Source organism: Chenopodium quinoa, unplaced genomic scaffold, assembly GCF_001683475.1.
Source record: "Chenopodium quinoa cultivar QQ74 unplaced genomic scaffold, ASM168347v1, whole genome shotgun sequence".
Classification (NCBI taxonomy): Eukaryota; Viridiplantae; Streptophyta; class Magnoliopsida; order Caryophyllales; family Amaranthaceae; genus Chenopodium; species Chenopodium quinoa.
In genome coordinates this window covers 1,859,797-1,927,833 of record NW_018743014.1, presented here as the reverse complement: position 1 = coordinate 1,927,833, position 68,037 = coordinate 1,859,797, and the positions used below count along the sequence as shown (strand labels likewise).

The window sequence follows — 68,037 nt, the reverse complement described above, 5'->3', positions numbered from 1 at the left end:
ACGGGGTGAAACGACCTCCATTTATAAGAAAAACGAGGGTCGAAGATAAAAAAAGAGTCAGAATCCAACTCGGAATAAAACAGGTATCTATCGCGACGTGATAGATTTATCGCCGCGCGATAGGCTTATCGCAGCGCGATATTTCTATCGCTCAGCGATGCTTTTAGAAGATAGAATCCGTACGAAATACGACTTCCAATCAAATTGGGTTAATCGAATTTCCGTGCGTATTCTAATTTTATTAGAATTAAAATCATTAAAAAATAAGTGTTTTATCCGATATAAAATTCTTAAGTCTTTATCTTTTCAAAAACAGGATAAATTAGAACCTTCTAGAGGATTCTAGAAGCTACTAATATATCCTAAGGGATTTAGGATTGAAAACAACCTTCTAGAGGATTCTAGAAGTTTGTAATAAATCCTAATTGGTTTAGGAATGAGGTTAAGGTTAATGGACCCTCCACATGGTCATTGGGCCGTAGGTAAGGCTCGTTTTAGGCCCAGTTTAGTATTTTGGCCATAACTTCTTTGTTATAAGTCGGATTTGGGCTTAAATATATTGTTGGAAAGATCTTTTCAAGCCCTATCCAACTATACAATTATTGGACCCAGATTAGGGACCAAAATAAACTGGTTTGGACGTTTTTTATAAAGAGGACACGAAATGAATGATTTTTAAGGACAGGAAATGAATGATTTTTAAAGACACGAAGTAAATGATTTTGAATTAAAACATTTTAGGAAAGGTTAGAAATGGTTAAAGCTAAAGGGAAATTCACGAGACTCTTCAACTCTTCACCGAACTCGATAATCAAAGACGTGAAAGATACTCATTACTGGGTTTGCTTTTTGGAGAGACACAATCAGGTGTCGATCTACAACAAGGAATGTCATTCATTTGCTTAATCTCATCAGTCTTTTCTTTGCATTGAGTCTTGCTAAGCGATGTGCCATGTTACATGGGAACGAAACCTCTTTTGGAGTTTTCATGTTTGAAACTTGAGAGAACCTCATCTATATAAGTTTCTTAATCAAGTTCAATAACCCTTCAAGACCTATCTCTATAAATCTTTATTCCCAAGATGAACTCATTTAACTTTTCAAGGTCTTTCATACTTCATTATGCCATTACTTGACAAATTCAAGTATGGGAACATCGTATCTTGTAAGAAGTATGTCATCTACATACAAAACCAAGAAGACTACATAGCTCCCACTAAACGTCTTGTATGCACAAGTATCTTTGATTTATGAGACTATCAACTCATTGATCAACTTACTAAATCAAAGAATTTACTCCATGATTTTCTTACTTCAATCCATTAATGGACCTTTGAAGCTTACATGCATCTCTAGGACTTTCTGGACCTTCAAAACGTTCTTGTGTGTATCATATACGCATTCTCTTTCATGAACAATTTCAAGAAAGTGTTTTGAACTGCATCTACCAAATCACATAAGGTAAAAATCACTAGAAGTGTCTGAATAGGTTTAAGCAATAATATTAGTAACGAAAGGTTTCATCATAGTCAATAATTAAATCCTTTAGCGACTAATCTATGCTTAGAAAACATTTTTCTTCCTTGTCTACTCATTTGCATACAATGGGTCTCATCCAATTCATGCAAATCAACTAAATGTCTCACACTTAATTTTCGACATGGAAACCATTTCAGATTTTCATGGTATTAAGCTATTTTGGAGTTGTGACTCGTCAAATCTTACCTGTGACCAGTATATTCCTTACATTCTAAAATCACTATTTCAGAATTTCTTAACCATCAAACTTATTTCTCTAGCTAAGGTTTAGATCTACTAGACTTTGTGGGTTTATACGCAACAAGTGAAAACTTATTTTCAATGAGGAACAACATAAGAAGGGTATACATGGAATTTGACCCTTGACACACGGTTATGTATCTCATTACCTTAACGAGACCACGTGTTGTCGTTTTTAACATGGTGTAAATCATGCTCATTTGTTGGCTCTCTCGAACACCTTCGAGATTCATATACTCCCACTTGCCTTATGAAAAGGCTCTTTTAGCATAGGGTAAGCCGTGTTCATTTGTTGCTCTTCTCGAACTTTTTGAGATGAAGCCATTTTTGTTTGTTGCTCTTCTCAAACTTTTCGAGATTTAAATAAATTACTCCTACTTGCCTTTTTGGAAATGACATCTTATCTAGAAAGGCACCAATTTGAGCAACAAACACTTTGTTCTCAAGCATCTTGTCGTTGTTGTACCCTTGTGCTTTAGAATTCAACATTGCACTAAACATTTTAATTAATACAAGTTACTTATTCTTAAATTCTATAGAAAGACAAAATAAGAACTTTTCTTATCCATATCTTATATAAAGTCTTTTCTATTGTTTAATTTGACGTAGTCTTGTTAAGTATAAAAGCTCATTTTGAAAATGTATCCTTAGAACGATTATTTGGAACATAGGTATGATTCATCCTGAATCATGATATATCTTATATAGTTTAATTCCTACATTTGGAAAACATTTTCTCTTAGTGGAGTAAATTGTAAACTAATTTCACAATCCTCGGGATGATCATCAAGTTCTTGGCTCAAATGCTCATCACTACGATCATATCATAAATGCTTCTCAATTCTTTCCAAGTTAACAATTCGACTCAAATGAAAGTTGTTACAATCATATCACAATGTTTTATTGTCTTGTCAAGTTAAGATTCTGACTCAAATGTTCACCATTACAATCATATCGCAATGCTTTCATTGTCTTGTTGAGTTTCTTTTTCTCTTCATTCAATTCTGAACTTTATTGAACTCTTTTCACATTTTCAGATTTATGCTTCATGTAAGCATATGTGATCACATCACAAATGAAGTGTCAGTGTCCATCTCTAGCCTTTGAATTTAGGTTTTCCTACATCGTTATGTATTCGGCCTAAAGTTCATGTCACCTTTTCTCCAAAAGACGATCTTGTCAATTATCAAACTATAGTAAGATTCACATACATCAATTGATTCATAATCTTATGATGTCGGAAGTCCATCCTTTAGCTTCCGTATGCGATTCTATTTTATTTGTTCAAATTGACATTTCTAGAGATGATTTATATAGAAATGGTTCATCTATATCTAATATATAGAACTCTTTAACCTATTTAGCATTTTAAAACATTCCTTGATAACTAAGCACAAGATAACATTTATTCCACGCTTTTGAATCTTTTACATTCAGTGATAATCGCAATGATAATGATGTTTTGATTATAGCAAGAATGTAATAACGATTATTTAATTCGATGCTAAATTATATATTTAAGTGAGATGTAAAGTCATTCATGTGAAACAACAATTGTTCTCACATTATAGATTTACTTCACCCTTACCCAAATTTTCACTCATTAGCTCAAGTACATTCTTCAATGAGAGAACTAATATTGACATCATATGTCAAATCAGTATGACTTTGCTAAATCAATTTCTATGATATAATACTTGTTGTGGAACTTTTCCATTCTTTACCTTCCAACTGTACTTTATGGGGTAGTTTTCAATTTCTTGGAGCTAGTCCTCAATTTAAAACACTTGCTATTCATAATAGCATTTGACATTTTAGTACCCTCGGGGTTTGGAATTTGACAACTTCTTTGCCTTTTCTTTAGCCTTTAGCTTCTTATTGTCATCCTCATCCTTCTTAAACCTTTCCCATTTGAAACATCAACATTTTCTTTTAAGCTCAAAATGATACTATGCTCAACTATTTTAAGCATCCTACATAATTTTGGTAAAACCATTCAACACAATTCATGTTGGAGTTCAATCTTGTATTTAACACCGCATGCAATAAGTGAAGAATGACGCCACTTAGTCAACATTTGACGGTATGAAAATCCAAGTCCCTCCACCATGTTCAATTCAATCATATTGAAGATAGGAAATTTTATTGAATTCTTCATTTAAGTCACACTCAAGATGTCTTTAGAGGTCTCATACCTCACCATCGTTTCCAATCACTTGAAATGTTTTCAAAAAGAACAATGGTATAACCATCCAATTATTCAAACTTTTGAGTTCTTGGAAGCTATCATTAGACGTATGACATTTCAAATAGGCTTTTAATGCTCTTTTAGCCTTTAAAATCTTGTAGCAAAACTTGGATAATGGTTTATGGATATTCTTTTAGTGTTGAGAACGTTTCTCAATATTTCTTTCAATCAAGGAGATAACATATATAAAGCGAAAGTTTATCAATAAAGACATAATATTTACAAATATATACAAAGTTCAACTATGTTTATCAAATTAGTTTATGATTCAAACATCCTTTGAAATCATTTTAGCTACTTTACACTACATTCATTTTGTGTCCCTTTATGAATAATGTGATTCCAAGACCCTATCCCTATATAGCATTAAGCGGACTGAGCCCTTCCTTAAGGTTACATTTTCAAGATAAGTAAACTTCTTTACTAATTACAACTTCTTGTAATTTTTGGTTGGATAGATAACATCACATGTTCAACTATCCCCTTGCTTCAAAATCCAAAACGCTTTTGATGATTTTGCTAAGGATAACCAAATTAAGTGTGCGAAATTCGCAATTTCACCTTACCTCCCAAGATTAATAATAACACCCTGCGGAGGCATGACCTATTACTATTAATCAAGGGTTTAATAAGTACTTTATATTTGGAAAAGCGAGCCTCAATATTTGTGGGACTTAATTTTATTATGTTGTTATAAATTAGTGAACTCTAGCTCATTTGATAACCAACATTCAATAAACTTATAAAAATTTTAAGGATAATAATAAATTAAATGAATAAAATTAAATATGAGCTAGTATGGCCCCTAATCCTAAGAACTAAGCTTGATTAGGCACCTCCTTGAACTCTTCATGGATCTCCATCCACCTTCGTTATGGGCCTTCTCATCTTGGGGTCTTCTTTGGATTATTCAAGTATTTAAATAATTAAACTAATTCATAATTAAAATAAATTACAAAAATACTTAACGATATGCAGATCATATTTAAATTACAAAAATACATGACGATACGCAGATCATATCTCCTAATTTCAATCTTGGGCCATACTAATCATTTATAGCAATAATAATATCATATATATACATACAATTGCCACATAATAAATCACGTAGTATACTTTGCCTAAACTAAAATATCATATATTCTTAATTAAGGCAACGTAAATTCCAAAATATCACATATTTTAATACATGATTAGATAATATCTCCATATTATCATTACCATAATTAAAAGGAAAAATTAGAAAATAACACCATAAATTTCACAAAAAATGGATTATAACACCACATAATCTCAAATTTTTAATATAACACCACAAAAAAATCAAAAAATTTGATTTCACCACCATCTAACGGATTCTTGGATGGAATCCGTTAGTGGGGCTCATTGTGGATATGTGTCACTCAGCAATTTGTTTTTAAAAAAAGATAAAAAAAATTAAAATTAAAAAAAAAAAAAAAAAACCCTAAATCCTAACCCAACCTAGCCCCACCGCCGAAACACCTGCCCAAGCTGCCGACAGCCCATGACATCTCGCCGAAACCCCATGACATCCCGCCGGAACTCCCTGTGTAATACCCCGTATTTTTGAAACGTATTTTCTAATTAATTATTATTTTCTAAAAATGGTATTTTAGTAATTTATTTTACTATTTGAATTTTGGAGCCAAAATGATATTTGAATTTTGGCGCCAAAAGTATTTTAAAACTTAATTATTTTTGGACTTTAAAATAATCCATTTATTTTATTTTAAAAACTGAATTATTTATATATATTTTGGATATTTTAATTAAGCAAAATTATATTTAATTTAAAAGGGCCGAATTTCCCTAATTAATTAGCTAGGATTTTTGGATTTCTAAGTGTAGAAAATCTGATTTTCTTAGTTAAATTAATTAGTGAATAATTGGTATTTTTCTAATTAATTATTTTATACAAAATATATTATTTACACAATCATTTTTATTCCTTAAAAACTAGCAAAATAATTGCCTAAATATTTAAAGGGAGGTCCGAATATATGAGCTTAGGAAAGCTCAAATTTTCGGCCACCATATTGTCTTTTGAGTAAAAATTATTTTGGTAATTTTTGTATTTTAATTATCTTCCTCAATTCTATTATTTTCCTTAATTCTTATTTTCCATCTCCTAAATATTTGATCATCTTATTTCCCTACCTTAAATCATTCTTGATTATTCCCCAAGCAAAGCCATTTACCATTTAATATTTCATGACTACATACTTACCTTATTTCTTCATTACTTAATCACCATAACCTAGACTTTCCATAATTCTTTAGCTCTTTTCTCCAATTAATTTCCTTAAACCAATTTTTTATAATTCTTTCTACATTCTCCTACCATAATTCTTGCATGAGCTAGCCTATAAATACCCCCTCATACCTCTCATTTTCTTCACATCAAAAACTCAATTCTCTTCTTCTCTCTTACTCTTCTATTCCCCAACCTTTTCCTACTTTTCTTCTCCTCTTTTCTAAAAGAAAATCAGCCTAAATATCTTTGAAGTCAATTTTCGGGCACTTCTGGTCAGTTTTGGGGTTTTTCTATTTCACAGAAAATTGTTTCTATCAAAATATCTCTGAGGTTAGGCTCAAGAATCACCCAATTCGGAGTTATATTGAAGGAGTTATGGCCTCTGCAATTTCTGCCTATTCTTTCCAACGCAAATCCAATTCTCTTTAATCCTATTCCTTTATTTCTTCATGGTTAGTTTTCTAAAATATAAATACCTATTTCAAAGCTATAAATTTATATTAAAGTATTATTTTTAAAAAGAGTTTTATAGTCCATGCACATTTAGATTTGGGTTTATGTCTAAAGATGTTGTGATAACCTTATGTTTATGTTAATTGCAAGGTGTATTCGTGATTGAACTTTGAAAGTGCGAAGTGTTGATTGAGATTCGGAATCAAGGTACGTTTAGGCGGATAGATACCTTCGAAAGTGATTGGTTTGAATAGCATGTTTTATATGATTTTATTGGTGATTGAATTAAATTGATTTGAATTATGATTTATGAAATAAATTATGGTTGGAGGAATTGATTTTAATATTTGTTTTAATAAATGTATTTTTGAAGGATTGGTTTTAATATCATGTTTTGAAAGGTTTGAAATTATTTATTATGTTTAAAGGAACTTGGTTTTAAAAAATATGTTGGATTGTTTTAAAGAGTTTTTAAAAGGGTTTGATTTTAAAAGCTTATTAAATTAAATACAAAAGGAGTTTTTGAGTTATTCTATTATAAAGGTTGATTTTATTCAAAGAGGAGTTTCATGAAGATTATTGAATTATTTATAAAAGCTTTACAAGTATGATTATTATATTAATCCCACTATGCGAATTCATTTAAGACTATGGACTTTGTATGACCTAGTCTTTCTCCAAGAATAGCCTTGAAATAGTAGGAGACTAGCTTGGGGGTGTGCACACTTAGAGAGGAGGTTAAGTTTTCGAAAAATATTGATTTTATTAATCATTATTATTGAATTATTGGAATTATTTTGAGGATATTTGAGAATCGGTTTTCAAAAGAGGAATTGGTTATATAAATTGTTTCATCGAATTACTGAATTATTGAAAATTGATTTGAATCATGAGTTTTGGAGTTCATTGTATTAATTATTGGAATTGGTTTTAAAAGCATGTTTGCAAATAAATTGAATTTACTTATCTTGCAATTAACGTACTTAGCATATTTGGCTAATCCGTATTTCTTATTTGTTTTGGTTCGCTCGATCTGTTTACCGTAATAGTAAGCAGTGTTGATTAATTTCAGGTGGAGTCAAGAATTGAGCATATGGGAGTCTCGGGAATGTTCTTCACCTAGATTACGATTGTTGACGATGGTTTCTATTTATAGTTATTGTTAATAAAGAAAGAATTTGAATTTCCGCTGCAAAGTATTGGTTTTGGTTACTAGTTGAGTACCCTTGCGTAATCACGCGACGGTAATACGCCTAAGTCTATCTCTACGGTATAATTATACTTATTATACTAGTATTTCTGTAGAGGGAGATTTGGGGGTGTTACACCCTGACCCCACCAAAATCGCCGACTCCACCAATTCCCCCATTCCTCCTCCCCAAAAACCACCCCAGCCCCTGCAACCATCTCAAGCACTGCCGACAGCACCCAAGAAACCGAAACCCTACCACCCAGAAATCAAAACCCAACCAACCCAGAAACCGAAACCCCTTGCTGGCGATTCGAAACCACGAACCTTGAACCAACGACCTTTCCTTTTCGTCAGAGATGGTTGGTGGCTTGTATGGTTTCGACGGAGATGGGGAAAAGGACATGGTGGTGGCGACCTTTCCTTTTCGTCGGTCTAGGAATCGTGGTTTCGAAGGTGAAGGAAAGGCTGTGGTTGGTGAGGGTGATGGCCGGTGATTTCGCCGGTGAAGGAAGGGGTTCCGGCGGCAGCAGGGGTCTTCGACGGTGGAGTCACGCCACCGGTGGTGGGCTGGTGGCTGGGTTAGGGTTTAGGGGTTTTTTCTTTTTTTTATTTTTCTTTTTTATTATTTTTCTTTTTTTAAAAAACCCAATGATTGATTGACACGTGTCCATCGTGGGTCCTACTAACATATTCCATCCAAAAATCCGTTAGATGGTGGTGAAATCCAATTTTTTTCGTTTTTTGTGTGTTATAATAAAAGTTTGAAATTTATTGTGTTATAATCCAATTTTATAGAAATTTTTGGTGTTATTTTCTTATTTTGCCTACTTAAAATATCATATATTTAAACTAGGCATGAGATGGAATCAAATCAATATATAATCTAAGAAAAACAAATCACATTTATATTCTAAGATTATCTTAACCAATTTGAAATTCCATCCTAATCACTAGCCAACCATCCAATTTTAATTCAATTAAAAATCAAATTATGGAATTATCACATAAACTAAATCAAATAACCATAATTGGAATTGCTCAAGTATCTCCTAAAAATTAGATTTTCAAACACTTATCCATAATTAAATTTGAATTTTAAAAATCAAATTTAATTACTAAAAAAAATAATTAATTGGGGAATGCATGACTTGCTGACTGCCCAGCCACGTCACAGCCACCGCAGCAGCCTAGCCGGAGCCTAGCCACCGCAGAAGATGGCACCGCGGCCAGGCAGTCGCCCAGCCACAAAGCCTTGGCTGGCGTACAAGGCAGTAGTCCAGCACACCAACCAGCAGGTGAAATGACAGGAATTGTGCAACTGTTGCACATCCAGCCATCGCACCCTCCCTCAAAGTGCCACCCTGCTGCCCTCCGCCCCTTTCGACACCGGAGCAGCTACCGTGGCCCACCGGCAGGTGGTTCTACCACCCAGCCGTGGCTGCTCCCACTCAAACAGATTTTCCTTTTTTTTTGTTTAGTGAATTTAATTCTACAACTTTTGTAAAATTAAATTAGTGCTCTAATTATATTAAACATAAACTATTTTATGCCTAATTTAGAAAATTAATCTAAAATCTTCATTTTAATTAATTTAGGGCTTTCATAAAATTCAATTTCTAATTCATATAAAACTCTTTTACATGAATTAATTAATCACACCAAACACTTTTAAGTATGAGGAATTAAATCAAATCATATGAAATTAACACATTAATTTTCAACATTAGGGTTCATAACACAACAAAATCAAAAAATTAATTAGGGCATTTAGGGCTTAAAACTTGGCTAGGGTTAAGAAGAAAATTGAGCAATAAAATCTCCATTTAATCAATTCCAATCAAACAAAATCATATTTTAATTGGGTTATTCGATCAATAATTCAATTCCTCCCCTTAATCGATTTGGAACAAAGAGTGTATGGGTGTGAATTTTGTGCAAATCACAAAGTCCTACATTGGTGGGAAATGAGAGTTTTTCCTCCTTTATAATGTATGGAGTGAAGTACTTGGGTGTGGCCCAAGGGCTACCCACATTTTTTGGAGAGGGAAGACTTACCTACAAAGCCAACCTATCTCACACGCGCGCCGAACCGAGTCGAGCCGGGCTAGGCTGGGTCGGGTCGGGTCGGGTCGGGTCGGGTTTATTTAACAAACATAATTTTTTATACTGTTTTTGAACAAGGCTTAATTACTGAATTTTTGCATTAATAATCCCGTAATTGAAGCCTTGACTGCTGACCATTTAAATTATTCTGTTCACCGTTAATCAATTTTTGACTGTTATTAAAATTGATTTTCTAACTATTTTTAATAGACCGTTTTGACATGAATTACGCTGGTTTTTGGAACGGTTTTTTGCTACCATTATGCTACTGCTTTGCCTATAAAAATCACTTTTGTTCACCGTTTTAAATACAAAGAAATATATTCTCTAATCTTCTTCCTCCTAAAATCCAGAATTCGAGCAGTTTTTCTTAAAGTTTTGGTGCTTGGTTTGTCCGGTGATTCCGTGCAAATTAATCGGTATATTTTATTTTGAAAGGCTGTTTTATCCTGGGGGACATCCGGTCGTGGTTTGATTTGCTTACACAGATTAGAGGCAGTACCGTGAATGTTCTAAAGAGAGCGACATTGTCCGCGACTAAGTCTCATTCCCGGTAACATTGTTCTTAATATTTTTGTTTTTGCAGTTCCGTTTACAACAATTTTAGAACAATTCTTTTCTGCCTTCGTCAATATTATGTCTGCCGATGATATGACTGTGCCTAACGACCTTAACAAGCCCTTCCATTTTGAAGGCGCTCACTTTAAAAGGTGGAAAAAGAAAATGCAATTTTTCTTGACTGTGCAAAAATTATATTCTTAATGGTCTGTCTTATAACTTGTATGACTATTACAATATGGAAAATTCTGCTAAGGATTTGTGGGATGCCCTGCAAAAGAAATATGATACTGAAGAAGCTGGTGCCAAAAAGTATGCTGTCAGTAGGTACCTGAAGTTTTAGATGACTGATGAAAAGTCCGTGGAAGTGCAATCCCACGAACTTTAGAAAATTGCTCATGAGATAATTTTCGAAGGTATGGCCCTTGATGAACAATTTCAAATTGTTATTATTATTGACAAACTGCCTCCTTCTTGGAAAGATTTCAAAAATAATCTCAGGCACAAGACTAAGGAGTTCTCCTTAGAGAGTGTGATCACTCGGCTCCGTATAGAAGAAGAATCCAGGAAACAGGACCAGAAGGAAGAAATCTTACAGGTCACTGCGAATAATGCTCCTAAGCAATCTGCTGCAGTACTCAAGCCTGCTGGTAAGAATTTCAAGCCTCAGAACCGGAAGAATAACTCCAACAAAAACAAACAGAATGTTTAGAAGAACAATGGACAACAACAGTCTCATCCCCCTAAGAATGGTACGGTTCTGGTTAATTTCTATGCTATAGGTGTGGAAAACCAGGCCATATGGCACGAAAGTGCAGGAACATGCCTAACCCTGCACCGCAGGCAAGCATGATTGAAGAGCCTCTTGTGGCTATGATTACTGAGATCAACCTTATTGGTGGATCAGATGGGTGGTGGGTAGACACTAGTCCTACACGCCATGTCTGCTATGATCGTCGGATGTTTAAAACATACTCTGAAAAACCGATGATAAGAAAGTGTTGTTGGGTGATTCCCATTCCACTAATGTTGCTGGTATTGGAAATGTTGAGTTGAAGTTTACTTCTGGCAGGACTCTCATTCTGAAGGATGTACTGCACACTCCGGAAATGAGAAAGAATTTAGTTTTTGGTTTTCTTCTTAATAAGGCTGGTTTTACACAAACTTTAGGTTCTGATTTGTTTACTTTGACTAAAAATGGAATGTTTGTAAGAAAAGAATATGCTACTGATGGTATGTTTAAACTGAATGTTGAGATTAATAAAATTTCTGATTCTGCTTATATGTTGTGTTCTACTATCAATGTTTGGCATGCTAGACTTTGTCATGTGAACAAAAGACTCATAAAAAATATGAGCAATTTAGGCCTTATTCCTAATATTTCTCTTAATGACTTTGACAAATGTGATTTTTGTAGTCAGGCTAAGATTACAAAAACACCTCATAAGTCAGTTATTAGAAATTCAGAACCATTAGACTTAATTCATTCGGATATTTGTGAATTTAATGGAACGTTGACCAGAAATGGACAACGATATTTTATAACCTTTATTGATGATTGTTCTGATTATACTTGTTTTTATTTGATGAAAAATAAAAGTGAGGCTTTTGAAATGTTTAAGTTGTTTGTGACAGAGTTTGAGAATCAGTTCAACAAGAAAATAAAAAGGTTACGAAGTGATCGTGGAACTGAGTATGATACTGATGCTTTTGTAGAATTTTATAATTCACATGGTATCATACATGAAAGGTCAGCCCCTTATTCTCCAGAAATGAATGGTAAGGCTGAAAGGAAAAATAGAACTTTTACTGAGTTAGTAGTTGCTATTTCCTTAAATTTTTGTGCTGCTAATCATTGGTGGGGTGAAATCCTTCTCACCGTTTGTTATGTCTTGAACCGTGTTCCAAAGACTAAGAGTAAGGTTTCTCCTTATAAAATACTTCGTAATAAACAACCTAACATTTCTTATTTCAGAACTTGGGGTTGTCTAGCATATGTTAGGATTCCTGGTCCTAAAAGAGTTAAGTTAGCTAGTAGAGCTTATGAATGTGTATTCATTGGTTATGCTATTAATAGTAAAGCATATAGATTCTTTGATTTAAATGCGTGTGTAATTTTCTCTCTCATAGTCCACTTTCTCTCTTATAGTCTCATGTTTCATTCTTCTCTCAATTTTCTCTCTCTTCAATTCACAAGAAATCAATTCCTAAAATCCTTTGCAAGTTCAAGTGTTCCTCCTTCATGTCTTCCTCTCCTTCACGCAAATCAAGTTTTAAGTTGCAAGTGTTTAACACCTTCATCAATTTATAATGTACTTTGCTGATTTCAATTTTTTTTTTTTTTTTGTACGTTATTGCATTGTTTTGCTTTTAAATTTTTGTTGTTGTTCATGTTAAATTACAAGGTTAATACACTTAAAATTCTATTTTTAATTTATGTTGTTGTTTTGTTGATATAATTTATGCGGTTTACCAAATTTATACGGTCTTGTTCATATAATTTATACGATTAACCTAATTGAAGCACGGAACCTAATATCAGATTATTATTTGAAGGGGTCAATTTCAGATTAAAGCACCTTAATTTAAAATTAAACAAAAAAACAGGTCAAACAAGGTCATTTTCGGGTTGACCCGAACCCGAAAATGTCAGGTTCAGGTTGGGGTTTTTAACCCGAAAAGTTATATGGATCAGGTTTGAGTTGGGGGTAGCTAAACCGAAACCAGTTGACCCGAACACGAACCCGACCCGACCTGATCCGTTTGCCAGCCCTACATAGAAGAGAAAGGATACGAATGTTCGATTGTCTACAAACAAAAGCAAATGATATCGTTCGATTGTCTTCGAATATAAGCGATATTATTCGATTGTCTTTGAAAAGAAGCGATGTTGTTCAATTGGCTCCGGACAAAAGCGATGTTGCTCGATTGGCTCCAAATAGAAGCAATGTTGCTCGATTGGCTCCGAATAGAGAAGCCAAACATGCATGTTGATGATGATGATGCCTTCGCGTCAAGTGCGTCCGACTACATAAGCGATGGAAAGTTGTGTGGTTTCGACGGAGATAGGGAAAAGGACGTGGTGGTGGCGACCTTTCCTTTTCGTCGGTGTAGGGATCGTGGTTTCGACGATGAAGGAGAGGATGTGGTTGGTGAGGGTGTTGGCCGGTGATATCGCCTGTGAAGGAAGGGGTTCCGGCGGCAGTAGGGGTCTCCGGTGGTGGAGTCACGCCGCCGGTGGTGGGCTAGTGGCTGGGTTAGGGTTTAGGGGTTTTTTCTTTTTTATTAATTTTCTTTTTTCTAAAATACCCAATGATTGATTGACACGTGTCCATCGTGGGTCCTACTAACGAATTCCATCCAAAAATCCGTTAGATGGTGGTGAAACCCAATTTTTTGGTTTTTTTTGTAATGTTATAATAAAAGTTTGAAAATTTATGGTGTTATAATCTAATTATTGAGAAATTTGAGGTGTTATTTTCTTATTTTGCCTACTTAAAATATCATATATTTAAACTAGGCATGAGATGGAATCAAATAAATATATAATCTAAGAAAAATAAATCACATTTATATTCTAAGATTATCTTAACCAATTTAAAATTCCATCCTAATCACTAGCCAACCACCAATTTTAATTCAATTAAAAATCAAATTATGGAATTATCACATAAACTAAATCAAATAACCATAATTGGAATTGCTCAAGTATCTTCTAAAAATCAGATTTTCAAACACTTATCCATAATTAAATTTGAATTTTAAAAATCAAATTTAATTACTAAAAAAAAAAATTAATTGGGGAATGCGTGACTTGCTGACTGCCCAACCACGTCACAGCCACCGCAGTAGCCTGGCCGGAGCCTAGCCACCGCAGAAGCTGGCCACTGCGGCTAGGCAGTCGCCCAGTCACAGCAGCCTTGGCTGGCGTACCAGGCAGCAGCCCAACACACCAACCAACAGCAGGTGCAATGACTGGAATTGTGCAACTGTTGCACATCAAGCCACCGTACCCTCCCCCAAATTGCCACCCTGCTGCCCTCCGCCCCTTTCGACCACCGAAGCAGCTACCGTGGCCCACTGGCAGGTGGTTCTGCCACCCAGTCGTGGCTGCTCCCACTCAAACATATTTTCCTTTTTTTTTTTAGTGAATTTAATTCTACAACTTTTGTAAAATTAAATTAGTGCTCTAATTAAATTAAACATAAACTATTTTATGCCTAATTTAGAAAATTAATCTAAAATCTTCATTTTAATTAATTTAGGGCTTTTCATAAAATTCAATTTCTAATTCATATAAAACTCTTTTACATGAATTAATTAATCACACCAAACACTTTTAAGTATGAGGAATTAAATCAAATCATATGAAATTAACACATTAATTTTCGATATAAGGGTTCATAACACAACAAAATTAGAAAATTAATTAGGGCATTTAGGGCTTAAAATTTGGCTAGGGTTAAGAAGAAAATTGAGCAATAAAATCTCCATTTATTCAATTCCAATCAATCAAAATCATATTTTAATTGGGTTATTCGTTCCATAATTCAATTCCTCCCCTTAATCAATGTTGGAACAAAGTGTATGGGTGTGAATTTTGTGAAAAACACAAAGTTCCACATTGGTGGGAAATGAGAGTTTTTCCTCCTTTATGATGTATGGAGTGGATTACTTGGGTGTGGCCCAAGGGCTACCACATTTTGTGGAGAGGGAAGACTTACCTACCAAGCCAACCTATCTCACACACGCGCGCCGAACCGAACCGAGCCGGGATGGGCTGGGTCGGGTCGGGTTTATTAAACAAACTTAATTTTTTATACTTTGATTGCTGACCATTTAAATGATTCTGTTCCGTTTTGACTGGGGTAATTCCCATTATTTTCGTTAATCAATTTTTGACTGTTATTAAAATTGATTTTCTGACTGTTTTTAATTGACCGTTTTGACATGAATTATGCTGGTTTTTGGAATGGTTTTTTGCTACCGTTATGCTACTGCTTTGCCTATAAAAATCGCTTTTGTTCACATTTTAAATACACAGAAATATATTCTCTAATCTCCTTCCTCCTAAAATCCAGAATTCGAGCAGTTTTTCTTAAAGTTTTGGTGCTTGGTTTGTCTGGTGGTTCCGTGCAAATCCATCGGTATATTTTATTTTGAAAGGCTGTTTTATCTTGGGGGACATCTGGTTGTGGTTCGATCAGCTTGCACAAATTAGAGGCAGTACTGTGAATGTTCTAAAGAGAGCGACATTGTCCGCGACTCAGTCTCATTCCCGGTAACATTGTTCTTATTATTTTTGTTTCTGCAGTTCCGTTTACAACAATCGAATTAAAATTAGCATAGAACACATCAAAATAGTCATATTATATATTGTGACCAATAAATTATATGCATGGCGCTAACTGATATCACTGTAGGGTTTTAGGTACTCTAAGCGGAATTTCATGAATCTCATTCATACGCACCTAAACAGGATCTCATGCATATACAAATAAAGGATCGCATAATAGTTTGGAATTAACTTTTGATGCGTGAATTCTCAAGCTTTCTTCAACCTTCTTGCAAAGATTAGAGTCCCAATTGTTGCTCCTCTATTATTGGTCCACAAGCGTAGATCGAACCTCCACCAAAGCTAGTTGGACGGGAGAGATTAATCTCCTCTTCTATGGAGAACTTCTAATCGATTGTAGAGAGAGAGGAAGAGAATAATATTACGTTGTTTCTTTTGTGAAAGATGAACGTTTGTATTATTTTTCCCCAAGCCCTTTATTATATAATCATATTATCTAATTAGGACTTATTCCTCTCTTACTCCTTATGGCCAGTCATTCACTAAGACCAACTTTTGGACTCGGTTTTCTTGTTCGACCTAACATTGTAAAGCGTGACCTCATAGGATCCATTTAGTTGGCATTGGTTTAACCAAATAATCAATATTGGTCTCTAGCAAGACGTAAAGACGACCTAACTAAACGAACTTATTATCTCCATAATACGATCCATATTATATTAGTAATTTCACGAGAGTCGAGGACACATTTCCTTCATGTTTAGCCATTGAGATAATCCGAGGAAAACAAGAAGAGATGGTTAATCATGAATATAGCTCACTACAAGAAAACAACTTGATTCCGACGGAAAAAATCCGTCGGAAACATCGGAAATTCCGTCGGAAAAAGGTCTTCCGTCAGAATCAGTCTGTCGCAAAACCCTTTGTAGGGAAAGACGTTTTCCGAGGGAATATTCCGTCGGAATGTATTACTTCCGACATAATTAAATTTCGTCAGAACAATTCCGAGGGAATTTTCCGGCGGAATAAGCATTTTCCAACGGAATATTCCGACGAATCAAAATTCATCGGAAAATCCAAATTTCCGACGGAATTATGGGCCCGTCGGAAAACACCCTATTTCTAGTAGGCGCTACCCTACGATTGACATCAACCATGACACAGACACTACTGATACATCGATTGAAATGAGTCCTTTGGGAAGGTAGTTACCTGGAATGATCTTTAGATAAAAGAATTCTTGTATGTGGTAAAACATGTTTCCAGTAATTTAACTTGTTGTGTAAGAGCTCCTAAATTACTATATAAGATTCATTCATTTGTTCTGACTTATTTCACAAGTTCTAGTTCTTCTGCTTGATGCTTCGATGAGGGAGCTACTTCTAATTACTTTAGTTTAAGTATAATAACGTGATTGCAAATCTCCTAGACACTTTAATTACTTTCGAAAAGAAAAATATATGCATGACTGAGGCATAACTTATAAGTTATAAAGCCAAAAAAACCACCTTAAGCATATACATAACCGTGCTAGTGCAAGCATGTTCGTGCATCCTCTTGCATTTCTGCAAAATTGCTCGAAATCAAAACCACTGCCTAGTCTCATCTTGTCAGTACAGACTTGATACTCTTAAATAAAGATTGTGCTTGATTATCTAAGTTGTCAATAGTTGACGCCTTGACCATAGGTAATGAATATTAGAATTAGCTGCTAAATTTTTATGTAATATATAATCGTAATAGCAGAAAAATTTTAAACAAATTGCAAGTTGCAACAATTCTAGGTGAGTTTTAAACTTTTATTTTAGGCAAGAGCAGGGTAATGAAACGTTACTATGACCAATCATTAAGAAAAAAAAAATTGAAAAGTTCCGATGCCGGGAATCGAACCCGGGTCTCCTGGGTGAAAGCCAGATATCCTAACCGCTGGACGACATCGGAATTGATGTTGTTTATAATGTAATTTATATTATTTATTTATATAATCTAATTTATTCCTTTCCTTCTCTTATAGTTTAGCCTCCATTTAATTTTTTTTTTTTTTTTTTGTTAGCGGATTAGTGCCTCCAGAAAAGACAATCTTATTATTCTTTAATCTTTTACTCGGTCGAGTATTTAAAAAAGGTTTTAAAACATCAACATTATACCCGATTGTACCATATACATACAATAATAACTACACACGATAGATAAATCAAAAATAAAAATTAAAAATTAATACGAATAAAAAATACGGAGTAACATTAATTGTACCATTAATCCGATTGTACGTACAAATACACTTCCAATTTTCAAAACGAAAAGGGGCAAGCAACATGAGCTGCATTGCCCGCATATATAAGTTAGCTGTTCTGCTGTCCAATATTTTCATTTAGTTATGAATGAAAGAAAGACTGACATAATTATTGACAATATAGAAGATATTTATAACTACTCTCATTAAATTTACACCACATGCAAGTAGCTGACTGCTGCTAGTATATTTATCTAGACCATCTTCCAACCTATCTAGCTTAACAATCAAATCTCAATCACAACTACCTAATTTTGCTATATTCCCAACTTCCCCTCTATAAAAAGGACACAAAAATGTGTTTGTATTAAATCTAGTCACCTCAATTATTGCTATTATATATCTTGCTGCACTAGTAATGCACATACACTTGGTTATACGGCATTCTCCCTCCAATTTTTGCCATTTCTAGAGTTGTTACCTTGAGTGTTATTACCATTTTCAAGTGTAACATATTATGTTTGAAATTGTTGGGATGTCTTTGTCTCAAGAAAAAGGTTATAAAAAAACAATGTATAGTAGTTAGTTGTATGTGCACGTTTCTACATTTATTAGGGTTTGCTATTAAAAAAAACTATATTAATGGTAGCATTATATTTACTCTTTAGCTATAACATCTTAACGTTGGTAGCTCTTGTGACAGAAAAGAAGATTTCCATAAATTCAACAATAAAGCCTTAATTAGTAGAAACAAACTATTTTATCGATATCCAGAATATGATTAATGTATGATATACAAGTATAATTTTGATTGATTTCTAATCTTAATGTTCATGACCTACACTCCCGAATAATTTTTTGTGTAAACTTCAATTCTTCTTGACCGTACCCCTAATTCCTTTTTTCACTAATTACTAAGTATTAATTCCTAGTACAATGAATCAAATAATGATACTCCACTATTTAGTTGATATTTCAACTTCAATTCATTAGTCGTATGTTTGGCTAATCAGAACAATTTTCGTTTTATCTTCTCGTAAGAATCATTTTTTTTATTTTTATTTTTTAAATTTGGCTAATCTAGAAAGAACCTTGTATAACACAAATTTCTCCATTTCATTATAACTACTATTGTTTAAGGTTATGCACACAATTCTATGAAACATGAGCAAATGCATCAATTTTTTGAAATTGATGAGTAATACCCTGTAGTTGTTCATTGATGTATGTGTATATTGAAAGATATTGTATACGGAATAATATGTACGAGTAATACTTTTCTCTATTTCTTTATATTTTGCTTACAACACTTTGACTAATACATTATCTACATACTCTATTCTGATTTTTATGATTTGTTATTGTTAATGAAAAGATGATTATGTGGGATCTTGTAAACTAATCAGCTTAATTTTCACTTTCATCGTATCAAATTTTAAATGTTTACTTATTAATAACTAAATATATTAGTTTTTAAAATAATGAATTGACAAGCGTAATTTAAGAAATGTTGCAAGTAAAAGAAATTAATTAAACAACTGAAGATTAGTTAAGGCTTTGTAAGGTTGAGCTTATTTTGTCTAAAAATTACTTGTATATTCCCGTATATTTAATCTAAACTTGTTTGAAATTGCTACCTGTATATGACGATGTCCAAAAAAAAAAAGTTTTTCTTAACTTCTTTTAATTGAACTTATTTTGTACATACAAATAAGATGAAATAAATAGATCCTGAGTGACCGAGTCAGATTACATAAAACGTACGCCAAATTTCTCACATTAATCACCGCATAATTACAAGATAAGATTGATCATCTTGAATTGAACATGACACCTTCAATGCCAAATAATGCTAACCAGTCTTTCAGAATAATCATCATACAAGTAAGGGAGGTGCATAATTGCAAAATTGGTTAAGAAGATTAGAGTATAAATCATCAAGAAAACTAAAAACCAAAGCTTTGAATGTACATTCAACCACTAAAGTGTCTCCTTAATGCAACCATTCAATGCACACTCTCACCATATATACCCCCCTTATAATAAATGTAAACTACACTAAATAGCCTTGAACCCTTTCTAAGAAGCCAAAAATAAAAAATACTGGTATATCACTTTATAGTTTAAAGTGATAAAAAAAATATAATGGGCATAAAATTTGAAGGTGTAGTTTTTAGTCTAATATTTTTAGGATCTGCATTATTTGTAAATGCTCAAGATACAAGTTTAGTTCCTGCAATTATCACATTTGGTGATTCAACAGTTGATGTAGGAAACAATGATTATGTTGCTACCATTTTCAAGGCTGATTATCCTCCTTATGGTAGGGATTTTGCTAATCATAAACCTACTGGAAGGTTTTGTAATGGAAAATTAGCCACTGATATTACTGGTACTTTCTAACTCCCTTATCATTAAGTTTGATTTTCATTCTTTTGTTTATATATATATATACTTCATTATTTCTATGTTGGGTATATCCGTTGCATAACTTGTAACAACCCTAGTTGGGTTTTGGTGATTAAGTATCAAGATTGGTTGATATGGTAACACTGGTCTTTACCTACCAATTTTAGTTGCAACATCGGTATCTTATGACTTAAAAATTAAAGTGAGGCCGGAGTGAGAGGTTTTAATTGGGGGTTTTAGTCTGCTTTAAGTCAAAGTTTGATCATAATTCATGTTTTATATTTATAGTAATTGTAAACCAACTTACTTATTTGTTTTATCTTTTATTGGCAATTTTGATGTATAAATTGGAACATGTTAATCTTATAGCTGAAACTCTGGGCTTCACAACATATGCACCAGCATACTTAAGCCCACAAGCATCAGGAAAGAACCTTCTTATTGGAGCTAATTTTGCATCTGCTGGATCAGGCTATGATGAGAAAACTGCTGCTCTTAGTGTAAAGTCAACTCTACCTTACTTTACATTCTTTTTTTTAATAATCTCATAAAAAAAAGGTTACAGCCATAACATATAGCATAAATACAATTTAACTCATCTTTGCGCGTCTAATTTAAGATTTAAAAAAAAAAAAACAAGCAAAGTGTTAAAATCAAACTACATAGTGTAACCTAAGGTTAACTGTAATTGTGTAACAATCATCGATTTATATATATACACGAGTGAGTGTTACAAATTTCAGTTTTAATCTTAAGGTATACACTATTACTAACCAAATAAAAAATGACAATAAATTGACAATTATGGCTATAATTAGTCATAAAATCTATAGTTATATATTAAGACTATTAACTATCGTATTTAATTTTACATCGTAGTTACTAATGAATTTAATTTGGAGTGCAGCACGCAATTCCATTGTCGCAACAATTAGAGTACTACAAGGAGTACCAAGGGAAGTTAGCAAAGGTGGCAGGTGACAGTAAAGCTAAGTCAATCTTAAAGGATGCTCTTTACATAGCTGGATTTGGAAGCAGTGACTTTGTTCAGAATTACTATGTCAATCCCTTCATCAACAAATTATATACCCCTGACCAGTACTCTTCTTACCTTGTTGGAATTTTCTCCAACTTTGTTCAGGTAATCAAAACTCAACCCGACCCTTTGGATTTAATACTTCGTATTATTATTATTATTCATTTGAAAAATTAGATTAGACTTGTTAAAACTTAACCCAATCCTTTTACATAACACGAAATTTTTTAATGCCTTAAAAATATTAAACCGGTGTTCCGGAGTAATTATTTTAGATTTTTAGGTCATTTATTGGGTTAGGTATATTTATTTTCACATTGTTTGAAAAAAATGTTGGGAAGGACATCGTGCACAAAACCCTATTGGGTTGAATTTTTAGTTTTGGTCATAAATTTACAATTTGTAGCCACACATTATGGGCCGTTATGTGCAATAATTATGTTACTTGCCCAAGTGTCTACCTTATGAGTTGTGGTTTGTGGACCAAACCTACTATTCGATTCTAGATATTATGATCACATTAATGTTGAAAATGAATTTCACATAATTTTTTTTTGAAAGAAAAATTTTCACATAATTTTTTGTTAAAGAAAAATTTTCACATAATTTAAGACTTCATATATTAAAATATACATAGACGGAGTATATTTCTAAATTTATGGTCACTTAATGATTTAAATGTAACTATTGGTGTAATCATAGTCATAATTATTAATATGGGATAATGTGATAATTAATTCTAGTCCAACGGATAATATATTATTAGATTGCCAAATGAGAGACTCAAAATGTTTAGTGTTGGTCTACAGGAGCTTTATGGATTAGGAGCAAGAAAGATTGGAGCAACTTCACTTCCCCCATTAGGTTGCATACCAGCTACCATCACACTCTTTGGATTTCACCAGAATGGTTGTGTTTCACGGCTTAACTCCGACGCCCAGAGATTCAATAATAAGCTCAATGCAGCTGCTTCTAAGCTGAAGAAACAGCTCCCTGGCCTTAAACTTGTTATTTTCGACATTTACAAGCCCCTCTTCGATTTAGTACAATCTCCCTCAAAATCTGGTAAGCACATCTTCGACGAACAACATACATTGTGTAACGTAATCAATGATTTTACTGACTGAATTTTTTTCTCTTATAGGATTTGCTGAGGCCAGGAAGGGATGCTGTGGTACAGGAACTATAGAGACGACATCACTTCTATGTAATCCTAAGTCTATCGGAACATGCAGTAACGCCACCCAATACGTGTTCTGGGACAGTGTGCATCCTTCTGAGGCTGCTAATCAGGTTCTGGCCGATGCCCTCATAGTTCAAGGCATTGACCTCATCAGTTGAATGGTGTTCGAGCACGCAACTATTTTTCTACAAAGATTGTATACTACATAGTACAACTGTCTTCTTGAGCTAGCTTTAAAATTTACCTCATTGCTTTTTTCATATCAGTGTGTTTGCTCTCAAAATCTAAGACTTCTCTTGTTACAAGAAAATCAGTGTGTAATCAAGTATATGATACTACATATCAAAGCCATCTGTTGTAACTATTGAGTTTATGAAACTTATATGTTACCATTTCAATATAAATCTTCGAATTATTCATGAAACTTGTTCATCATATACAATAATAACAAAGTAGCAGTGTGTATTTCAATCAAACAACAGTACAAAATTGAAATTGAGCTGAATGCAAGTATAATTCACTGCTAAAAGTCATGAGCGAGTAAGATTAAGCAGTTTTTAGCTTGATTACAATATATGTTAATGCTCAAATAAACACAGAAGATTTGAAACAGGGCTGTTACTTCATTATATTGACTAATTTATGAAGAAATACCTCAGCTAATGTTCACAGCATTGTCGCAGTGGAAACCAAATTACGTAATAAAACACAATGGACTCAATCCAATCACTCGTTTAGCAACATAAGTCCATACATATCATCAGCAAACATATATTAGTCATACCTTTACGTATGTGCAAACCATTTGTATATTATCCAAGCATGTCATTCTTATTTGACGCAAAATTAGTTAAATCCTCAAATATAAAATGCTGAGGATATTGTGATGAATTCCCAATATTTCTTATGTACACAGGACGTCCTAAGTTCATTCTGAGTCAACATTATATGTTACCTCAATCATCCACTACTATAGGATGCAGATTTCTTGTGTTACCTCAATCATCCACTACTATATGATGCAGATTTTTTGTGTTTCTGCAACCATCTAGTCTCCCTGAAGACTTCAGCATACTTTGTCAAATCTGACTTTTGCCAGTAATCTGACTCTTGTACCGGTGTAGAATCTAAGGACAAAAAACCCCCAGGTCTTTCTCTTCCGAGCACATGGCTAACTCCACTAAGTGATTTTGATCTCACCCGATTTGCATTCTCTTCTTCTTCAGCCAAGCTTGTGAGTGGTTGATATTCCATTGAAGAGTTGTTCGAGTTTTGAGAAGATGATGCTAATCTTGGACTCTGGGGGTTGCTTCTTGAATTACTATGTCCTGCTCCATAGTACTTCATCCCAATGTCATCAACCGAAAATGATCTAGACATCGGAGAAACTTGGTTACCTTGATTATGATTATAACTATGATGGTGGTGATGACTAGAGATTCCTCTAACTAACTTTCTTAGGTTAGAAAAGAACTTGATTTTCTTGTTGTGGGGTTTGTGAACAGAGTTAGGACCAGAGGATTCGTCGTGATCAGTGCTGTCTGTAAGATAAGAAGGCTGTGAAGAAGGCCATTGATCAAAATCAAAGTCTGTGAGGCTAGGTGGCTCTTTGTTTGCTCCGTCTTCAGTATTAGCATATTCGAGTATTAGTTGCTTTGCTTTCTGCTCTGAAGTAGGACTTAAGCACATACTCAAGTCCCTGGCAACTGTTTTACCAGGTGGAGGCTGGTAGTTCCTCAATTCGTAACGCAAACAGGCATTTATCCATCGGAGATAGACTAGTTCCTCCACTTCACCACACCTATCTACTTGAAGCCTCTCAACTTCATTTGTCAACTTCTCGTTTTCTTCCCTTAGTCGAATCATTTCTTTGTGAAGCTCCTCTTTCTGTAAGTTTAAGAGCTTGAGAAGTCAAACACTAAACCATTTCGGTACAATAACAAAAACTACAAGTTCTGAATACGTGTATGCATGCACCAGTATGCCTAAAAAGCCTAAACTCCCTGAATACGTGTATGCATGCACCAGTATGCCTAAAAAGCCTAAACTCCCACAAAAATACTAAGAAATTGAAAAATCTTGTCAGAAATATGGAATGGAGAGAAACTTACATCAGGATCTTCAAAAAGGGAGGTTGCAAGAATTTGGGTAGATTCCAATCTTTGAGCTAAATCAGCATTCTCTAGCTGCAAATTCTCGTTACACTTTCTTAATTCCTCAGCTTCAGCCTCCAACTCAGTAAGTCGTTGCACCTCAGACTGATCATCAGAAATACTAGTGCTAGCCTCATGCTCATGTTCGTGCTCTTGGAAATTCACAACTCTTTGTGTAAGGTCTAAGATCTGTTCTCTATTTTGCTCAGCCTCAGACCTAATCTTCCGCTTTAGCAGTTTGATTTTTTCCCTTGCAGCTTCCAACTCGGAAACAACCTTAGAATAATCAGCAACCTGCTCCTTTAGCCTCTTATTTTCTGCCTGCAAATTCTCTATCTTCATCAAGAAAAGCTTCGTCTCAATATTATTGATCTTCAAACGATTTTGGAGCTCCATCATCACCGTTTCCTGCTCCTTAAGGCCGTAATACTCAAGCAACTGAACCTCAAGCTTCCTTTCTCTTTCTACAAGGAACTTTATCCTTTTCTGAAGATTCTTTATCTCTTGTTCATAGTCATCCCTTTCTACTCTTCTTAGTGATTTAGGCAAATCTTTTTTTACCGTAAAACTCTCCCCATCAGTCTTCGATGAGTTTACAGCATCAAATTCCTTGACTACTTGATCAAATTCAGGTAACAAGAATGCATCTCGATCACCACTATATCTACCATTTGGCGAGGCATGTATGGCTGAATTATCAACACGGACACGAATGCATGGCTTGTCCTGATTAAAGGAGCAAAATGCAAGAATTTTTCATCAGAAAAGTCAAAGAATCAGAGATGGAATTCCGAATGTCCATAACACGAACTAAATGATCAACATTACTATAACTAGAACTGTCACTATTTCTTCAACTATGAATGTTTTTTTCTGTATCATTTAGACTCGGATCTTCCGTTGTACTGGTATTTTCAGTAGGACCAAGACTGTCCATTGATTTACTTAATCCACACCCGTATCTGTGGTTAAACTCTTTTTTAGACAAGATCGAATTGAACCAACCCTTTTTCATAGAGTTTTCTTGCCTCCCATTCGCATGAAAAAAATCGATGAATAGTCATTATTTGATGAAAAAAAATTGAACATTTCTTGTCAGAATAAGCATCTAGATACAACCGTTCAGATTATTAACTAAATATTAATGAAGTATTATATTGAAAGAAAGAATTTTTTTAACATTCACAAAATAATCTTTAGCTTTATGTTACAACGATCATGTTAAGGTTTCAATAACAATTGTGTATAATTCAGCTTACAAAGTCCAAAGCCATAGAAAAGTTCATCATATGAATTGCATTACCAAAATAATACATAAAGAGAATGTCAAAATTTTAAGTTACTTCCTATGTAAATGATTTTTGTAATCTATATCATTATCTAGATTATGTTACTCATGATTAACAGATTAAGTTTATAACAATCAAATCATGGTAACAGCGGTGTGAAACAGTTTTGTTTTGGTTGGAAATCGGTGTAATTATGCTCTTATTAGCATAATATGATATTTGATCAGAATTAGAGAAAATCCAAGTCTATCGCAACATAAGATTTTTATTGCTTACAAGAACATATTACTTAGCAAACGATCAAGAAAATCCAAATAATCCTAATTCAATCAATAAATTCATAGATTCGAAATAAGAAGAAAAATTAAGCTTGAATTTCCAGCTTTCATTATCCACATATAATTACAGGATTTCATCTACATTTGACCAATTAATATTATTCACATCACTTGAAATTAATGACCATTAATCAGCAATTAAGCAACTGATCAAATTTAAACAGAAATCCAATTAATTTTCGAAACGAACAAACTTACATCTGCATCAACTAAATCCATCTCAGGTTGATTATCATCCTTAACCCTGATTCTCCCCTCAGAATCAGCTTTCTTATCAGAATCTGCTAAAAAAAAATTACAGAAAACATATTTTAATCAAACTTATGAAAACTCAATTAAATTAAACTAATCAAAATCATTAAATTTCAAAAAGATCATTACAAACCTGAAACTGGAGGAAGAGGGGGATCAGGTGGATTGATCCTTTTAATTCGAATTCGAGAATAGAGGAAACCAGCAAACGATAAGGCTAATGCCACACCAAATTTCATCAATATTGGTTTTATATCTTGTCTATCTTTTATCATCATCATCTTTATTAATTAAATTGATTGTAAATTTATTTATTTTTTCTAATCTATAGTTTTTTCTTACACCCACCTAATTAAAACAGAGAACAAGAACAGAGGAAAAAGCAGAGATCATTTGTCATCTTCATCATCATCCTCCATCTCAAATATTACAGCCTAAATCACAAGAAATACAAAACTGAATTACTACCAGAACTCAATAGAACCCGGAAAAAAGAACTCAATAATTAAGTCAAAGCATGAAATTTCCTCTTGAAAAAAAAATTAATAAATAAATAAAAACCCATCAACAACAACAATAAAAATCCAATTTTTGATGATCATTTAGATACAAAATTTCAAAATAAACAAATTTGAGACGATTATGTAGCTTACTCAATATTTAATTCAAAACCAACAAACTTGTTGTAACAAATATATATACATAAACTAATACCTTGTCAATTAGTTAGACCGGCTTGTACAAGAATTTGCGAAACCCATACACGTAAATTCAATAATACTTGTAACTCAAACAATCAAATTCTTTTGGAATATGATGAATTCAAATAAGTAAGAAATGCTCGTTTGAAATTGATGAAAAAAAGACTTCAAATTTAATTATTGATGATCATGAAATGAGGAAGAAAAGCATAAAGGGGAGAATATACGTACCTTGGAATAATGGACGTGAAGAAGAACAGTAGTAAACGTATAGGTGTTGTGCTCGTGTAATCGTGTTGTTATATAATTAAATTATGATTTCTGTCTATATCATTATATTTGTAAAAGCAATAACAAATCTTCATTATTATTTGTTTCTTGTTATAAAATTGGCTTTTTGTATTAAGATTTGGTCATTTTTTATATGGTTTTTTTGTTTGTAATATTTGTCTTTTTTTATTAAGGTCGGTTAAATAAATGTTCCATAATAAGAGATTTAGAAACCACAAAATGGCATAAAAGTTAGGTTGGATGGTGAAAGAAGCTAGAAAGAGAGTTATATGCTGATTCTAAGTTGGAAACCAAGAGAGATGATATGACATAAAGTCAGAATTAAAAATTAAAAAAAAATTAAAAAAAAAAAAAAAAAAAGGTGGGTATTGGCCAAGTGGAGAAAAGAACTTACTAGAAAGGAACTTATGGAATGATGATCGATTATAATTCCATGATCGATTATAATTCCAAGTTATAGAGAGGTCATTACCCGCTCTTGATTTCTCTAAAATAATATCCTACTTGAATGTTGTAGAGCATTATTGGCATTGGAAGCTATTATTATATAATACATGGTTCGTGAATTTTCTAGAACATTATGGATACAAGAATGATGGAGGAATTTTTGGAATTCAGCCATTTCTTCAAAACTCCATCTACACTTATAAATATAGGCTATGGGCATTCAATCATTTAACACACACATAAGAAGTTATACTATACACACTAGCCTTCCTACATAACTCCTTTGTGAGTTCCTATAGTGAGAGTTTCCTGTACTACTTGTACTCTCCTATTTTCATATAGTGGATTAATTTAGACGCTCGTCGTTCGTGGATTTTTTGATAATTTTTCCCACGGTAAATATTGTGTGTTCATTTCTTTACTCTTATCTTGCCTACAATCTCTACATCTTTAATTTGCTTCCACTGTGCACTCACCAATCCTAACAGGTTAAATGCTTGATTTTGGAAAGGAAAGCTACATAGGAAGTTGTGACAATTCTTTAATGAAAGAGAATTTACTATTTATATAAATTAATTAATTAATATCTTAAGGTGTATGGCCTAAAGCTGCAACATAATGTATTGCACGATTAGCTTACGAGAGGAATGAAAAAGAAGAGCAACTTTTGACGTCATTTTATAAGCACCTTGATCACCCAAAGAGGTTGTTGTCTTGATGTGTATCATGATGGCCTAAAATTGCAACATAATCTATTGCCTGATTAGTTTTTCTATAAATGCAACAAGAGAAAGTATTTATGAATGTGTCTAGCAACTTTATGATATTGTGCTCAATTGCTTAAATAAGACTATCATGAAGGGCATGCAGCAAGCAAGTGCGTAGGACATTAGAAAGACTAATATTGTAAAAATTTAATGACCTGAAATGATCTTGAATAACCACTCTAGTGGTACTTGAATTATTGACCGAATCATCAAAATAGATTCCATTCATAAAATATAGCGAAGGATTTATATGTTCCAAATTAATATTTATCGAAAAAGGAGAGGAAGGAACAAAAAAAGTAAGATTATTATGATCAATTAATATAATCCAAAGTTTAGAGACAGAAGTTCCAGAAGTCCTAATAAAAATATCAATGAAAACACTTTAACACTTGATTTAAATTACTCCCAATATAGAATAAAATTCAAAAAGACGCGTGGATTCTTTCTCCACTTAAAAATGTTAGTCTTGTTAATTGATCTAAATAAAATGTAAACTAAAAAAATTTCATATGTTACTTCGTATTTTGCTGTTGAGAAATTATTTTCTAAGATTTTTTTTTTAATACTTAAAAAATAGTATCCATTGTTATGATTACTCAAAATAAAGACAAAAACCAATATTCCTAAACTAGGTAAAGCATATCCAAGGACTCCCAAATGCTCATTCATGATTCCACCTGAAATTAGTCAACATTGCTTACCATTAAGGAAAACAGGACGAACCAAAACAAACACAAAATATGGATTAGCAAAATATGCTAAGTACGATAAGTGCAAGATAAGTAAACTCAATTTATTAGCAAACATGCTTTTAAAACCAATCATAGAAGATTCCAATATCTAATTCAATAATTCCAAACATCATATTTCAAAACAAATCTCAAGATTCTCCAAACAATTTTAATAACTCAATAATTCAATAATAATGATATATAAACCCAATTCCTTTTTTAAAAACCCAATTCCTCTCCTAAGTGTGCACACCCCCCCCCCCCAAAGTTAGTATATTTATATTGAAAGACTATTTTTGAGGAAAGACCAGGTCATACAAAAAGTCCATAGTCTTATCAACCAAATTCGTATAGTGGGATTAATATAATAATTATGCTTGTAAAGCTTTAATAATAATTCAATAATTTTCATGTGATTCCTCTTTGAATAAAATCAACCTTTGTAATAGGTTACTCAAAACTCATTTTTATTATTCAATTCAACATGCTTTCAAAATCAACCTTTTGATAATACTTGAGAATTAAATCTCATGTTAATAACTATTCAAAAATCAATAACTCTTTCTTTCAAGATCAAAACCTTTTATTTAGTTCAACAAGCTTTTCAAATCAATTCCTTTATTTAAACATGATAAGTAATTTAAACCATTCAAACCATGATATTAAAATCAATCTTTTAAATATATTTATTAAACAAATATTAAAAGCAATTCATACTTTATTTCATAAATGATAATTCAAATCAATTTAATTCAATCACCAATAAAATCATATACAACATGCTATTCAAACCAATCAATTTCAAAGGTATCTAGACACCTAAACGTTCCTTTATTTCGAATCTCAATCAACACTTAAACACTTTCAAAGTTCAATTACGAATACACCTTGCAATTAACATAACCATAAGGCTATCACAATATATTTAGACATAAACCCAAATCTAATGTGCATGGACTATAAAACTCTTTTTTTTAAAAAAATACTTTAATATAGAATTATAGCTTTGAAATAGGTATTTATGTTTTAGAAAACTAAAACCATGAAGAAAATAAAGGAATATGATTAAAGAGAATTGGATTTACGTTGAGGCTATAACTCCTTCAATATAACTCTAAATCGGGTAATTCTTGAGCCTAACCTCAAGGATTTTTTGAGAGGAACAATCTTCCATGAAATAGCAAAACCCCAAAACTGACCACAAGTGCCCGAAAATTGGCTTCAAAGGTATACGGGCTGGTTTATGTATGAAAAGAGGAAAAGAAAAGTATGAAAAGGTTTAGGGAAAAGAAAATTAAGAGAGAAGAAGAGAATTGGGTTTTGGTATGAAAAATATGAGAGGTATGAGGGGGTATTCATAGGCTCATGAATGAAAGAATTAATGCAATTTAGTGTAGGAAGAATTATGGTTATTAAGTAATGAAGAAATAAGGTAAGTGTTTAGTCATGAAATATAAATGGTAAGTGTACTTTGCTTTGGGAATAATCAAGAAAGGTTTAAGGTAAATAAATAGATGATCAAATCTTTGTGAGATGGAAAATAGGAATTAGGGAAATAATAGAAATTAAGGAAGATAATTAAAATACATTACCAAAATAATTTTCTCAAAAATACCACATGGTGGCCGAAAATATTGAGCCTTATATGCTCATATTTTCGGACCTCCTCATTGGTTTTTAGGCATTATTTTGCTAGGTTTTAAGGAATAAAAATGATTGCTTAAATAATATATTTTGTACAAAATAATTAATTTGAAAAAAAAACCAATTAATCACTAATTAATCTAACTAAGAAAATCAGATTTTCTACACTTAGAAAATCTGAAAATCCTACCTAATTAATCAGGATAATTCGGCCCTCCTAATATAATTAATAAAATATAACTTTTTTTTAATTAAAATATCCAATATATATATATATATATATATATATATATATATATGAGAGAGAGAGAGAGAGAGAAATGGGATCATGTGAGAACCCTTAGCTTAGGTGAGAACCATTCTAAAGATGAGACCCCATCTTACACCATCCGTTTTCATATTATGGATGGTTGAAATTGAATTTCGGATTGCTGACTTGTACATGTGGGTTTCTTTTTTTTTTTTGTATTGGAACATGCAATCAGTCATCATTGCTTTCTTGGAACATGGTTTTTATTTTTATTTTTTTTTATTTTCAGCATTGAAACACGGTAATATATAAGGCATGGAGAAGATTCAAGCGTTACAAAGACAATGCCCTCACCATGGTATCCCAGAATGGATGTTGTTCCAAACTTTCTATAATGGTTTAACCCAAGAGTTTCACATATACATTGATGCTGCGTCCGGAGGCTCTATCATGACTAAGAACCCAGCCAACTGATGCGAAGGGTTTAATTGAGAAGATGGCGGCTAATGATAATTACCATCTAGGAGGACGAAATGCCACCAAGAGGGGAGTTAATAAACATGATGTTGATGTTATAACTATGTTGACTAGTTCTGTGTAGGCATTAACTCATAAAGTCAATCAACTCCAAGCCGGGTCTTCTCGACCCTTGATGGAAACTTGTTAGAAGTGTGGAACTCAAAGCCATATTGTGTGGGAGTGTCAACCTAATTATGATGGAATGACGATTGAGCAAGCTAATGCCTTTTATACCACGACCTCCATAAGGCCATTTGATGAAGGGTGGGGAAATCATCAAGGGTTCTCATACATGAACAATCAAGCTCAAGTGAATCCTCAACCACCACCTGCTTTTCAAGCAAGGGCACCTTTCAATCATCAATCCACACAACAACAACCACCCCAAACCACAACATATGATCTTGAATCCATTATGAAGGCTTTTACTACTTCCCAACTTCAACAACAGGAGCTTATATCAAAGCCATTTGAGCTACAGGCAAAGCAAAATGAATACTTTGAAAACTTAATCCAATTGCTCACCGCTCAAAATAAGAGGATAGAAACTCATCTTTCTCAACTTTCACAACAAGTGAGTCATCTAAAAACTCTTCAAGATCAAGCAAAAGTCCAAACGAATGCAATGCTATTTTCGTGAAGAGAGATGAATTGTCTACTGGAAGATTAGAAGAAAAAGTGTGCAATGTGGAGTCAAGAACAGAGAAGTGTGAGAAAGAAGGTCTCAAATATGTTTCTCCACAGGCCTATGAGGAACCGATGCCCTTCCTGCAAAGGTTATCAAAAGGCGTGCTCGATAAGCATTTTGGGAAGTATTAAGAGACTCTTAAGAAGGTATATGCTACCATTCCTTTTTCCGATCTTGTAATTCAAATGCCTTAATTTGCAAAATTTGTGAAAGGAATTCTAGATCATAATCACAATGATAAGGAATTAGAAAGTGCGGTAGTAAATGAGCAATTCTCTAGTCTTTTGCATGAGATCCTACCACTACTAGAAAACAGGACATTTCCGACAGAAAACTTCCGTCGGAAACACCCTGTTTTTCGCCAGAAAACCCATTTTTGACGGAAATTCCGTCGGAACCGGTTGTCGGAAAGCTATTTGTAGGAAAAACAACCTTTTCCGATGGAATTTCCGCCGGAAACACTTTTTCGACGGAATTTCCGACGAAAATCATGCTTCGGAAGAGATATTCCAGCCCGAAAAAGTTCGTCGAAAAATGATTTTCAAAAAAAAAAAAAAAAAAGCCCCACACCATCCCTACCAGCCCACCTAACCCGTACCACCTCCCCATCAGACGCCCAACGCCACCCACAACCCGACCACCAAAACCAAACTCGTAAACACACTAACCCCTACCAGCCCACCTAACCCGTAAACACACTAAACCACCTCAACACCCACTAAAACCCGTAAACCACCACCAGCCATCACCACACACGACCAGCACCCACATCACACTATCAGCCCAAACCCTCACCAGACCCACCCAAACTGAAAAAAAATAAAAACAAAACATCCAAAAAATTCGAACAATACAACCTAGATCTACTAACCACCTCGCCACCCCCAACCCAAAATCCGAACTCCAAAAGCCGCCACCCACCAACATCGGCCGCCACCACCATAAATTTTCAACCAACAATTAAACAATAAACCTCTAGATCCGAAAAAACAACAACAAAATAAAATCAAAATTAAAATAAAAAGATATACATACCTTAATTCAACCACACAAAACCTTGAAATCGGGTTTACGAGGTAAAAATTCGACCATCGTCGAATTTGACCTGAAAACCTTTGTTTAGAGTTTTCATGGTCGAATTTGACCTGAAAACCTTCGTTTTGAACATGGGAAGATAGAGAAAGGGAGAAAAAAGACCGTTTTACCTAATCTGAAAACCCGAACTGGTTGTTGTGCGGTTTTGTTGTTGGTGGTTGTTGTTGATGTCGGTGTTGGTTCAGTTTCGGCGATCAGTTTCGCCGGTAGTGGTTAGAAGATGAAAGAAAAGAAGAAAAAGAGAAGAAGAAGAAGAGAGAAAGAAAGAGAAGATGAAAAAGAACGAGAAACAAAGAGAAGAGGAGAGAGAAGGAGAACGGATGAGAGAGAAAGAGGAAGGAGAAAGAGAAGGGGCGGAATGGAAGGAAGGGAGGTGTGTAGTGTGTTTTAGGGTTTTATTTAAAAAAGTTTTTTTTTTTTTAAATATTTCGACGGAAATTCCGTCGCAAATTGAAATTCCCGACGGAAAATTCCGTCGGAAAGTACATGTTTTCCAGTAGAATAATTTCCGTCGGAAATTTTCGACGAAAATTTTGAATTCGTCGAAAACATCCGACGGGAATTTAAATCCATCGGAAATTTCCATTTTTTCGACGGATTTACGTGTTTGTCGGAACCTTTCCGTCGGAAATCGACCTGATTCTAGTAGTGTACCACTTAAGTTGCATGATCCCCTGCTTGATAAACAAAATACATTTTGATAAGGTCTTGTCTGATTTAGGTGCTAGTGTTAATTTAATGCCTTCTTCATTGTATGAAAAGTTAGGTTTGAAAAAACTTAAACCCTCCCTCATATCTCTTTAAATGGCTGATAGGACTGTTAGATTTCCCAAGAGTGTAGTTGAATATGTATTAGTTGAAATTGGTGAAGTTTCTTTTTCTGTTGACTTTGTTGTAGTGGATATGAAAGAAAATGATGTGGAAATCGTTCCTGAAATATATCATGTTAAGGATCATAGTCCAAGTCACATTACGGTGCAATATGAAGGAATGGTTCCATCTATATCTAGTCATGAAGGGTGCAATTTGTGTTATTCAAGTGCCCAAATGTGCGTGTCATATAATAGTTCCAAGGTTGTAATATTTATCATGCAATGGAATGGATTCAAACATTGGCGTATCGCATGGGTTTTAACATGTCCTCATCTTTGTAAAAGTCATGCGTGATTTGGATGAATGAGTAAGCAAGGTCGATATTTTGCCTTGGATTCTTGATCTTATGACCTCAACATAGAGTAGGAATATTTCCCTATTCTTGATTAGTCTACAAGCAAGAATTGAAGGCAAGAGACAAGGCATTGAAGCTAGGGGGTTACACTCATATTATGGGGGTTCTTAATGGGCGAGTTACTCTCTTGTTGGGCGCCATTTTTAGTGTAATTGCCGTAATAATTTGCCTTGTATTCCTTAGTTAATTAGGTGTTTGAATTTTCTGTTTATTAGAGCTTAATTAGTGGGTTAATTATTGTAATAAAGAAAGAAACTCCCGAAAACCGTTGAATTGGGAGAGCAGGCGGATTAGCAGCGGTTTTCACTAAACCGTTGCCTATTGTGGTGCGCAGCAAGCAATCAGCGACAGTAGCATTGACTAGCCTTTAATGTGTAGCGGTTTACATGGAACCGTTACACATGAGGGGCTGCACATGACTCGCGATTTTTTGGGTGTCTTTTAACTAAGTTAGTTAATTTTTAGCTAAGTAAGTTCATTCATTGTAACTACTTCCTTAGCTATAAGTTTAGACTAGCTTTGTAATCAACTTGTTTTGAATGAAAATCATCAACTTTGAAATATACAAGTTATTTCTTGTTTTAACTTGTGGATTCAAGTTACTTGAACTCGTGGACTCGAGTTTGTGAGCTTTACTCGGAGTGTTCGGAGTGAGCTTATTCGTGGTTAGTAGAGTGAGTGTTCAACTCTAACCATACCTATCCTTGATTACCATTGCGAGTGTTCCTTTGTTAATCAAAATATATCCCGATTAGTATTGCGAGTGTTCCTTGCTAATCAAACCTTGAATTTCTCAACGATCCCTTCTATATCCGCATCAGAAAACCATAAGATCCCACTTATCTTTGGCCGTCCTTTCCTTGCTACAAGTCAAGCTTTAATAGATTTTCCTAAAGGACAAGTGACCATTAGAGCTCAGGATAAACAAGTTGTGTTTAAGCTTTTCAATTACCATAATTTTACTTTTGATGGTGGTATTTGTTTGAGAATTGATGCTACTAACCCTTTAGTTGATAAGTGTGTTTCTAATAGAAATCCTATAAGAAAAAAGGACAATATTCCACCACATGATGGGTTTAATTACATGAAGGTAAATTCGGATACAAGGAATATCAACATTAATCTAAAGGAGCCGTTTAAAGGTGGATATATTAATGAACAATACCACGGAATATCTTCTCTGTGTGGTGACCCAGGTTGAGCTACTAAAGAGAGGTCGAGCTAAAGACCTTAAACAAGCGCTAAATGGGAGGCAACCCATTCCTTTTTTTTTTCCTTTTCTTTATTCTTGTTTTTGTTAGTAACTTGGGGATATGATGCGACATAATTTTGAGGGCGGTCCCAGCTCCACCCCTAGGTATGATCCCTCTTCCGGCCAATAGGGCCTAGTTTTCTCTTTCCCTTGCTCGTTATTATTTGGTATATGTTCACATTGAGGACAATGTGAAGTTTAGCTTGGGACAGGGATTACTTTTCACTTTGTATATAGTAGTGCGTTTTCTTTGGGTTGATTTTTAGTGTCTTTATACGACTATGCCTCGATGATGATATGTAATACATGTGTGATTTTGAAAAATTGAAAAACTTGTTTTTGAAAACCCATTCACTAATTGGCTTGGAATTGAACTTGTTTGTGGCTAGAATGGTCTTCCGCTTGATCAATATGGATAGCTTGAGTGCCTATGTGAGACTTTTGATCCATTGTTGATTGATACATCTTACTTAAGTCATTCTCTTCATGTGTGTTAGATTTTCCTTCATGTAATTTGATTCTTTGATTTGCTTTGCGATTATTTGAGACTTTATGACGCAATGTGGAAGAGTGGTTGAAGTTCCTTTAGATAATTAGAGCCAAAACTTCTTAGGTGCTTGATAGATGCTTATTCTATTTTCTTTTTATTTTACATTAACTCTTAGGATGAACCAATTTGAGCCATGATTCCCCCTCTTTGTTGCCTTACATTTTATGCCTTAGAGCCTTTTTGTAGGTTTATTTGATGGAGAATCGATGTATTGTTTATGCCCAATTTAGTTGTGTTTGAAAAAACAATCGAAAGAAAAATAAAGAGAAAAAGTTGGACAAAAAAAAGAGCAAAAAGTGCAAAATTGAAAAAAATTCAGAAAAATAAGTTCTTTATGCTCTAAGTTTCAAAGAAAAAAATAAGTTGAAAAGTAAAGAAAAAACAGAAGAAAAAAAAAATGTGAAAGTTTCATGAAAATTCTAGTTCAAAATTCATGAAGAAGAAAGAAAGGCAATAATTGTCATAGAAATCTATGTTGTCTTGTGAAGACAAGTGGGAATAAGAGCATGCTTGTATGTAGTACGGAGGATATAAGGTTGGTTTGAACCCGACATTTGGCTATGTAGTGGGATTATGATTTTTGTTATTTTTTTTTAGCACCACATTCCCAAATGACGTCGTCTAACCCTATATATAACCAAGACTACCCTTATTTAGGATCTCATGACTTCCGTATTTGCATCATCTTTTTACAAGTGGAGAAAATCTATTAGCAAATCTAAAGAGGATAATTCCATAAAGTCGACGTGCATAATTGCAAATTAGGATGAGTGATTTCTTATTCTAACCCTTGTAAACACATGAGTGCCTTGTTTGTTTTATTTTGCACAACTAAAGTGAGATGATATTCATATATGACTGAGTTGGTTAGGGAAGATGTGTGGAAAGATTGGTTGTCAATTCCGAGTGCTTGAAGTTTATGGTGGTTCTATAATCAATGACTTACATTTCTTGTTTTTCACTTGGTTTTAATTCGTTAGCATATGTCTTGAGGGACTATCTAACTCTTCTTGTGTTCCATGGTTCAAGCTTGAGGACAAGCATTGGTTTAGCTAGAAGTAACCTTTTTTTTTCTTTTTTTTTTTTTGTTACTTTGTATATTCTAATTGCAATTATATGTGTCACATTTTTTTCATATCAAAAGGCTCCCTAATAGTGTTTTTATTTATTTATTTTATTTATGTATTTATATTTAATAATAGTTGTCTTATTTCTATCTCCACTCCACCCCATTCACAATAGCTAGAATATTGGAAAATATTAATTTAACAACCTTTTTCAACCTTCTCAAAACCGTACTTTTATAATTCCGTATCGGATAAGGGAAACAGTGGGGTTTTTTTATTTTATTTTAAATGAGCTATTTTCAGTTTTTCACATCCAATCACAGCTCCCTTAAATGGTGAATCATAAGTACCAAAGTTGAAGCCAAAAAGTAGCTTAAGTTAATCCTTTTGCTAATATGTGAATTTGCAGCGTTCGACTTTAGTTTGAAAATGTCGTAGGAATTAGTACTATGGTTTTGGAATAGTTTTTTTTATTTTATCTTAATACGAAGTACTATGTTGTGAGCCCTCACACACACAAAAAAAAAAAAAAAAAAAAAAAAAAAAAAAGGGGTACTGTGTTGTGAGTTGTGGCTTGCGATTAACATGCAATTCATTTTGACATAATTATGGTAATGATATATGACAAAATCATGCATAAATCATTGTAATTTATGTGATATGTTCATTGTTTTTTTCTTTTACTTTTTCCTATAGACCCTAACCCCCTAAGAGTTATATATATCATTTTTCAATTATCTATTAGGCATTGTAATTTATAATCAATATAAAATTAATGATATGGACTTTAAATTACGTACACAAAGTAAATTAGTAATTAATTAATAATTTAAAGTAGAGGGGGAGCCAAAATGTAGTTGGATATTAAGATTGTGAATTTTGAAAGAATTGAAGAATTCTCAATGAAAACAATTGTTCTTTACATGGTCAGAACTCAGAAGATTTTTTAACACGGTTTGATATAGCTAGCAATGGCGTCTTAGCCCCTAGTACTCCATAATTAAAATCATTTGGCATGGAAATATATATGATATTGTTATATATTGGAGTATTGAATTTTGTGATCAATTTAATTATTACTCCCTCCGTTTCATAATGTTAGTCCTATATACTATTTTGGGCGTTTTAAAAAAATTTACCCATATTAAATATGTTTCATTTTTAACTTATTTTTTTTGGAATTAATTGATTGTGGATTAATGACATGACTCTAAGTAAGAAAATCTCTATTTTGAATTATGCAATTATGACTTATGCTTTCCCAAAAAAAAAAAATATCAAAAAACTTAAATTAGGTAAACTAATTATAAATTATTTCGTACTTTAATGTTAGATTCCAAATATTCTTCTTTTCTTATTTTATGTGATTGATTCCATGTAGGACTAACATTATGAAACGGATGGAGTAATATATATGATATTGTTATAATATTCGATATATTCACTAGTGTCCCATGTCATACTCCAATGGGGGAAAGGACTGTACGCAATGTATTCTTAGAAAATTAATCACTAGGAGTTTCTCTCTATTACAAAACAATATGGAGTACATCACATTTCATTAATTTACTCAAATGCAGTATATTTCTTGTTTAAAAAAAAATGCAGTTTATTTCAATGTGAAGTTTATTAGAAACCTGTCGTAGAAAATTAGAAATCACTAATCAATACATAAGAGATATGTTTCTAAGAAAAATAATGTAGTAAATGAAGCCTTTTATATTATGAAAATATATATGGTTTGCCCATTATTCTCTAACACTAAAGAGTTGGTAGTTACTTATTCTACAAAAGCTTCAATGATAGATGGTATTCCAGGGTTACTGAGTAGTCTGTAACGAGGAAATCCTGCAGTTTGTAGCAAAGATTTGTATTCAGGCTCTGTCCTTTCCTTACCCCCGCCAGTATGCAAGGAATATGCCTTCCATTGACTCTTCCCCCTCTTGGTGAAGTATTAATTCAAACAATATCAGCTTTCCTGTCTTTTCGACAGTTCTTCAGGATCTTTACACAATCTTCATCGTTCCAATCATGCAGAATTGACTGCAACACCAGAATGACAGAATAGAGATTGTTAACCATACTTGATAATGAAGCCATTCATAAATACATCCAATTACATGTTTTGACAATATATGAATTTACACCTAATTGATTGATTTGACAACTAAGTAATTAATGCCAATTGCTAAATAAGTGGAGTAATTATCTTTTCAAGAAGTAGCTTCAATATTTTTGTATGGTATAGCTGGACAAATTACACGGCAACTACTCTTTAATCAAAGCCCATATAAGCTACCAAGTATTAACTGTTTTTTTTTTTTTTTAAATTTGGGCCCCTTTTTGGCGTGGGCCCTAGGCGGTCGCACCCACAGCCTACCCTCAGGGCCGGGCCTGGCCTGATTGATATACAAATATGGAGTAGTTTAAGTTAATTACCTTCAAGATTGCAACATCAGCATCAGGAATGGCCTCAAACATATCACCTTCAACATGAGCAACTCCATCATACTTGGGAGCAATGGCAATAACATGAGGCAGATCAAAGTTGATGCCTTTGATATTAGGAAAGGCCTTCACAACCTCATTTACAGCTGCACCAGTTCCCCCTCCTACATCTACAACTGATTTAACATCTGCAAATACATTTTTATACGGTGACATGATAGCCCTGAACCCAATCTTTGCTGTACATGCCAACCCATCATGGAAACACCCTATTAACTTCTTGATCTCTAGATAAAAATTCCCAAATATGATGTCCTTGAGCCATCTCAAACGCTATTCCACCCTCTTTGATGGCAGAGCTGAGATGGTGCATCGCGGCTAATAATTGAGGATGATTCTGCATCAGAATCATAGGAGCATAGCTTATATCATCATCATCATGTCGTAACAGTAGCCTAGAGGCTGGTGTTAACCAATAAAGGGTGTCATCTTCACTGAATTTGGTGGGGTTAACATTAACTGTGGTGAAGATGTCTCTACGAACCAAAATCTGCATGACACGTTTTAGGCACCTGAAGTTGGGAGGGTGGGATTTAAAATGGACACAAATTTCAGATACACGGATTGGATTGCCATGGGAATGGATGATGTCAACAATGCCAAGCTCCACGAATGCAAAAGTAATTCTGACTAATGTCTCCAGAGGTCCTTCGCCTACAACATGATTATGCTCCTGGGACATATTCTCCTACCGTCTGAGAGAAATTATAAATACCTTATTTCGTTTTCATAAAACTCAATATCCATCAACTAAATTCGTACTTTCATAAAACTCAAAATTCACAGCAAAATTCGTTTTCAATTTCGAAGCACACAAGTTACTTCCTCTTTAACAAAATTTATTAAAGATAAGCATAGAAGTTACTAGTTAGCTTATATGTGCCAATATATAACATTTTACAAGACGTAACCTATTAATTAGTGAAGACTTTCAAACTTTCATTTAATTCTAATATCTGTACTTATTTTGCGTAGACCATCCAGTAACTACACCTGAGAGGCTGACATAATCAGGTTTTTGATTTCTTTTCAAGATAATGCAAACTGAAGAACCTCGTTTTGAGTTCATTATTCTTCTATCTAGAATTGAGAGTTTCAGTGATCTCTAAAAACACTTATAACATATTCACAGGTTTCATGGGTAACACACCACTGAACTTAGCAAGCAATCTGAGGTTAAAATATTTTTTCTACTTAGTAAATAAATCTGTCGACACAAAACTACTTCAACAATGTTTGCCACACCGTAAAAATAACTGAATAGCAGGAATCTTTCATATCAATTCTCGAGGGCCAATCCTCAAAAACCTATATGTCATGACTTCATTCATCAAGGATTCTACTTATGATTATCTTTTAGCAAAATTAATGTTCACATAATCAGCTAATTTATAGGAGGCTATGGGTCACTGAAGAGTTGCCAAGTGGAAGTAAAACAAGAAGAATTTGGTTATAAAGCACTGAAATGCTCAGTACAACCTCGGACCATGTTAGCATGTAAAAGTAGAGCAAAATGACAAAAATGAAGTCTTGAATTGGAAGACAGTGCTCATTATATGGAAGACAGTGCTTATTATATTTAATCCCACTTGAATTGATGGAGGCCAGCCAAGGAAACTCACACTCCAAAGGCTAGGAAGATGGACTACAAGAAAAAAGAAAATGCAAGCCGAGGCAAGCTAAAAATATATATTTTTCTTTTTTGAATTTCTGCAACTACTGCAAGAAAGGGTCTGCATTTCAACTTAAATGAAACAGAATTAAAGCTTGTGTCCCCTATATGTGTCAAAACTATCTGCTTATGTAAAATTTCAAATTAATCATGTTACTGGCTAACATATCTTTACCTTAAATCAGTAACCGGCACGATATCAGCCAATAAGAGAAGATTCTCCTTATAATCCAATATTAATGTTGCTGTAGAAATTTCAAATTAAGTGCCATCATACTAAACAACAAGAAGGTAACAATATTGGCAAGTGCTACCAGTTATCCTCGCATGTGCATTTTCCATCCTTGAAGCAATGAAATCTTCGGGTATCTCTGACAGTTATCTCCCTTCCGGTGACTGCAGAAATAAGCTTAATAGCATTATGACAATCACCACATATTCTTAGGTTCTTTCCTACAAGGATAGGATCTCCGTCTTTAGTTGACAGAAGCCCAAATGCAACTGCTAGTTTTTCGCTGTGATGAACCAACATCCTCTCCTTTTCTGCATCTCCTGCTCCATCATCCTTCACCAATGCCCATCGTAGATCTGGCACATAACCAGCATGCTTTATCTTTAATAGTATCTCCTCTAAGTAATCATATATTTCTCTTATCATAGGGTGTAAAGCATCTTCAGCAACAAAAGTGTGAATCTTTTTGTCTATTTCAATCCAACTACAACCTGGTTTCTTTCTAAGATTTTTATCTCGCATAAGCTTCCTGACCTTTGCATAATCCTCCCATCTTTCAGCATCAGCATACATGTTAGCTAGCATGACATATGGAGTAGAATTTGAAGGATCCATCAGAAGGTATTGATTGGCCGCCTTAATAGCTAAGTTGATGTTGCCATATTTTCTGGAGGCCCCAAGCAAAGCTGCCCAGCCAATAGAACCTGGGTTATACGGCATTGACTCAATCAGCTGCTCAGCTTCACGTAGTTTCCCAGCCCGACCCAGCATGTCAATCATGCAAGAGTAATGCTCTGCTTCAGGAACAATTCCATAATTCTCCTTCATCATGTCAAAATATTTCTGGCCTTCCTCCACTTTCCCTGTGTGTGCACATGCTGAAAGAACAGATATGAAGGTTATATTGGTGGGTGTATAATCAGTTTCAAGCATCCAATTGAAAAGCTGCAATGCATCGCCCCCAAATCCATGCTGAGAATAACCATCAATTATGGTGTTTATAGAGACAACATTATGCTCTGGCATCTTATCAAACAACCGCCTTGCATCATGTAGATTTCCACACTTCGCATACATTGCTACCAAAGCATTGTTTACAGCTATTCGATTTGATGGTATGTCAGACTTCAAAGCTAACGAGTGAATCTGTTTTCCATGAGAAGGGGAACGCGAGCTTGAGCATGCGCTAATGACACAAACAAAGCTGCAATCATCCGGGTGATGACCAATTCGCAGCATGTCTCTAAAACATGCAACAGCCTCTTCAGATAATTCATCAAACTGAGAATATCCAGAGATCATAGTATTCCACAGAACCAAATCAGGCTCAGGAATTTCCTCAAATATTCTCCTGCATTCTGACATACTCCCCCCACATTTCGAATACAAGTCAATCAGCCCACTCCCAACATGTGGGTTCGAACAAAAACCCATTTTGATCAACTGAGCATGAAACTGAAGACCGCCAAACCGATCCTCTAAGCTCGTAAATGCAGTCAGTACACTAGCTAAAGTATACATATCAATGTACATACCCCTCTTCACCATCTCCTGAAACATCTCAAGAGCTTTCTTTCCTTCCTTATGCTGTCCATACGCAACAATCATAGCATTCCACGACACCTCGTCTTCCCTCCCACTCATCTCACAAAACACCCTCTTAGCCTCCTCCAAAAACCCATTTTTACTATAACAACTAACAAGAGAATTATTAACAGATGCATAAAAAACATCATACCCTCCTTTAACAACCAAACTATGCAACCCTCTAATCAATAAAACATCATTACACGAAGCTGAAATCATGGAAGAAAAACTAAACCCATCCATCTCAACACCCATCTCTCTAATCCTATCAAAAAGTCTAAATGCAGACCATGTATCCCCTCGTTCAGCATAAGCAGCAATAAGGGTGTTAAAAGACACAATATCTGGTTCAGGAATTTCGTCGAACAGTTGGTGGGCAATCCTGGTTTGACCCTCTTTAACATATGCAGCAATAATGGCATTGTAGGAGAAGACATTTGGGTATGGTATAGCGTCGAAAGCGTTGCGCGCTGCAGAAATGCGTCGGCATTTTGAGTAAAGAATGATGAAGTGATTGGAAAGATAAATTGAAGGTGGGATTATAGATTTTATGTAAAGGGTATAAAGAGATTTGCCTGTTAATAGATTTCTTTGTGCAATGCATGATTTTAGAAGTTGACAAAAGTTGTAGAGATTATTTCATGAACTTTGGTTCATCTAGAAATTAAATTCGATTGATGTTGATGATAGTAGTAGTTATAGTTAGACCTGATCAAACATCGGGCCGGGCTGCTGAATTTTTTTCTGCCCAAATTGGCGGGTTGGGCCGGGCTGGGTTAGGATTCGGGCCATAATGTTGCTGTCCAAACCCGTCCCAGTCGGGCCTACCGGGCCATTTCGGGCCTGCTTGTCTAAAGTCATCAATTTTAATTATTTTTTGTAATTTAAAGTTTGTTAGTGCATAAAACTATAAATTTTAATTTTTTAACTAAACTAGTACAAATAAATAATAAAAGTTTTGAATATGGAAGTACAACAAAGCCAACAAGTATTAAAAAAGATACAATCCAAGTTCCAACAAAGTTTAAGTTTACAAACCAATGTCTAATTAGTTTTGAATATGGAAAGAAATGAAAGAATTAGGGTTTATTTTGCATACTTTCTTACTTTGGTTTTTTCTAATTAGTTTTGGTTTTTTTTTTAAAAAAAAAAAAAAAAAAAAAAAAAAAAAAAAAAAAAAACATGTTGTATATCTAAAAATTAGACACATCATCTTTTCAGGCCGGCCCGGGCCAGACCTGCTGCCCAAACCCATCCAGAAATTTTTCGGGCCTGTTTTCCCTTGCCCAAACCCGCATTTCAGGCTCAAAATTCTGCCCAAACCCGAGCAAATTCCGGGCCAGGCCGACGGATCGGGCCATACTTGATCAGGTCTAGTTATAGTTAAGGTCAAGTTTCTTAAAACCAAGCTAGAGAAAACTAGATGTGTACATTTTGATATTGAGTTGCTTTTTGTAAACTCTCAAAGTCAACAAACATTGACTCATTGAGCTATCAATATTATTAGACATGATCACGGTGCGGGTTAAAAAAAGTTGGCCGATTTGGACTCAAGCCAAAAACATTCGAGCTGAGTTAGGTCTAAGTTCAGACCAAAATTTTATACTCAAACCCGCTATTTTGTGTCAAAAAGAGCACGATTTTTAGTCTATTTTTAGTTTGATTAAAAGTATAACTAAAAAATAAATAATAATAATGTATAACTCCCTCGAAAGAAAGGGTTGCTCTCTCTATTGCGAATAGAGTTTGGCTGCCGATCTACGGCTCTCTCTACCACTCTTGGTCTGCTCTGGCTAGGAGGATGGCGGACGAACTGGTTTCTAGATATGCTAATTTATGGCTGTAAGAGGAGGAAGGCGGTGGTATTGTCGATCTTGGAGTAGTGGAGTCTGATAATTCCATGGAAAAATTTAACCTTATGCTTATTGGGAGAATTGTTACCAAAAGACATTATAATGTAGAAGCATTTAAGAGCACAATGATGAAGGTGTGGGCTTTATCGGATAAACTGGTAATTAGGGTTCTTGGCCCTAATCTTAATGCCTTCCAATTCTTTCATTGGAGGGACAAGGAGAAGGTTTTGAATGGAAGGCCTTGGTGTTTTGACAATATGTTGCTTGTTTTGAAGGAAGTCGAAGGAGACGAGCAACCGGAGTCATTCTCCGTTCTGGGTACGTATCAAAAACTTGCCATTCAATTGTAGGTCCGACAATGATGTGAGGGAACTTATGGGTGATCTGGGTGAAGTGTTGGAAATAGAAGAAGATTTGCTAGGGCTTGACCGATTTCGCCGTGTTAGAATGATGTTGAACATTACAAAACCCTTGCAAAGGATTCAGCGAATTAGAGATAAAAGTGGGAATGAAACTTGGGTCGAGTTCTTATACGAGAGACTACCCTAATTCTGCTTTGCGTGTGGCGTAATTGGGCACTCGGAAAGAGACTGTGTTATGGTGTCTGAGGATAGCAAGAAGAAGAGACTTGGTTGGGGCACGTGGTTGAAAGCTTCACCAAGAAGAGGTAGATTGAAGGAGGTAGAGGAGCTTGACGCTGCCTTGTTTGCTAGAAAGCAATTATTCATTACAAAAAAGACTGATGATGAGGAGAAGGTGGAGAACGTGGCTGAGACTTTTGTGCATGAGATTGAACAAGGTACTGGGGGTGAGGGTGAGGAGCTTGCTGCTCTAAATGCTAGCCCATCTAGTTGCGTAAATAGTAGTTTGGTGGAAGCTGTTGCCGCTTTGAGTGAGGAGCAGGGGAGGGGATATGGAATAAGTGGAGAGATGCATGTACCTGGGAAATTTGTTATTAGGGTGGGAAGCAGTGAAGGGAAAAAAGTGCATAAAAAAGTGAGAAAAATATTGAGGGTGAAAGGGGTCAGTGGGGAGAATAGGATGGAGGTAGAGGGGAATTCGGAGTTGGAAAGAAAAAGAGGGAGGGGGGTGGAGTCTTGGGGGGGGGGGGGGGGGGGATGAAGGTGTGACTAAAAAAAGCCAACTGTTCGAATGATTTGATTGGATTGCGATTGGTGGAGGCTATCGATGAGCAGCCCCACCGAGCTCAATGAGCTTACTAACTCTAAACTGTAGAGGGCTGGGCAATCCCTTTGTAGTTCAGGGTCTTCAAGATCTAATCCGAAGAGAGGTCCCGTCGATGATTTTTTTATCAGAGACGAAACTTAGTTGTATGGAGATGAGAAAAGTACAAGAAAGATTGGGTGATTTTAATGGGTTAGTAGTCGATTCGGTGGGGAGATCAGGTGGGTTGGCTCTTATATGGAGAAAGGAAGTGGTTGTGAATTTGCGCTCTATGTCCGTTCACCATATTGATGTAGAGGTAAATAGTGGTCTGGTGGAGGATGGGTGGAGACTCATTGGCTTCTATGGATGGCCTAAGGTTCATAATAGACATTAATCTTGGAGCTTGTTGAAGGATCTTTTCTCGCAATCAGATCTTCCTTGGGTGTGTATTGGTGACTATAATGAGATTTTGTTCCCTTTGGAGAAAGCGGGTAAGAATGATAGAGCAGAATGGCAAATGACTAATTTTAGGGGTGCGGCTAATTTTTGTGGATTGAGAACCATAGCTTCTTCGGGGTACGATTTTACTTATGATAATTAATGGGAGAGAGGGGGGAGAGAATACGCAATGTAGGCTTGATAGAGCGATGGCTGTCGAGGATTGGATGGGTTTACTTCCGAAGGCACATGTGATTCATATTGATAGAGAGTGGTCTGATCATGCTCCGATCAAGCTTCTCTTGAGGGCTCCACAAAATGACAAGCTTGGGGATAAACCGTTTTGCTTTGAGCAATTTTGGCAAGCTAATGATGGATGTGAAAATGTTGTAGAGAATGCGTGGGTTGGAGGGCTGTCGTTGGAGTCCAAATTGAGATTGTGTGCTCGGGATTTGAAGGAGTGGAACACTCGTACTTTTGGAGCTACCTTCCGGGAATTGAGGAAAAAAAGAAAAAAAATTGAAAAAGCTCAATGGTGCAGTGGGAAGCTAACGGCTGCTCAATTGTCTCGAAGGGCGCTGCTACGTGTTATAGCTGGGTTAGTGCAGCATGAAGAGGTTTTCTGGCGCAGCGATCTCGAGTGCTATGGCTTGAACATGGTGATAGGAACACAAAATTTTTTCACCAACGTGCTTCAAGTCGGAAGAGAAAGAATACGGTTAAGAGTTTGAAGGATGATGATGATGTTTGCCATACTGGAGATGAGGCAGTGGGATTGGTAGCTACAAATTATTTTCGTAGCTTGTTTGCTACATCGAGGCCGCCAATGATAGAGCAGGTGTTGCATGACTTTGAGGGTAGAGTGACTGAGGAGATGAATTCTATTTTGAGGGCGGATTACCATGAAGAGAGGATGAAGTTCGCGCTTAGCAAAATGCATCTGATTAAAGCCCCGGGTCCTAATGGCATGTGCCCACTATTTTTCCAGCCTTATTGGCATTTAGTGGGCCCTTCGGTTACTAACTCGGTGCTTGCAATCCTTCGAGGTGCACCTATTCCACATTTTCTCAATAAAACATTTATTGCTTTGATCCCGAAAAAGATAATGTTGATAGAATTATGGATTTTAGGCCTATTTCTTTGTGTAATGTGATTTACAAGTTGGTGTCGAAAGTTTTGGCCAATCGGTTAAAAAAGTTTCTTGATGAAATTATATCTGTTAATCAAAGTGCCTTTACTCCGGGGTGTTTGATCACTGATAATATATTGGTAGCTTTCGAGATGTTCCATCATATGAAGAATTCGACACAAAAAGAGGGTTGCTTGGCTTTGAAGTTGGATATGTCAAAGGCTTATGATAAGGTCGAATGGGACTTTTAGATGTTGTGTTGAGAAAATTTGGCTTTGATGCGAATTGGTGTGATCGGGTAATGGATTGTGTACGATCGGTGACTTTTTCTGTTTTGATTAATGGCAAACCTACGGAGGAGTTCTCTCCGAAGAGAGGAATTCGCCAAGGTGACCCAATTTTGCCATACTTATTCATTTTGTGTGCTGAAATTTTTTCTCACTTGCTACGAGGGGCAGAGGAGAGAGGAAGCCTTAGGGGGGGGTAAGAGTTGTTCTTACGGCTCCATCCATCAGTCACCTGCTATTTACGGATGGCTGCATTATTTTCTCTAAGGCGGCAATGCAAGATACTGGGGCAATTCAGGGGGTTCTTGATCAATATGAGTTGTCTTCCGGTCAGAAAATTAATTTTGACAAAACCACTATCTCTTTTAGCAAAGGTGTGCCAGAGATGAGGCGTGTGGAGTTGGTGAATGGTTTGGGTGTTCGAATTGTTGATGTGCATGATCGTTACCTTGGTTACCAACCGTGGTGGGTAGGTCAAAGAAAGTCATTACTAGGGGAGTTAAGGAGAAGTTGTGGAAGAAGCTACAAGGTTGGAAAGGGATTGTGCTATCTAAGGCGAGTAGGGAGGTTATCATAAAGGCGGTGGCCCAACCTCTCCCTACTTATGTGATGAGTGTGTTCAAGTTTCCGTCCTCGTTTTGTGATGAGTTAAGATCGCTTGTAGCTCAATTTTTGGTGGGGTCAAAAGCATGGAGAGAGAAAGATTCATTGATTGTCTTGGAAAAAATTATATTGTACAAAAAAAGAGGGGGGATTAGGATTTCGGGATTTCAAGCTTTTTAATTGGGCATTGATCGGGAAGCGAGCTTGGAGGTTGCTTCTCACCCGGGCAGCCTGCTTGAACAAGTTCTCAAAGGAAAATACTACCCAAATTCGAGTTTTATGGAGGCTTATTAACTAGGTTCGTTGCCTAGTTATACTTGGAGGGGAATTTGGGAGTCAAGGTGGGTGCTCCATATAGGCTTGAGGTGGAGGATTGGTAATGGGAAAAGCATTAATGTGTGGTCGGATCCGTGGATCCCAAGTACGCAATCTGGCAAAATTATATCTCCAAGAGGTGCTGCTAGTGAAGATTTGAAGGTTAGTGCTCTGATTAACCATAATACTCAATGCTGGGATACTACTCTCCTCTCTGAGCTTTTTCTACCTTTTGAGAAGGATAGAATTTTGAGTATTCCACTAAGCAATAGATTGCCCCCGGATCGTTAATTGGGTCTGGGATTTTGAGAAAGATGGAGTTTACTTCGTTCGTTCAGCTTATAGAGCGATCTTTGGAGATGAGTGGAGTAGGGAGGAGGAGTCACCTTCGAATGTGTGCCATTTTTGGGGTAAAATTTGGGATCTAGAGGTGCTTCCAAGGGTTAAAATTTTTGCGTGGAGGGCATGTCACAGTGCTATCCCAACACGTTGTGGCATCAAGCGTCGTATCCAAGACTATGAATCGTTGTGTGGTGTTTGTCAGAGAGAAGATGAATCAACGCTCCATGCTCTTAGGGAGTGTACTTTAGCCCAGGAAGTGTGGTATAACAGCAAGTATGATTGCATAGTGGAGGGTAATTTCTGCTCCTTAATGGACTGGTGGAAATGATGTTTTAAAGAGTTTGATAGAGAGGAAGTGGCAGAAATTATCACCATCTGTTGGCCTATTTGGAGTGCGAGGAACAAGGTGGTTGTTGTGGGAGAAAGCATTGAGCCAAGGAGTGTGTTACATTATGCTATGAAGACTTTCAGCGAGGTAAGGGAGGTGAAGGAGTGTAATGTGGCAGTTGCTAGGGAGGGTAGGGGGCTGCTTCTGCGAGGTGGTTTTTGCTTGCTGTGGGGAGGGTGAAAATTAATGTTGATGCAGGTTTGTTGGGTGGAGTAGGCTCGGGGCTGGGTGTGGTTTGTAGGAGTGACGAGGGGAAGATTCTTTGTTGTGCTGCTATTCAGGGTGCTGAGGTATGGGAGACGAAGGTAGCTGAGGCAAAGGCGGTGTATTGGGGTGTAAAGCTAGCGCGCGAGAAAGGCTTTAGCAATGTCATTGTTGAGAGTGACTGCGTGCAAGTCGTGGATGCGTTGCGTGGGGGGAGGTGTTGGGTGCTAGCTCGTTATATCTTTTGTTTCTTGCTTTGATAGTGTGTCTTGGTCTTTTGTTAAGCGTGGTGGGAATAAAGTAGCGCATGAGTTATCCCATTTCCAACCATGGAGCATTGGCACACGAGTGTGGATTAATGTAATATTATCATGTATTTCAGATTTTGTTGCTAATGATATAATAGTCTAAGCCCATCTTTGGGTTTCTTCAAAAAAATAAATAAATAAATAAATTTCAGGCTGCCCAAAAGTGAAAAAAATAATATTATAATTGAAGTTGGGTTGGCTCGAGCCTCGACTTTGGCCCCAATAATTATTTTCCAGATTGAGCAATTTTCGAGCTAAGCTAGTTTAGACATGATCAACTCTTTTGGTTGATTACTTGATTGTGTTGAAAACTCTGTGCATGCTTTTTGGATAGGAATATTTGAGGAAAAGGGAGGGAAGGGAAAGTGAGTATGTAATACAATTTTCCTTGTGTGAATAAGACATATAGCGAAATGGAAGAGAAAGGAAATTCCCTTTTAATAAACCAATTTTCTCCACTGTAAGAGAGATTTATGAAAATCATCAAACTTTAATAAGTCACATATTCGAGCCAAAAAAATATATAAATTTGAGACTAACAAAAGTTAACACACCTTCCATTTCAAAAGATAACAATAACATTGTATAATTTCCAAGAAAATTTAATTTATGGAAATTCAAATTAAGTAATAGTATCTATCTTGAATGAAGGGAAGACTATTCAATAGCTACAATAAAATTGTAGTTATTGTAATTAGTTTTAATCTTGGCCCTCTAAGAGAGAAAAAAGAAATGACATTTAAAATTTCCCATAAAAGTAAATCATAAGCCAAAGCCACCAAGAATGCCGCCAAGGAAACTGCACAAATTCACTCCAAAATATCATGTTAGCATGCACATATAGGCTTATCCGTTTAGGACATTCTAGTTTACGCCTACATAAAATATATGTTTACTTGACGTACAATATAAACTAATCTTTCTATCTTTTTATTATCATTCATTCCAAGTGATGATGGTAGAAGGATCCTTAAGTCATGTGTGATTTTATTAAGTAAAATCGTTGATTTTATAGTAGGTAAACAATAATTGAATTGACTAAGATATCCTAAACACCAATAATGTAATATATCTCTCTCATATTACCTGTGCTCGGATTATTTGTCTATTTACCTCTTAATATAGAAGAATTTTAGACATAAACTATGTCTTGGGAAATTTGGATGGAGGATATGGGAATTTTTTAAAATTAGGTATAGTTTAAAATTACTTAAGTATACAAAAATTAATGCAAATCATGCACGCATATATCAATGCATGTGTCTCTAGAGAAAACTAAAGCATGATGTTGATATTTTCTTGAGATGTATAAAACTTAATAAAGCAATAATAATAATGCAAATAATTAAATAGATTAGCCAAGTGAATAACTAATTTAATTATATACAAGCAATTACCTGAGGGCGCTAAAACCTTCACTTCCAAAACCAGTGGCTCCGATCCCTCCAATGGCAGCGGCGCTGCCAGTTAATCCACCGGTACCATTCCCCATCATCTCAAGCATCATCTTCACCATATTCGCGACTGTTGAAGTTGTACCACCATTTTGAGGCACATTAATGTTACTATGGTAACTTGGGTAAGTATTACCATAAAAATTAGGACTTATTCCCGGCGTTGTTCCTGTAATTCCTAACATACTCATGTAGTATTGTTGCATCATTTTAGCCTGAGCCTGAGCCTGAGCCTGAGCCTGAGCCATCTGAAGTTGATCACTCATCAAATGATGTTGAAAACTAGCAAGATAATTATTGTAAAACTCTTGTTGGCTATTAATAAATAAGTTATTATTGTTAGCAAAAGTGTAATTATTATTATTATTAGTAGTAGTAAAACCCTCCGATCCTTGAGAATTAGTTTGAGTAGAGTTAAAAGATATATTAGGGTACATCTTTTTTAGCTCTTGTTTAATTTGTTTCAATATTTCTGGAGGAAATCCCTCGGTTTTCTCTAGTTTTTCTACGGCTTCAACAATTGATTTGATCGTTGCTTCGTCGTTGGTTTGTTTGGTGGCTGAGGAATGGGAAGGGGAAGAAAAAGATGATGATCCATATGATGGCCTAGTAGGAGTGGCTGCTGATGAGGAGGAGGAGGCGGTGGAGAAGCCATATGGGGTTGGAAAATTGTTAGAGAAAGGGAACCCTGTAAATCCTGCCATTGGTATATGCACAATTATTACAAGGTTTATGAGATTAATATGTTTAGAGTGTTTGAATATGTAAAGGTTTGAAATTGTAATTTATTTATTTTAATTTTATTTTATGGAAAAGTGGGAAGACTTGCATGAAAGTCAAGTTGACTTATTTGTGTAAGGAGATCGTGGGAGGATGTCGACTTTGTGGCAAGGATTGTTTAATGATAGAGAATACTAATAATAGATTGTAGAGCCAATTAGTGGGATGCATTATACATATTGTGAATATAAACTACTCAATTTGGAGTTTTATTTAATAAACTATTATTGACTTTTATATGATCGTTCTTGACTTTAATAAACTACTAAAAAAAAACGTATTCTAAAATAATGTAACATAATGGGCCTTAGTTAAATAAGTTAGTGGGATCAATTTGTTTAAACGAATTACCTAAAAAAAAAAAAAAATTGATTAACATAGCCCTAAGGCTATGTATAAGAAGCTAAAAATGAAATATTGAAAATAAATTAACATTAAATATACCGATTTGCGTGTGATTTTGTCATGAATTCTCAACTTAATTCCATTTTAGAAAGTATATTTAATGCTTATATATAGTCCCTAAGGGCTACATATATCATTACCCAAGAAAAAAAATTATTAATATATATCTTATTAATGATTATTATCTTAGTTTCCTTAAGCATAATAAATGGAACCGTTATCTCATTTTATATATGGAACCATTTTACTCTGACATTAATATTAGTTAACTAGTAATCCCTCCGTTTCATAATTAGAAGCTATTTCTTTTTATTAATGAGTAATAAATGTAAGAAATTTCATAATTAGAAGCCTATTTCTCTTTATTATATGAATAATAAATGTTAGAAATAGGCTTCTAATTATAAAACGGAGGGGGTAGTATAATAAGAAATAAGTTAGTTAATCTGGAAAATAAAATGCTATCAATATCTTCTCTTTTTAGAAAGCAAATCCTAACTTTTTTTTTTTGAAGCAAGCAAATCCTAACTTAATAATATAAGTTTTATGTGTTAATTATTTAGTTAACCTTACAAAATTGAAATGCTATCAACATAAACTTAAATAATTACGAATTTACGAGCATAAGCTTACAACTACATCCAACAACTTATTGATGGTTCAGCTGTATCATATAAATCCTCCATGAAATCATCATAACCCGAAACATGATACTTCCTAGTAACGAGAGAGTAGAACACGATACCATTTCTTCGAACCCTGGGGAGGTAAATTCTATTCCTTATCGTGTGATCTCTCGATAGTATTGAAAAATATGACACTCGACTAATAAGGAAGCAATGTTTTTGCAAAGAATCAACTTCAACCCAAATTTTCGCCGAGTTAATAAATCTAAATACTCGAACCCAGCTTCCCATCTTCTCAATGAAGACGGAATATAAGTCTCCTACACATTCTAACAGATAAAATGAATAGAGACGACTTTGAAAGGTCAGTGATTTTCCATACACATCCCATTGTGGTTCTCCATCTATTAATCGAAAAACTCCGAGATGCCCTTCTTCGTCTAAGAAATAAACAGCTCTGTCAAGAAAGATGGGAGTACAAATAACAGTCCCAAATCGGGCACAGTCAAATTCTCGACGATGCCATTTTTTGTATTTAGTTATATGGTAGAAGATGCGCGCTTGAGAATCAGTATTATCGATTGCAACAGTCAAACAATTAGGACAAGTTGGATCGGTTGAGAAGCCAATGCTGCAAACGCATACTTCCTAAACGACCACGCTTCAAATTTTGTCTTTCCCCAGTGATGAGATTGATAAATTGGATAGACCGTCGATCAGAAAAGGTAGTGAGTATTAGGAGATAATCTTGTAAATATATTTTGGTTTATCTTTTCCTTATTCTCCTTCTGTTTTGATATGCTTAGTCAATGCTCCTTTATTAGCTCCACCAATTTAGCCATAACTCTAGGCATAGATTAAATAAATAACACCTCCCCTTACCATAGGCTATTCGGTTTTACACCTAATTATCACAAACTTCGTGCATTTGGTTGTCTTTGCTATCCGTGGCTTAAACCTTACACCTCTCACAAGCTAGATCCTAAATCCTTACCATGTGTCTTCCTAGGCTATTCTTCCACACAAAGCGCCTACTATTGTCTACACCCTCCAACTAATCGAATTTATACATCTCGCCATGTAAAATTCGTAGAGGATGTGTTCCCTTATCCTTCTCTTAGAAAATCATCGACTTGCGCAACTCCCTCTACTATTGAGGAATGGGTAAGTATCAACCTTCCCTTATCCACCTCCTGCTCTATCCAACCCAGAGTCCAAGACACTATCCCTCTTCCCTCCTCTTCTACTACTCCCTCAAACTCACTGCACACAACCTCCTCTCCTCCTACACCTTCGCCTGCCTCACCTACACCCACGTCCTCCCCAGTCCCTAATCCCTCCACTACTCTAGCTTCTTCGCCTACTTCCATCGCAACATCACAGGACACCCCCTTATCCGAAACAGAACCCGAAACAGAACCACCTGCCCCCCCCCCTCCATCTCGAACCATTGTCACACGTCTCCAAAACAACATAGTCAAACCGAACAAAAAATATGCCTATCCTACAACCACAACCAGCCCCCATACTGAACCTATAACCATCACTCAAGCACTCAAAAACCCGCAATGGAGAGCTGCAATGCAAGCTGAATTTGACGCGCTAATAAACAACCAAACCTGGGTGCTTGTTCCGCCTACTGACACACCCAACTTGGTGGGTTGCAAATGGGTATACCGTGTTAAGTACAAAGCAAATGGAGAAGTAGAGCGGTATAAGGCTCGTCTTGTAGCCAAAGGATTTTTGCAACGTCCGGGTATTGATTTCTCGGAGACGTTTAGTCCAGTGATAAAACCATCTACTGTGAGGTTACTACTTTCTTTAGCAGTTTCGAGTGGGTGGTCAATTAGACAACTCGACATCAACAATGCCTTTCTTCAAGGCACTCTTCATGAGGATGTTTACATGGCCCAACCTCCGGGTTTTATTGACAAAGACAAGCCTAATCATGTGTGCAAGCTTAGAAAAGCAATTTACGGTCTTAAACAAGCACCTCGTGCTTGGTACACTGAGCTTCGCACATATCTTCTTTCGGTTGGGTTCAAGAATTCTATTGCCGATCCTTCGCTATTTCTATAAAATTGCAATGGGATTATTTATTATTTGCTTGTTTATGTTGATGACATAATTGTTACAGGTCCATCTCCTAATGCTCTTCAACAACTGATCAATACTCTTGCCTCACGGTTCTCCTTGAAGGATTTGGGGCCTTTGTCCTACTTTCTAGGTGTTGAAGTACTTCCTCATGATCATGGTCTGTTTCTAAGTCAACATAAATACATTGGGGACATTCTTTCTCGTGCGAATATGTCAAATGCGAAGCCTGTCTCCACTCCAATGGTGGCACATCCACCCCTATTTGCTGATTCAGGGTCACCATTGTCCAAGCCTTCCGAGTATCGTGCCTTCATTGGGGCTCTTCAGTACTTATCTCTGACTCGTTTGGACGTTGCATTCGCTGTGAATAGACTATCACAATTCATGCACTGTCCCACAGATATTCATTGGGCGGCACTTAAGCGTTTACTTCGATATCTCAAGGGAACAATTGACCATGGCTTAACTCTTCATCGCCACTCACCCATGATCCTTCATGCTTTCACTGATGCGGATTGGGCTGGTGATAAAGACACATTCCTTTCTACAACTGGGTATATAGTATATTTGGGAAAGAATCCGCTTTCCTGGAGCTCGAAGAAACAACAAGGAGTTGCAAACTCATCCACAGAAGCTGAATTTCGAGCTGTTGCATCCACTACGGCAGAAGTGCTCTGGCTTCTTTCTTTGCTCTATGAATTGAGAGTTAATTTGTCTGCCAAACCAGTTATCTATTGTGACAACTTAAGTGCTGTGAGTTACTCTAAGAACCCGGTTTTTCACTCAAGAATGAAGCATTTGGCACTTGCTTTTCATTTTGTTCGCGAACAAGTCCAGCTCGGCTCTCTACGCATACAACATATTAACGGTGATGATCAGCTAGCCGATGCTCTTACGAAGCCCCTAGCACTTGCTCGGTTCTCTTTGTTACATTCCAAGATTGGCCTTGTCTCACGACAGTCCATCTTGAGGGGGCGTATTAGGAGATAATCTTGTAAATATATTTTGGTTTATCTTTTCCTTATTCTCCTTCTGTTTTGATATGCTTAGTCAATGCTCCTATATTAGCTCCACCAATTTAGCCATAACTCTAGGCATAGATTAAGCTAATGTTTTTACTTAAGTTGTTAAGTTTGTATTCTATATATACGGCTATCAAAGCCTTGTGAAATCAATCAAGAAATTATATTTTCTATATCTCTTATAGTGAGGAGCCAGCCATTCTTGGAATAAAAAAGGGTAAAAGGGTGTGGAATTAATTGGAGAGTACTCGAGTATGAAGTACCCCGGCATGGATCAATTAGTCCCCATGATCCACCATTGTTCGTAAATAACATGACCATTGGGAACACGGTGTTATTGGTGTGACTTCTCCATTGACGCGGAGGACATACTGATCGAAAAGATGTGCAACTTGCTCGGAAATTCCAATAATCAAATAAGTGCATATGCTTTGAAATCAACTCTATCAAGTGTAGAGGAAGCTTAGAGACCCAGCTTTCGTGTTGTATCATTTGATGATGCGACAACTCAGGGTCTTCGTATTTCTTCAATTCCTTTTCTGTTGGTAACCTGAAAAAAAAAATTTAAAATCCAAACATCAACCTAGCAAAATTTCATCAATTCAAGAAAGATTGATTAATTATCGTGTATCACTAACCTTTGATGTCGTGGAATAAACCATACAGGGTGGCTGCTAGGCCTTAATGAGCTCGAACAAGACCTGAGTGTCATAAAACTATTATCAAGTAGGTTGTACATGTACGTGTAAAATTGTTTATCTTTTATAGATTGATGACAAAAGTAGATACAATTCCGCTGGATACCTCCTCTTGATTCAGGCGCGTTTATTGTTCCCCAACACCAAGTACAACAATTAGGGCCTAGGAAAAAAGCTCTGCCGTGCAAAGAATTAATCTGCCTCCAGTTTTTAGTAGTGGAGAACTGAAGATACGAGATTTAAGGAAGTTTTGTTGTGTTTTGGAAACAAAAAGTTTTGTTCATATCTTGCTTCCTAGTTTCTTAGCTTGAATTTTACTTATTCGGTTACTCCCCAAGGCTTTGTACTTTCCGCTAGTTTAGTGAAGTCAATTGACAATATTTTCCAAAACTTTATCAATTAGATTGATACTCGGTATTTCTCTAAAAAAAAAAATAATAAATAAAATAAAAAAGATTGATACTCTGTATTTTGGTATGGTAGCCAATCAGAAACCACATCTTTTTAACATTAGCAAAGCATTAGAAATTTAGGATAAAATAAAATTCTAGTAGTTTGTTTTTTTCCTTTTTAAACCAAGGAAGCACAGGCATTTTATTAGATTGGTATGTATCCAAACAATAAACTCTTTATGGTTTACCTTTAGCCAAATTACGATAATGTAATTGTTAAGGGATAAACTTTACAAAGGTTGATAGGGTTACGTTTATGCATTAGGATTTATTTTTGCCTCGTCAATTTTTTGAATGAGAGCAAATTTATTTGTAAAAGGTACTCATAACTAATACTTCTTCAATTTTTATTTACTTGCAACACATTATTATGACACACGATTAAAACATGTTAAATTAGATAAAAAGGACAAATTATTTAATATAATTTTATCATTAATAAAAAAAATAAGTTTAAATTTTACAGAGTTGATTAATCCGTCCGTTTACCCATTTTAATTGCGCAAAAGGGTGCTTCAGAGTAGCTTTTCCACTCTTTGCACTTTAGCAGTAAACAAGTAGTACCATAAGTTATTAAGTTACTACTAACGACCTAACTCCTCTTTGCAGTTTCGCGCGTTTCCCCCTTTCAACTATACAACCTCTAAACCTCCATTTTCTCTCTCTTCCTTCTGCATGAAAGCTTCAGACATGGCTACCTTTCGCTTACTTCGCTCTCAATTTCACAATCTCAATTTCAATGGCTCCCATTTTCTCTCTCCTCCAACTAACTGCAAATTCTTGCACAATCGTTTTCCCCAAAACCCTCAATTTTCCCGCCATTTTCAACCTCCTTTGAATTCTCGGTTAATTCACTCAGTTATCCGTTGACTATCCCCTGAATCTCCTCTTCTCGCCGTCAATGTTCGAATCGGAGAAACCCCATCAAATTCCCCAGATTCTGAACACATTTTCGATCAAAACCCTAGGGTTTTGTCCATGTTTACTCCCGACTCAATTAGCCCTAAAACGAGTGATTCTGAAGAAGAATCGGTTGAAAATCGAGTTAATTCGGTTCCGAATTACTCGAATGGTCCGATAACGGGTGTTCTGTGGGGAAAGAGAAGAAGGGGAAGAGTAAGAAGTATTGGGTATGTTCTGATTGTGGGCATACTGAAGCGAAATGGTGGGGGTTTTGTAATGCTTGCAAGAATATTAGGACCTTTAAGCTGGTTGTAGTGAAAGAAGGTGTGGATGGAGGAAAGGTTAATGGGTTCGAGGTTTCCGAAAACGCGATGAAGTCTTGGTTGCCTGAGCAGAGTTCTAGGCAAGGTGATGGAGGATTCAATTGTAAGTTTTTAAATGCTTGGTTACCTGATACTGCTGAAATTTATTTATATATCTATGCATTGCCAAACCCCCAAAACCCCCATTGAAAGAAATTTTAACAGAATCATGAATTGATTGCTTTGTGGTTTATAAGAGTGTAGAGTGGACGAGTGGTCTTATTGAGATAGGAATGTATATTGTGATATGGTATTAATAGTTCCTGCCGAGCATTGTGTATGCTATATGATTTTCTTATTTTTTGTAGATAGGTTGCTGGAGTGATTGGTGGTGGTGTTGTGCCAGGTATATATAGACTGGTTTCACGATCTGTCGTCGTGTTTTTATTCAACATGTTCACTAGTTTTAAACCTGCTCTATTATTATACTCCGTAATCGAGAATAGTCATGGGCTGGCGAATGGGATGGATTATGAAAGGAGGGTGATACCCTATAGTAAGGAGACTGAGATTTTGCAAAAGGCTATCAGTTTTACTTTTAAGAAAGATTTAAATATATGAGCTGAAACATCACATTCAAAAGTCAAAACAGGTTTTTGTAAGCTGTTAACTAGTGGCTGTCTACTTGATCATCATTTACCTTATGTAAGGAACATCCGGCTTTATTTCTAATAAATACATGTGTGCACATGTGGCACTCGATTTTTTTTTGTAGAGATCATTGGATGTGGAACTCCAACCTTTAGAGTCAAGATGGTAGCCTGAAATTTGTGCAGCTGAATTTATTGAATACATGAAAGTTCAGAATTATCATCTAACTTGGTCTTATATCAGGAGTAGATGCTGCACTTTGTTTTTGCTCATAAATTAAATCTCTCACAATGATCACTACTACATGGTACATAAATTTATACACTGTGTTTTCATCCTCTCTAGCTTCCATTTAATTTTGGTGGATATACGGAGTAAGATAATCCTCTTTTTTGCAAGTATGTGTATGATTGAGTAATTAAACCAATTTTAGGTTCAACCATCAGTTGAGTTGGTCCTATAACATGATATCCTAGCTAACGTGACAAAGGTCACGAGATTAAATCTCATCCACCCTCACCTTTCAAAGTGGAATATTAACCGCTGTGTATAGAGGGGCCCATGTTGCATCTACATTTCAAGCCCAACGGGATCTCATGTGAGGGGGCGTGATAGAGTATATAAACCAATCCTTCAACCATCTGAGTTGGTCCTATAACAATGTAAAGTGTAGCACAATCACATCTTTCTAGGTTCACTAGTCGGTGGTGATCCTAGCGTTGGCAAGAGCACCTTGTTATTGCAAGTAAGGCATTTAGATGATGAAATTAGCCACCCTTGTGTTCTTATTGTTTGGGTTATTGGGGACTTGGGGGAGGGGGGACGAGAGGGGGTTTATCATACTCTACATTTTCTTTGTGGTTGCATAAGTTTTTTTTTTTTTTTTTTTCTTCTTCTTATTGGCTTTGCTTTCCTTACTCTCTAAGGTTGCTATATTATATCTTTCCCTGACAAGTTATGTTCTAAATGAAGATTGCAGCCGTAATAGCAGAAAATCCTGATAATTCTGAAAACACACCGGTGGTCTTCATCTCTGGTGAAGAGGTTAATGTCTGTGAAAACAGCCTGATTTTGTGTATAGACTATAATAATTGTGTTTCATGAATGGAAAATGGAAAGAAGAGGGAGACTTATGACATCCTAGCATAACTCTTGCTCCCAGCATATGATGACGTTCATGAAAGCCAAATGAACTAATCTAGACAAAGAGAATAAAACATTACAGTAACAGGCTATCATAAGGACCTCAATCTTGTTTTCTTGTAAATCTTGAAAAACTTTTTGTTTGCACCAATTAATTATATGTTGCAAATTTGTTTGTAGAGTATTGAGCAAATCGGAAACAGAGCAGATCGGCTGAACATTAATGCAGAGGACTTGCTTCTGTTTTCAAGCATTGATGTTGATGTTTATCTATATTTCCCTTAAGCTCAAACAATGTTATCTGTAGTTTACTTCATGTCTCTTAACATTTAAATTGATTGTCATAATATTTTTTCAGTAATTTTGTAATGTTTTGGAGTTATACTGGGTTTTTTCATTAACTTAACTACTTAAGTTCAGGTTTATTTTAAAACCAAGTTAGAGAAAACTACTAAACTAGCATTTTTTTTATTTTTATTTTTTTTATTTTTTTGAAAAATGCTAAACTAGCATTTATACATCATTTGATTTGAAATTGTTGCTTTTGTAAACTCTCAAAGTCAACTTTAATATTGACTCATTGAGCTATCAATAAAATTAGACCTGATCGCGGGGAGGTTAAAAAAGTTGGCTGGTTTCTGAGTTGGGCCTTCGAGCCAAAAATTAATGTCTAAACTTGCTCTTTTGTGCCAAAAAGTGCAAGACTTTCAGTCTTTTTCAACTTGGTTAAAAGAATAATTGAAAAATAAATTTTAGGCTACCCAAAAGTGAAAAAAAAAATATAGTAATAAATGGAGTTAGATTGCCTCGAGCCTTGACTTGGAGCCAATAATTATTTCCAAGCCCGAGCAATTATTCGGGCTAGGCCAGTTTTAGACATGGTCAACTCTAATTAAATATGTTGTTTTGGTTGATTAATTGATTGTATTGAATATTCAGTGTCCTAAATAGCAACATTTGAGGAAAAGAAGCCTTATTGATACCTTTTGTTTCGGGGTTTTTTTGGGATCCCTCGGGATACAGGTCGTGAACACGGCTGAGCGGTTTCAAACACCTGCAAAATAGCGAATGTTCTTGTTGACGGAATATTCGCATTCGACGATCAAGTTAGTGACCGGAAAACGAATTAATGTAGAGAGAGAAAGTAAAGAGAAGTTGGAGCTATTTAGTGCTTTTGAATGATATGTCTTAATCCACCCCTCCCATCATAAATGATTAGGGTATTTATAGGGGTGGGAATGTGTGCCACTTTAGGGTTAGTGCCCTAAAAAGGTGGACTCTGATTGACGGCGCAATCTAGTAAGGACATGTGTCCTTTGGGGGCGTCGTTTTGCGGCATTCTCGGGATTTGGGCCTCCTGATGTAAGAAGGTCTTTCTCTCATTCAGGTGCTCTTAGGGTTGTCATGTGTGATCTTCTTATAGGGACATGTGTCGCCCTTTTATTGGGCCACGTGTCACTATGGGATTAGACCACGTGTTGGGGTATTTTTTTACCCTAAACATTTGCCCCTTAGAGGGGGTGACTCGTACCATAAAAGTCGCCTCCTCTGATCATCACGCGTCCGATTGCGTTCGAGTACTGGGCTATCTGAGCAACTTGGTTGGAACTGACGGACTATAACGTTCGCCCAGTTTTTAGGAAGATCCTTTGGGCAATTCACCTAGAGCCATCCACCTAATTTCTTTTTTGGACCTAAGTCTTGAACTCAGGCGGACGAAGGGTGCCGCCTGCTATTAGGTGGGGTACCTGGTCTCCGCGTTTTTCGGGTTGTCGGTTCAAATTTGCTGACCTGGCCGTTTAATTTAACGCGCCGTTTGGGTGACCGTACATCTTCCCGTCTATACAGACGAAACGGTTTTGAATAACCGCTTGAGCTTCTAGGTTATGTTTTTTCAAAAGGAGTCGTTTGAGCTTCTGGGCGGGAAAAGTGTTTTTACCCTTTTGGCCCCATGAATTTGCCTATAAATAGGACTTCTTTGACTTCACTTAGTTACTTTGGAACATCGCAATTATAGAGAGAAGTTTGAGCTTTTCCCCAATCTTCGAGAGCTTCGTCGCAATCTTGAGTTTCCCGTTTGAGTTTTTTAGTTCTCCGGTCAACCTTCAAGATCTTCAAAAACTCTCAAGGTTTTGTTTACGTACAGAGGTAACCGCCTGCTCTTCCTTACTTATTCCTTTTTTTCATACTTGTTTTATTTTTTAAACTCGAACTGGCACAATACTCGGCTTCGTCCGTTTCTCCTCATGAGGTCGGTCGTTCGCCTGGGATTGAGGAGTCTAGAGTGGACGGAGACGAGTCCTCCTCTCTTTGGAGTGGGTCCATTTCTAGTGCGTACTAACTCACCCCCACCTATTCTACTATGTCCCTGTAGTTGAACATGGTGCGTACGAGACAAACGTACGCTCGGGACGTCCCCAGAAATCCAGACGGAAGTATGGTGGACCCCATAGTCCCCTATGATCCAAGTAATACGAACGGAGAGGACACGAACACCACTGTTAGTGGTGGTGCATTCTCCATGATAGAAGTGACGACCTCCTTTTCTGAGCGCCAAAATCAGCAAGGCACTTCTTCTTCTTCTAGGGAGGCATCCAGGTGAAATCCGGTGCAACACCTCTCCCAATATACCAGCTCGGTCATGATGTCGTCCGAGCTGCTATCTTCTGAAAGGCATCCATCAAATTAGGCGGACGCTAGGTTTGTCCGTGGGGGTCGTCCGACCGAAATCCACAACAACCCTCAATCCAAACTACCAGGTCGGCCAGGCCTAGAACTGGCATTCACATTGCTGAGCCGACTGACCTGCCCCCTTACAGCGCTCCTCCTTCTGGAAATCAGGCGGACGCTGGAGGAAAACAAGATAAGGGCAAGAAACCCTTGGTGCCTGAAGGCACCATTGTCACTGAAGGCGGCCAGGGCTCCAAGGGAGGGAGCTCGGCTGAAGATGCCGAATTGGACACAATGTTGTCCTCTGAATTCGGCTCGGCCAGGATCCCTACACCTCAAGCCGCCGAGGGAGAAGCTGAGAACTCGGATGCCGATCAGGCGGCCGAGGAGCCCAACATCGATAATTTTAAGGACCTGTACGCTTGTATAGTTGGCGACATTGCCTTGGCTTTTCTGCAACTGAACTTTGAGAAGTTCAGAGAGTTCCTCCATCTGGGAGAAGGCTACGAAATCGTGGCGCCCACCCGCTCTTACTCAGTGGCCGCCTGGGATAGCAAGAGGCAGCGGAAGAAATGTTTTAGCGTCTACCACGCCGCTTTGGAAGTGGGCCTTCACTTCCCCTTACATCCATTCGTCCAGGCTCTGCTGGACAAATACAACATTGATATTTTCCAGCTGGTGCCGAATAGCTGGGTAAATATTTTTTGCTATCTAGTGACGTGCCTTCGGCAAGTCTTCCATCCGGACGTCCCAGTTTTTTGTGAAATGCATTATATGGTCCACCTGGATTCCGGGACAGACGCTAGTTTATTTTAAGCACCTAAAAAGAGTATCTGGTGGTTCTGAACAGGCCGTCCAAGTGGCGAGACTGGAAGCACCGATTCCACCGCATCAAGACCAGTGACAAAGAATTTAACTTGCGGATGAATCGGTTCAATGCCAATCCAATTCAACTCGGTCGCGGGCAACACATACCCTCAAAGCCACCCGTCCACCCTGGCAACTACTTTCAACTGGACTACTTCAAGGTCAAAAAGGTAGTCAGGGATGGAAAGATAGTGACCGTGCCGTTTAGTTGGATACCTATGGCCGACTGGCTTAGGAGCCCGGTATTCATGTCGGCCTGTGGCCTATACCAGAACTACCCCCAAGGTGGAACCTTGTGACTTAGCCGTTCGAATGTTTCCTACATTCTATGAAAATATTCTAACACTTTTACTTTTCTTTTTCTTCTTCAGACGTAGCTCTCGTAATGTTGGATCTTGAACAGAAAGGAGAAGTTGACATGTCCGAGCTCGACGTGATGCGATACAAACTCCGCCAACAACAGCATGAACAGGCTAAGGAGCAACTGATAGTTTTTTTTTTTTTTTTTTTTTGGGTCGAGTTGGTATGGTGGGAAGGGTATCCTTTCCAGATTTGCTTGGACATCATCTTTTAACTTCATTTGCCGAGTTGGCAGGTTGGGAAAGAGTTCCTTGTCAACTTTACTCGGACATTTGTTTCATTCATTTTTTTACTGTCTTGTTTCTTTCAAGCGGCCACTCCTACCCCTCGAACGAAGAAGAAATAGCCGGCCTCTGCCTCTAAGGACGGACAATCGTCCAAAGCTAGGAAGACAACAGCCACAAAGGCTAAGTCTTCCTTCAACGCGGCCAAAGTCACGCCGCAGGTTGCTCCAAAGCAGTCTAAAGGAGAGCCACCCTAGCTGTCACCTAGTGGGGTCTCCAAGCCCGTGGAACCGCAAACTGAGGCGGTTCACGATGAGTCCGTCCATACGGGCGATGGGGGTAAGTCGTCCCCGGCTAAAACGACCAGCAACTCGGCCTCGACTCCGCATGTCGAGGTAATTGACAAATCTGAGTGGCAGAAGGATGCCTCTCAGTCGGCCATAGAGCAACTCGACCGCACTCAGGAGGTAGGGGATCAGCCGCTGCCCCCTCACACTTTTACATTCAACATCCCACACTACAAGAAATTTGGTTTTTGGCATCGAAAGAAGTTGTTGCTAAAAAGATCTTTGGCAACAAGTTTGCATATTTTGCAACGACTTTTGCTTGTTATCCATTATGTTGTTACCAAAGGTATCTGCAACGACTTACTTTTGTTGCCAAAAATTATTCTTTCGCTACAACATTTCTGTTGCCAAAATGTAGTTGTTGCCAAATTTCAATATTAACTGATATGTGATTAGAAGTTTTTCACAACAATAATAGTTGTTATAAATATTTTTACTTTAGCAACAACAAATTTTGTTGCTGAAATATACATGTTGTTCTGTACTAAGAAGTTTTCCGCAACAATAGTAGTTGTTAAAAACATTTTTACTTTAGCAACAACAAATTTTGTTGCTGAAAGTTTTTGTTACAGAATTAAATTATCATGTGCTTTATAAATATACATTATACAACATTTATATTCAAACTATACAATTTTATAACAATATAATTAAGACATAATGGATTAATTTCCAACGATGGCATTAGGAAGTGAAACTCATTTCATAGATCATCAAAATTTACATTATACATTATTGTCCAATAAAAAATTAGCTAGAAGTTTATAGGTAATTTTGACAACGCAAATGAAAAATAAGAGATGTACAATCATTTACTAGAAAATATATATTTTCTATCTTTAAAATGATCTCTTTGTACGTCACTTCGGCATTCTTGATTTTCATTATGATCCTCGAATACCCCCTTACCAACACATACAAAAATGTCTATTAGGACATACTCAAAATGATCCAAGATCAAAAAGCCCGCTTAGAAGCTCCGTGGATCAAGAACCAATTGCCCTTATCTTGGAAACACTTGGGTTTTATCCATTTTCAAAGAGGGCCGTAATTCTATGTTGCATCTCATGGGTGGATTGAAGATTGGAAGCAATTGGGCATACATCACACCTTGGCCCATTTCACTACTATTTTTGGGCGTGTGTTGCTTGGTTCGTTTACTTAGTATTATTAGCTTAAGTTTGTTGTTTTCTTTGCTGAAAAATAATGCCAAGAGTTGCTCTTCGGCTGGTTGTAATAGGAAGAGTTTAACTCTTCATCTTTAGGCTTAATTAGTGCATTTAAAGCTAGCTTGTAGTAAGGGAAAACCGTGGCTTTTGGCTCTCCATCTTTTGGACGGTTTTCCTTGCCTTTTGGTGTGCTTATTTGCTGCTCCTTTCCTCTATAAAAGGGAGAGCAAACCAGAAATAAAATCAGTTTTGGAGATATACATAAAAACCGTGAGGTTTGTTTAACATTTTTCTTTGTGTTTGTCCAAAGTTTGAGTGTTGTTCCTTGTTGCTTTGAGTTAGTTCTTGAGTGACAAGATTAGGAAGAGATTGAGTGTGTCTTGTCTCTAGCCTAAGAACCCAGAACTTTGAGTGTGTTCTTGAGTTTTGATTAATTTCACGATTTTAAGTTGTTTCAAGTGAGTTGTGTTTCATTCGAGTTTAAATACCATAACAACTTGTTGGAGGGGTGTACTAGACTCACATCACAAAATTTCAATCACATTTATGAACGGGAAAACATGATTTATATATGGGAAGATAGTAGTATTCTATCATAGAGGAAAATACCAAAAAAAAACTCTACAGTACAATGCTAAGTTTCAAGGAGAGCTTACATGCTCAAAACTATCATAGCAGAAGAATCTAGCACCATATTAATTCAACTTTTATACTGCACCACTGAATATACGAACTTTGTACTTCTATGTCAAGTTATATTTTCGAGGCTTAACTTATGATTGTAAGAGTTTGAACCAAACT

At 35.9% G+C, this 68,037-nt stretch overlaps 3 protein-coding genes, 1 non-coding gene and 2 pseudogenes across 6 annotated transcripts; 1 reads left to right on the top strand and 5 right to left on the bottom strand.

Annotated features, from left to right (window-relative positions):
- Positions 1-17,776: 17,776 nt before the first annotated feature.
- Positions 17,777-17,848, bottom strand: TRNAE-UUC. Its single transcript has one exon. It is a non-coding gene; the product is annotated as a tRNA-Glu (tRNA).
- A 2,326-nt stretch (positions 17,849-20,174) lies between these two features.
- LOC110729899 (GDSL esterase/lipase APG-like) lies at positions 20,175-23,192 on the top strand. Its single transcript, XM_021909686.1, has 5 exons — positions 20,175-20,532; positions 20,919-21,049; positions 21,457-21,690; positions 22,395-22,650; positions 22,730-23,192. The coding sequence occupies exons 1-5, from the start codon at positions 20,286-20,288 to the stop codon at positions 22,924-22,926; spliced, it is 1,065 nt and encodes a 354-aa protein (XP_021765378.1). The 5' UTR covers positions 20,175-20,285; the 3' UTR covers positions 22,927-23,192.
- A 117-nt stretch (positions 23,193-23,309) lies between these two features.
- Positions 23,310-27,952, bottom strand: LOC110729898 (protein CHUP1, chloroplastic-like). Of its 3 annotated transcripts, none has more exons than XM_021909683.1 (5): positions 27,733-27,952; positions 26,934-27,234; positions 26,747-26,832; positions 24,880-25,647; positions 23,310-24,655 (listed from the first exon to the last, which is right to left on the bottom strand). In XM_021909683.1, exons 2-5 carry the CDS (start codon positions 27,079-27,081, stop codon positions 23,771-23,773), a joined length of 1,887 nt encoding a protein of 628 aa, XP_021765375.1. In that variant the 5' UTR covers positions 27,082-27,234; positions 27,733-27,952; the 3' UTR covers positions 23,310-23,770. The 3 variants fall into 3 exon arrangements, with proteins under 3 accessions (XP_021765375.1, XP_021765377.1, XP_021765376.1); XM_021909685.1 differs by having other exon boundaries at positions 26,747-26,829; positions 27,733-27,950; XM_021909684.1 differs by lacking the exon at positions 27,733-27,952 and adding an exon at positions 27,515-27,717.
- Positions 27,953-39,696: 11,744 nt separating this feature from the next.
- On the bottom strand, positions 39,697-41,322 carry LOC110729821 (annotated as a pseudogene).
- Positions 41,323-42,220: 898 nt separating this feature from the next.
- On the bottom strand, positions 42,221-44,689 carry LOC110729897 (annotated as a pseudogene).
- A 6,835-nt stretch (positions 44,690-51,524) lies between these two features.
- On the bottom strand, positions 51,525-53,628 carry LOC110729820 (putative uncharacterized protein DDB_G0277255). The gene is made up of 2 exons (XM_021909596.1): positions 52,464-53,628; positions 51,525-51,865 (listed from the first exon to the last, which is right to left on the bottom strand). Exons 1-2 carry the CDS (start codon positions 53,222-53,224, stop codon positions 51,829-51,831), a joined length of 798 nt encoding a protein of 265 aa, XP_021765288.1. The 5' UTR covers positions 53,225-53,628; the 3' UTR covers positions 51,525-51,828.
- Between the last annotated feature and the right edge of the window lie 14,409 nt (positions 53,629-68,037).

Coding starts and splice junctions, on each gene's coding strand:
- LOC110729899 (XM_021909686.1), top strand. CDS start 20,286: ATGGGCATAAAATTTGAAGGTGTAGTTTTTAGTCTAATATTTTTAGGA. Junction 20,533..20,918: donor ATTAGCCACTGATATTACTG/GTACTTTCTAAC, acceptor TTAATCTTATAG/CTGAAACTCTGGGCTTCACA. Junction 21,691..22,394: donor TTTTCTCCAACTTTGTTCAG/GTAATCAAAACT, acceptor GTTGGTCTACAG/GAGCTTTATGGATTAGGAGC.
- LOC110729898 (XM_021909683.1), bottom strand. CDS start 27,081: ATGATGATGATAAAAGATAGACAAGATATAAAACCAATATTGATGAAA. Junction 26,833..26,933: donor CCCTCTTCCTCCAGTTTCAG/GTTTGTAATGAT, acceptor ATTTTTTTTTAG/CAGATTCTGATAAGAAAGCT. Junction 24,656..24,879: donor CCCTTTTTGAAGATCCTGAT/GTAAGTTTCTCT, acceptor TTAAACTTACAG/AAAGAGGAGCTTCACAAAGA.
- LOC110729820 (XM_021909596.1), bottom strand. CDS start 53,224: ATGGCAGGATTTACAGGGTTCCCTTTCTCTAACAATTTTCCAACCCCA. Junction 51,866..52,463: donor GAAGGTTTTAGCGCCCTCAG/GTAATTGCTTGT, acceptor GAATTTGTGCAG/TTTCCTTGGCGGCATTCTTG.